This window comes from Euphorbia lathyris, chromosome 3 (genome assembly GCF_963576675.1).
Source record: "Euphorbia lathyris chromosome 3, ddEupLath1.1, whole genome shotgun sequence".
In the NCBI taxonomy this organism is placed as follows: domain Eukaryota; kingdom Viridiplantae; phylum Streptophyta; class Magnoliopsida; order Malpighiales; family Euphorbiaceae; genus Euphorbia; species Euphorbia lathyris.
In genome coordinates, this window is record NC_088912.1 from 60734648 (window position 1) to 60806736 (window position 72089).

The 72089-nt window shown below is 37.7% G+C and overlaps 3 protein-coding genes, 1 long non-coding RNA gene and 1 pseudogene across 5 annotated transcripts; 4 read left to right on the forward strand and 1 right to left on the reverse strand.

Annotated features, from left to right (window-relative positions):
• The first annotated feature begins 13922 nt into the window (after positions 1-13922).
• LOC136223582 (calcium-dependent mitochondrial ATP-magnesium/phosphate carrier protein 3-like) lies at positions 13923-16970 on the forward strand. 2 transcript variants are annotated; one of them, XM_066011668.1, is made up of 5 exons: positions 13923-14254; positions 14462-14918; positions 15546-16334; positions 16415-16505; positions 16599-16970. In XM_066011668.1, the coding sequence occupies exons 2-5, from the start codon at positions 14501-14503 to the stop codon at positions 16780-16782; spliced, it is 1482 nt and encodes a 493-aa protein (XP_065867740.1). In that variant the 5' UTR covers positions 13923-14254; positions 14462-14500; the 3' UTR covers positions 16783-16970. The 2 variants fall into 2 exon arrangements, with proteins under 2 accessions (XP_065867740.1, XP_065867742.1); XM_066011670.1 differs by having other exon boundaries at positions 13923-14246.
• An 8190-nt stretch (positions 16971-25160) lies between these two features.
• On the forward strand, positions 25161-27709 carry LOC136224561 (putative pentatricopeptide repeat-containing protein At2g01510). Its single transcript, XM_066012917.1, has one exon. It carries the CDS (start codon positions 25271-25273, stop codon positions 27707-27709), a length of 2439 nt encoding a protein of 812 aa, XP_065868989.1. The 5' UTR covers positions 25161-25270.
• A 23-nt stretch (positions 27710-27732) lies between these two features.
• On the reverse strand, positions 27733-28447 carry LOC136224563 (rRNA-processing protein CGR1). Its single transcript, XM_066012920.1, has one exon. The coding sequence runs from the start codon at positions 28402-28404 to the stop codon at positions 27835-27837; it is 570 nt and encodes a 189-aa protein (XP_065868992.1). The 5' UTR covers positions 28405-28447; the 3' UTR covers positions 27733-27834.
• Positions 28448-36636: 8189 nt separating this feature from the next.
• LOC136224565 (uncharacterized) lies at positions 36637-47961 on the forward strand. The gene is made up of 3 exons (XR_010686488.1): positions 36637-36757; positions 47489-47663; positions 47741-47961. It is a non-coding gene; the product is annotated as an uncharacterized lncRNA (long non-coding RNA).
• Positions 47962-61927: 13966 nt separating this feature from the next.
• On the forward strand, positions 61928-68586 carry LOC136222695 (F-box protein At2g27310-like; annotated as a pseudogene).
• Positions 68587-72089: the final 3503 nt, after the last annotated feature.

Consider the following 72089-nt stretch of genomic DNA (forward strand, 5'->3'; position numbering starts at 1 on the left):
ACCAGCCATCCGAAGACGTTCCACTTCAAAGGCTCCACTACGCGGGGCGTACCTTACTTTACGCCACGCGTAAAACGCATCAGGTTCAGAAGCTGCACTACGCAGGGCGTAGCCAGACTTACGCGGGGCGTGTTCTTTCTCTCGGCGAACTAGAGGTCAGTTCTCGTCCGGAGCCCGTTGTCGATCACCGATTTCTCAGAACGCATCCGGACACAGCCACGGGGTAGCCTACAAGCTTAGCCCCATCCCTACATCTAGGCCGAAGCCTTAAGATTTTCTCTAACCACAAGGTAGTGGGGTGATGTGGTATGGAAGTTAGTGGAGGTTAGTGGTAGTTGGAGGAAGTTGAGGAAGTTGATGATGTGGCAAGGTAGTGGGCAAGGTTAGAGAGAAAAATAAGGGTTAGTTGATAAATAATTACCAAAATACCACTAAATAATTACCAAAACGCCACTCCAAAAAACTATAAATAGACCCTCCATTCTTCATAAAAAATCACACTCAACACACACAAAAACCCCTTCCTAAGATCCCTTCCAATGCTCTCTAGTTCTTAGTTTTAAGTTCTTTTGCTCTTAGTTCTTCAAGTTCTTCCTTTTGTTCTTCATTTTTTCTTAGCTTCAATTCCTTCTTTAGCTCTCCTTTAGCCTTAATTCAAGTTCCAATAGCCTCTTTCCAAGTTTTTTCAATTCAATTTAGCATTCCCAAGCTCTTAATTTGCTCAATTCTTAGCTAGAACTCTGTTTCCAAATTAATTTTCCAGATTCGTCCAAATATTTTCAAAGCCCGATTTCGTCCATTTAAATTCATTTTTTGCTTTCAATCCCTTCAACAAAGTTGTTCCTAACATCCTGAAGTTCGATCTAGTATATTTATTTTCCCAATTCCGTTCTCAGAAACTCTATTTACAAGCCAATCTTTACAGCTTAAATTCTTTTAGCTATTCTGTTTCCAGATTTTTCCAGATTCGTTCAGTTATTTTCAACTCCCAATTTCGTCTACTTAGAGTCCGTTTTAGCCTTCGATCCCTTATAGAAGTTTGTTTCTGACCTCCTGAAGTTAAATTTAGCCTATTTACTCGTCCAATTCTGTGTTCTTAAGCACCCAAACGAGCCCACCAAAGTTAAAGATTAAATCTGCCCCATTTGCCTACCACACGTTTCGACATTGTCAAAGATCACATACCGTACGGGCCCGACCGGCTGCAGCTCTCCGAGAACCTCGCACCAACACCAAAATTCAACGTCAATCCGAGATAGCTATTGTGGCTCCGAGTTTGTTGTTGAATTTCAATTTATTTTATCGCATTTCAATTCTTTGTATTGATTTGTTTATTCTAATTCAATTGATTACCTATATGTTTAATATAGAGATTTCTCAATTGTAATTCATTTCATTTTAATGCTTAATTTGCACATATGTATTCAAACACTTATTCATATAAATAAATACCAATTTTTCCAAATCTCGTGTCAATTTCGTACTTCAATTTCTTTATTTTACCCGTCTTCAATTTATACGCTTAGCTTAAATAAAATAATTAATCTAGCAAAGTTTTTATAACGGCGCTAGAGACCCAAGGAGGACTTTTTCAATCCTTGCGTCCCTTGCCAATCACTTCGTTTAAGATTTCAAGTTTTGGCGCGCAATTCCATAAACTTAACCGTCTTTAATAATTGAGAAATAATTTCTCTGGCATGCCCGCACCCTAACCACACGTGACAAGGTTGAAATTAGCATATTTCGAAAATATCGCTAACAATAGTATTATATTTCTGAAGGTAAATATTCGATTTTTTCATATGTTGTAGTTATTTTGTTCTCAATTATGTTGTTGTTTTATTTTTATTAAACAATAGTTGTTATAGTTTCATCTTTCAGATTCATTTCTGTTGTTACCCAGGTTCTATACCTCTCGCTATCTTATCCATGTTTTCTTTTTTATTTGTCTTTTTTTTCAAACTGATAGCTTCAATTGAAGAAATCTGACAGAAATAGAAGATGCATGAACAACTAAAATCGGAAAACACAAAAGTGTCAAAAATTACAAGAAATTCTTATGTTTCTCAAGGTAGTTATTCGATTTTTTTTCATATGTTGTAGTTATTTTTGTTCTCAATTGTGTTGTTGTTTTCTTTTTATTAAACAATAGTTGTTATAGTTTCATTTTCCAGAGATGAAATTCCATTTATGTCGTTACCCATGTTCCATACCTCTCGCTACCTTATCCAGGTTTTCTTTTTTATTTGTCTTTTTTTTTTCAAAATGACTAAAATAAAGATTTTATAAATTTGTATTCTTTTTTAGTATATGTTGCTAGGTGTTATCGTTTCGATTGCTAACTCTTAACTAAAATTTAGATTTTCGGCTTTATATGAACTCAATTTTTAGCTTTCTCAATTGTGTTGTTGTTTTATTTTTATTAAACAATTGTTGTTATAGTTTCATCTTTCAGAGATGAAATTCCATTTCTGTCGTTATCCAGATTCCATACCTCTCGCTACCTTATTCATGTTTTCTTTTTATTTATTTATTTTTCAAAATGACTAAAATAAAGATTTTGTATATTTGCATTCTTTTTTAGTATATGTTCCTAGGTGTTATCGTTTTGATTGTTAACTCTAACTAAAATTTAGATTTTCGGCTTTTTATGAACTCCATTTTTAGTTTTAATTGAAGTTAGATTAATTTTTCTAATTCGGAACATGTTGAAATCCACTCATTTTTTTAGTTTGAGTTTAGCTAATTGATATGGATTGTATTTTTTTTTTATGCATTTTGGTACAAATAGATATTAAGTTTCACACGATAGTTGTTCATTGAAGTTTGAGACATATTAAATAAAATATTAAAGAGATATTAGAATATTATACTTACAATGAAGTTTATTTCAATATAAATTATGTTATATTATTATTATTATTATTATTATTATTATCAAGAAGTTATTTTTTCCCAATTTTCTAGACAAGGAGATTGTAAACGTCTAATACGCTTGATAAGATGTTTATTCTTGAAGAATGTGGATTATGCTAGATACGAATTCAAAATCAAGGTAAATAAAAATAAATTTTGATGCTCAAAATCCTAAAAATGTATATTAATTATGGATATTAAGATAATTGCTTTTGCAACATTGGCTCATATAATTTTTAGGGTTAAGGTGCAAAAATACCCCTAACGTTTTGGGTCAGGAGCAATTTTACCCCTAACGTCTAAAATGGTGCAATTTTACCCCTAACGTTTGTAGCCAAGAGCAATTTTACCCCTAACGTTGATAAATTGGGTCAATTTCAAAACTAATTCATCAAACTGTCTTCTCGGTCATGAATCTTATCATCTACATTTCACACGTGCGTCATTTTATAAGTAACAAATCATAAACATATGTTGGGATGTGAAAAAAATAAAAAAAAATATATTGTCTTTTGTACGAATTAGACAAAAAAAATTCAAAAAATTCACCGAGTTTATAAATATTAATCTCCAATTCTATTATCAAATTACAAAAAACATGAAATCCTTTTTTTTAGAATGAATTGGTATGCAATTGGTGCAAAATAATGAACAAAATATCTGTGTTTTATAATAGTGTCTCAAATTGATCCAAATTACCAAAGTTAGGGGTAAAATTGCTCTTAGCTATAAACGTTAGGGGCAAAATTGCACAATTTTAAACGTTAGGGGTAAAATTGCTCCTGACCCAAAACGTTAGGGGTATTTTTGCACCTTAACCCTATTTTTTAACTATTATATTATGGTTCGTACAAAATTGTTAGTATTTCAAGAGTTTTTAACAGATGAAAATGAAATATGATCATAGGACAGATTATTGAAAAATATTAATTAAGAAAATATTATTATTTGAATCTCTTCAAATTCTCAAATGTTGAGCATAATCATTCTAATTAATATAATTAATTTCACATATTAATTATAAAACGTTTTTTTGTACTGAGTGGTTACAATTGCGATTTAATTCTATTTAACTAAAATTAATTTATGGACTTAATACTTCATTAAGAAAAAATAAAATGTTTAATTAATAGGCAAAAAATATTTTCACTCTCCTCTTTATACGCTTATGTCTCGACATTCTCTCTTATTTTCAAAAAAAAAAAAAACCCGAGAGGAAGATGGTTCTCTCCTAATTATCTTTTTCGTCCCTTCATTTTTTTTTTCAATTCTTTTGTTTGCTTTTCTTACTTACAAAATTCAAGAATATATAATTATTAGAAAAATATTAATGAAGTCAAATAAGGTGATATCTGCGAGTATGGCTGATATTCTATATAGTGCAAGAATGAAGAACAAATTGATCGAATGTCTTGATGAGATATTACGAGATGAAAATAGGAGAAATCATCATCTTAAACTGATTCAATTAGATATATTGGGTTATTGTAGCAGAATGAATAATTGAATTCGAATACTTGGTGATCATGAAATTCCATCAACCAAAATAATTATCATCAAGATGAATTTATGACTAATTCTTACAAATTTTATTTTTTTTATATGTAACATATTGAATTGATAAAGTTTCTTCATATGCAACATTAGAAAAGTATTGATTGTAATAGTTTATAGAATAATATATTGATGTTGCTTCCATTTTAATATAGATTGTAATTCTTTTGTATTGTAGATATAATATTTAATTTTAATTGTAGTTTAATTCAATTTTTGTTTAACCTATATTATAATTCTTTTGTATCGTAAATATAATATTTAATTTTAATTATAATTTAATTCAATTTTTGTCACGTCCGTGTCCTTAATTTTTTTATTTATTATACCCCGAACCCTAAGTTATATTATATTCGTTTTAGGATTGGTCGATTAATTAGGTGTTACGGGTATAGTTTTGAGGGTAATTGCACATTGTTATAACAATTATAAGTTTAGGGTAAGTTTTAAAAGAAATTAGATTTTTGGAGGAGCAAATTGAGTAATTAACCACTCACATCAAGATATATATATAGCTTCATTTCAGAAATAAAAATCATTGGGATCAAAACTCAACCTTCTACATTCTTCTTCCTCCTCCATTCTCTCTCCTTTCTCCTCCACCTTCAACCACCACCAAAAACAGGGCAGCTCCACCGTTTTGGGTGTTGCCGAAGATCTAACCACAACCTATTTGCAAGAACCTTAGAAACAATTTTATAAATAATATTACATAAAGCAATAAGTCTTATATTAGAAGCTTTTACCATAGAGTTTTCCTTTGAAATCAACACAATATTGGTGCCATTAATATCATCATGAAGGTGATCTGAATTCAACCAGTGTAAGCACGATGTAGTAACATGGTCACCGATAATGTCCCAAAATTCTGATAGAAAAGCAGATTGAAACCATCTTGTCCTAGGCTCTTATCAGGGTGCATATTGAAGAGAACCATTTTTATTTCACCGACTATAAAGGGGCGAATCAATTCACTATTCTGACCAGGTGATAACTTTGCTTCCATATTAGCAATAACTCTACTGACATCACAACCATTGGAAGAGAAAATAGATTGGAAATAAACAACATAACACCATCCAAACCTGTATTCTAGTCTCGCCAAACCCTTGAATGATCCTATAATTGAGTAAGGGCTTTTTTCTTTCTTTGTTCAACACCGCCTAGTTAAAAAACATAGAGTTTTGGTCCCTTGATTCCAACTATTGCTGTTTAGAGTGATGTTTCCAGTAGATTTTCCTCGAATCCAGAAGTGTGTTTAGTTTATCTCGCATCACCGCCACTTGAGCTATTGAATCAGTATCATGTCTATTCTTCAACCGATAAATAGATTTCATGCACTGTTGAATTTTCTCTTTAAATTGATTCCGCAATTATCACCCCAAATTATAAGGGTTTATAAGTGTGAATATGACCTCTAACATCCGCTTGCTGATTAGAATTCCAACCCAATAACACTTGATCTCTGTAATCTGTTTCTTTAATGTAAGAATTTTCAAAATGAAAATGCTTACACTATGCCATTTTCCCTTTCACATGACACAAGATACATGACAGACATTTGTTTTCGTGTCGTCTGAATATTTTTCGTGACAATATTTTAAATTTCTGTCATCTGAAAGCGTAATTAAAAACACGCTCGATTCACATGTGGCGTTCCGATGATAGAATCCTGTCATCCAAAGAAAACGCGCATTTTTGTTAAATTTCACTTGCTCATCAGATGACACTGCAATAAATGACTGTCATTGTATGAGGAAAAAAAGGGGCAAATGAAATTTCACTTACGTGGCCATATACCAAATTTAGGCGGTCGATGGTTTGACTGAAATTTCAGCTCATATATAAACCCTTTCTCTCATCCAAAACCCCATTTTAGGTTACGCAATCTTCATCCCTCTTATCTATCTCTATCTCCATGGTTGATTCCTATATGCAATCAGTGAGCTTGAAACATGGTAATGGTAAGGATCTATTGATTTTCATTGTTCCTTACTCTATCTTTTCCTCATCCAATTTACTTTTGTGTATGTCGATTTCAGCAGCTGGAATAAGGATCTATTGATTTTCCGACCTATCGTTGAAAGGGTTAGATCTCTCGCTTAGATACACTGATTTTATTGTATTCATTGTTAGATTCACTGTTGAAAAGCTTGGGTCTTTATCTTTTTTAACCTAGGGCAATACAGTGTCTGATGCTGAAGATGTTCCAATTCCTTTTTATTTGAACATAATATTTGCAGGGATAGTAAGAATGCTACATGGGAAAAGCTGACTGAAGAGATTGTCAATCAGCTCTTGTGTTTAGCATATGTGAAGATTTCTTTAACTTATTGAGTATATATTATTATTGTGCGACCGGGCTGGCCTTTTTTTATTGAGTATATATTATTGTTATGTTGGTTTGAACTGATTGGTTGCATGTATGATGTTGTTGTGGGGTGGTGTTGTTGAGATAGGTTTACAATATATCTTCCACTTGGCTTGTTATCTGAATGAGTATGTGTATTTGTATGAAGCATGTTGGCTTGTTTATGCTTGATGTTCTGTTTAGGAAGCTAGAACTGATTGAGTATGTGTATGAAGCATGTTTATGTTTGATGTTCTGTTTAGGAAACTAGAACTCATTGAGTATATGTATGATGTTATGGGTGATGCTGCTGAGATAGGTTTACAATGTACCTTCCACTTGGCTTGTTATCTGATTGAAACCATTCAGAATGGTGATGAGTTTTCGATGCTACCAGCATAAGTTATAAACTTGTGGTTAGAGCATCGCAAACTTCATCACCGTGCTCACTTTTCAACGAGTACAATCCAAGTGGGAGGAACATTGTAAAGGGTTATGTATGTGCATTGCTATTAACTGCTTGCTTAAATACCTTAACCATGCATGAAGTGATTGGTATGAATATGAGTTATATTGTTATGAAATGATTGGTATGTGCATTGCTATAGAACTGTTTAGGAAGCTAGAACTCATTGAGTTAGATAGAACTGTTTAGGAAGCTAGAACTGATTGAGTATGTGTATGAATGTTCATTGGGCATGTAGCTCATTAGGCATAGTCTAATAATATGAATGTTCATTGTGATATGGGAGTACTCCTATAGTTATACTGCTAGAATTGATTGTGTATATGTATGAAGCATGTTGGCTTGTTTTATGTTCTGTTTAGGAAGCTAGAACTGATTGAGTTTGTGTATGAATGTTCATTGAGCATGTGGCTGATTAGGCATACTCTTAAGCTTTGAATGTTCATTGTGATTGGCAATACTCCTATAGTTATACTGCTAGAACTGATTGTATACGTGTATGAAGTATGTTGGCTTGTTTTATGTTCTGTTTAGGAAGCTAGAACTGATTGAGTTTGTGTATGAATGTTCATTGTTTGTGTATGAATGTTCATTGGGCATCTAGCTGATTAAGCATAGTCTAAAGCTGAAAATGTTATGAACTCACCTGATTCCTTTTTATTTGAACATGAGTTATGCTGCTGAGATAAGTTTACAGTATACCTTCCACTTGGCTTGTTATCTCATTGAAACCATTCAGAATGGTGATGAGTTTTCGATGCTATCAGCATAAGTTATGAACTTGTGGTTAGAGCATCGCAAACTTCATCACCGTGCTCACTTTTAAACAAGTACAATCCAAGTGGCAAGTTTATTGTAAAGGGTTTAAAGCTATGAATGTTCATTGTGACATGAGAATACTCTTATACCTATGAGCTATACTGCTAGAACTGATTAAGTATGTGTATGTGTATGTGTATGAAGCATTTTATGTTTTATGTTCTGTTTAGGAAGATAGAACTGGTTGAGTATGTGTGTGAATGTTCATTGGGCATGTAGCTCATTAGTTACATGTATGATGTTGTTGTGGGTGATGCTGCTGAGATAAGTTTACAATGTACCTTCCACTTGGCTTGTTATCTGATTGAAACCATTCAGAATGGTGATGAGTTTTTGATGCTACCAACATAAGTTATGAACTTGTGGTTAGAGCATCCAAAATTCATCACCGTGCTCACTTTTCAACGAGTACAATCTAAGTGGGAGGAACAGTGTAAAGGGTTATGTATGTGCATTGCTATTAAGTGCTTGCTTGAATACCTTAACCATGCATGGAGTGATTGGTATGAATGTGAGTTATATTGCTATGGAATGATTGGTATGTGCATTGCTATAGAACTGTTTAGGAAGCTAGAACTCATGGGAATACTCTTACACCTACGAGCCATACTGCTAGAACTGATTGAGTATGTGTATGTGTATAAAGCACATGTTGGCTTGTTTTATGTTCTGTTTAGGAAGCTAGACTGATTGAGTATGTGTATGAATGTTTATTAGGCATGTAGCTCATTAGGCATAGTCTAATAATATGAATGTTCATTTTGATATGGGAATACTCTTATAATGTTCCTTTTCACTTGGCTTGTTAACGTACAAAAAAAGCATTCAGCATGGTGATAGGTTTATGATGCATTCAGCATAAAAAGAGTCCCTTGTGATGACAACATCATAAACCTCATTACCAAGTTCATTGTTCAACAAGTACAATCCAAGTGGGAGGAACATTGTAAAAGGGTCAATTTAAGTTACTTGCATGTTCTAATGCCTTGCAAACGATAAGATGTCTTTTGATATGACTTGAATATGCATATACATAAGAACTGAATAGCAAGCTCTACGTTATATTACAAAAGGGGGGGATGAGTGTTGCCTTTCGGTTGTAATTGAAGTTCCAAAGCTCCTTAACTATCTTGACTAGAGAAAGGAAATTTGGAATTCGAATGAGAACCACATTTGGAGCTCACATTGCCTTTCGATTCTCCCTTCACTTAGTCAAGATAGTTTAGGAGATTTAGACACCCTCATATCCACCTTGCATACTCCTCAGTCCATCTCCAGACGAGCACATCATACACTTCCCTATTGGTGAGGTATTGTTCAGTAACTGCTTCTTGCCCAGGAAATGGCGCCTTAATGTGGGGTTGTAGTAGTAGATCATATATGTGCCACAACAGCTACAAAATGCATAGAACAATTAGATCACAAACATGATTAAGTGTTTATCAAATGAAATAGATAAATGGTGGCATATCTAAACCGTGGCAGTGGGAAAAGGAGGGCGAGTAAGGAGATGGGGAAGATGAATCATCCCTTGAGGAGCCACGTTAGGATGATAAATCTTATTCCGGAAGCGAAACTGAGAATAAGAAGAGACATTGATTAGTGTATGTGTATACAATGTCATGTAGGTTCATATATCTTAAGGAGAAAAGTTAATATTACTGTTGGAGGTCTGTTTGAGAAATCCGGAGGGTAGGTGATTCTGATTTCAAATACACCCCTTTTATATGGGGTGTACTGTGGGCCTTTTATTCTGATCGACCATTTGAAGAAGTTACCATCCAGAGGACCTGTTATCATCCAAGATAAGAAGAATCATTACAAGTAAACATAAGAAACTAGGAAGAGTTGAAGAAAAACATATGGATTAACATACCATCGATGGCCAGAAGCCACCCTGGGCTCTCAATGTACAATTTCTCCATCTCAGCAATTATCTGTTGTTGAACAAGCGCAAGGTGATCTATTGTATAATGTAAGTTTTCTGGGTTGAATGGACACTGAACGATTGTGATATGCTTACTATTTATAGTGATACGATAGTGGTGGCTAAGTGAAAGATCGTGAAAGGGGAAAGGTCTTTAATTAGTGCGGTTAGGGTTATGTGTAATGATGCTATGTATTAATGACCTGCATTGGGTTTTGCAGATATCAAGACTTTGGATTATAGGCCTAATAATGACTCCAAGATATGGATACATGAATTGATCGATTTTGTTTCAGAATTTGGATATATATGTATTGGTTATTTTTTTTAGTTTTAATTCAGGAATGTATGTGTACAAATGCAAACAGATTATGGATATTGATATCCAATAAAATTAAAACCATTGTTATACAGAATTTCATGTTCATATTTGAGTATGTTAATTATTCAGGTAAAAACCAGAAATTCATACGAAAAAGAAGGCAAAAAGTGACATTTTAATTTTAAAAAATGTCATATAAAGAACAATAAAAAGACATTGAAATAAACGAATATGTCATCTGAAAATAAATCCTTTGACATGATTGATTAAGACCTATGCCATCTAAAACAAGCTATGACGGCAGAAATTATTATACGAACTATCATCGCAAATTCAATATGCAAATTTCCCACATGTAAACTTGACGGTTTTAATTATTAGTATGTCATGTGATGACATTAAAGGTGACGGTAATAATAAATAAGCTGCATCTAACAAAGATTAATATGACAGTACGCAAATAGGATAATATCATGTGTCGTACCGTCACATGACAGAACATAACCGTCGTCTGAAGGGGCAACAGACGGCAGCAAGTCCCGTGACAGATTTATATCTCGCGGGACGACGGTTTTTAACCGTCGTCTGAAAGGGGTTTTGACGTAGTGTTAACTTGCATACCTAGGTTTCGACCAAGAGTCAAGAAGAGGGCAGTATGGTCGAAACAAGGAGCTTCCTAGGTTAAAACTTTTGTCATTGTGAAAATCTTCAGCCAATCTGATGAAGCCATAGCATGATCAAATTTTCCTCAACCAAGCATCTCGAGCCTCTCTCTTTCTCCCAAGTGTACGAGTAGCCAATTAATTGAACTTCAGAAAGTCTGCAAGCGACAATTGCATCACTGAAGCCTCTTAGCAAAGAATTGGGGTGTCGATTACCTCAATTTTATTTTTATTACATTTCACTTCCATAAAAAAAAATCAGGTTTATAGCGAGACACACGATCTACTAGCATATGAATTGTTTGGAGATTACCCATTCTCTGACAAGTCCAACTTAGAGTACTCAATGATTCTGGTGACTACCAACTCGTCAAAAGCAAGACATTCTAACCCAGTTTTAAATACCAACTTGTCAAAAGTGAGACATTCTTAAGTGAATAATCTTATTACATAATTTACAAAGTTAGTGCTTTCATGTTGGAAAATAATAATAATTAATCCTTTTTTTTTTCTCTGTGTCCATCTAAATATGACGTGTTACTTACATGTCAATTCATTTCAATTGTCCAAATCGCGTGTAACACATCTTTTGTATTACTTTTTTTTCAAGCAATGGATTCATTCAATATATTTTAAACAAGTTGATGGAGTTATCAAGATATTTTAAGCAGGTTCAGAGGACTATCGAGATACTTTGAAAATTCAAGTGACCAACCAAACATTTTGAACAAATTTATGAAACAAATGATGTATTGAGTTTTTTACGTTTGAGTTTTGAAAATGGATTTTTTAAATTTTGAATTAATTTTGTAAAACCCTACTATTTCTTAATAAATGTATTATTTAATAAATGTTTAGATGAAAAACCTAGCTAACAAAGAAACTTTCTTCTCTTCGGATAGGTTTTGGAGTTTTTTTTTTCTAGCTTTTAGTCGGAAGATAAACCTATTTTTTATTTTTTCTTTATTGAATAAATTTTTAATTAATCTAGTATGGTAGATTTGATATATATATATATATATATATATATATATATATATATATATATATATATATATATATTTGTTCTTTCTCTTTTTATGGGTGGTTATGGTATATTAGTATGATCATATTTTTTCGTGTAAAATTTATAAGAGTTTTATCTATCATTTTATAGATCTGGTTTATTGAAAGATGACGAAGTCATTCATGGATAAAAAAAAACTATAAAATCGATTCTGGACGAAATATGTTTATAGTTGTTGTTGTGCTAAAAACAGTTTCAAATACTGGTATCTATTATTAAAGATTCGTAAATTTCTTGAAAAGAAAATAAAATCAATTCTAGATAAAAATATATACTTGTTGATTATAATTTTTTAAGGGAAAATTACAAAACTAGGTCAAATGGGAGGCCCATTTACATATTTAACCCATTTACTCAACCTATTACATATCTAGACTCATTTTGTGTGACTTTCCAAAAATACCCCCAATATTTACGCGCGGCTCGCCCCATCCCGTCTGACTTCGCATATTCCATACTATGCGAAGTCTGCGAAGTAAATGTTTGGGTTTGCTTGATGAATTTAGTTCGCATATGCGAAGCCTGGATGTGTTTTGAAGCTAATTCGCGAAGTGGTATATAACAAAAAAGGGCAAACAACAACGGATTCTAACATTCAAATCATAACATTATCAAAATTTACAACAAGATTGTCACAATAACGACATTCAAATCATAACATTATCAAAATTTACAACAAGATTGCCACAATGAACTCTATTAACTAATCATTTCAAAGTGAAACTAACTAATCCGGTACCAAGATTACGCATCCGCTTCAAAATTGGCACCATGGGATGGACGTGTCCCATGGTGCACCCCGAGATTGACACATCCTCTCCTAACGAATCATTTCAGGAGTCAATGTGTCAATCTTGGGGAAGTTCATCCCTATACAGGAAGGAAAATCATCTTCCCTGCAGCCCAGTACGCCGCCTTCCAGAAAGGGATGTTACGTATTCAACCATCTACAGAAAAAATTAACCGTGTTAGTTATGAAAAAGGACGATTTTGGATTCGCGAAATGAAAATTAGCGAAGCATGCGAATGTAAATGTGCATGGGAAGACGTGATTTTACTTCACATAACGATTTTTTCGCGAAGTCTGCGAGGTCTGAAATGTGACTATCTACGTCGCATATCGATGCTTTCGCGAAGTCTGCGAGGTCTGAAACGTAAGGATCTATTCGCAGACTTCGCGAACTAATAGATTCGCGAGGTAGATCCATACGTTTCAGACTCTTTCTCTTCGCAGATCTCCGCGAATTCATCGACTACGCGAAGTGAATTCATGGAAAACGCAGGAAAAACAGCAGATACTTACATTTTTCGCTCCTAACAATATGATAAACTGGGAAGAACGACGGAAATAACGTAGAATAACCATTTCTGGAATGGTAACAAGAAGAAAGAAACCAATTAACGAACAGGAAGATGAAGAACCATGGCTTCGTTTTCTAGGGTTAGGAAGTTGCAGAATCAAGAGATGAAAAGAGAACTTCATTGTGATTTGGAAACATGGTGCAGATTTCATGTAATTTAAAGGCAAATAGGAAGATCAAAAGTCTTCAAATCATTAATGGAGGAGCCAAACCGTTTTCGCGCACCAAGGAGAACAGGGGAGAGAAACCGATAGAGTGAGGGGAAGTGGGAAGGGTAGGGGTATTACGGGAAAGTCACATAAAAACAGTCTAGATATGTAGTGGGTTAAGTAAATGGGTTAAATATGTAAATGGGCCTCCCATTTGACCTAGATTTGTAATTTTCTCATTTTTTAATTGCTTAATTCGAAATTTACTAGTAATTTTTTTTTTTTTATTATATCATGAATAAGTAAGATATTCTTCTTAGCAAATGTGATTGGTGAGAGCGGTGAGAAAGCATGATGAGCATGTGAAAAGAATTGGAGAATCTTCTATGGCTAAAAGACATCAATCCACCGTGAATCAGATTATGCGTTTCCAATAATTAATTTAAATAAACAAATTGTTACAAATTCTCATTCCTCTCTCCATTCGATTAGCATAACATTTTTATCCAGTACAGAAGAGAAAGGATTTTCTTTTTTTCCTTTTTGTGGGAGGGGCACCGTTTTGAAGCCCGATGTGACTGCCGATCCACCATCTATGCTCCGGCAAACTCCCCGGTCGGTGGGGATTGAATTGAATTAACTCCGTTTCTCAAGGTCAATTGGTACCTTCTTCTTTCTCTTGCTGCGGTTTCTGTACTTTTACGCGTTGAATTAGAAAACTCTTGACTACTTCGATTCTCCAACAGCTTTCGACCTTTCTACTATCTGTCGTAGTAAAAGAATTTTATTTTCTGGGTCTTAATTCTGTTCTTTTTGTCTATAAATTCCATTATCGTACGTCATTCTTTCTAAAATAAAAGTGCATACAGATAGGTTGCTTTCCTTTGAGTAAAGGTAAACAGTCTCAAATGGAGAAAAAACCCAAAAATGGTAAGGAAGAAAAACCCAATTGCTGTAATCCAGTTAAAAAACCAGGGCCAGTGACGATGGAGCATGTTCAGTTGGCGCTTGGAGAGACTAAAGAAGAGAGAGAGCAGAGGATTCAATCTCTTTTCAATATGTTTGATGTTTCAAATTCTGGTTATTTGGATTATAACCAGATTGAGAAGGGGCTATCTGCACTAGAAATACCTGCGGATTACAAGTATGCTAAGGATTTGTTGGATGTGTGTGATGCCAATCAGGATGGTCGTGTTGATTACCAGGAGTTCAAGAGATATATGGATGATAAGGAGCTTGAACTATATTGTATATTTCAAGCCATTGATGTTGAACATAATGGTTGCATTTTGCCCGAAGAGTTGTATGATGCACTTCTTAGGGCAGGTAATTTTCCTCCTGCTAATCATTTTTTCCCTTTTGTGGTTTATGCTATGCTATGTATGTTTTTATTTGTCATCCAAGTGATCACACCATTATCAGTCAATTGAACATTATTTCCCTACCTAATCAAATGGTAGTGCTACTGACACCATTATCAGTCAATTCCTTGCTTGTTTCTGGCAATTTTAAAAACCTAATCTCCTTCTCTGTTTGTGGTTAAGAGAGCTTGAACAAGGTAGTTTTTTGCATCTCTTTGGCAGAATATGGAAAGCTTTATGGAAAGTATTTTCTTTTTGCTTCTTTCCACTGCTTAGAGAAAACTATCATGTCAATTGGTCTTCATTCACTGTCTGATAGGCGAAGAACAAAGTATCATGCCAAATTATGCGAGTCAGTATTTATTCTGATATTCTCTGCTCCATGGAAGCACTGGTCAAGGTTGCTTTATCACACAACTTTTAACATTTTTAGTGCTTTAAACGTAATGCCGTTTGCCATTCTGATTTTTGGTCAAAACCACTGAGAGTGCTCTTGTTTTCTTCTAATATTTGATTTTGATCAAAGTTAATAGACAATTGGGAATATGTTTGTTGGTTCGTTCTATAAGCCATACCAGTCTTTCATTTTTAGGAATCGAACTTGACGATGAGGAGCTGGCTCGTTTTGTTGAGAGAGTGGACAAAGATAACAATGGTGTTATAACATTTGAAGAATGGAGAGATTTCCTTCTTCTGTATCCTCATGAAGCTACTATTGAAAACATTTATCATTACTTAGAAAGAGTTTGTGTGGTTGATATTGGTGAACAGGCTGTCGTCCCGGCAGGAATCAGCAAGCACATCCATGCATACAGATATCTAATTGCCGGAGGTGTAGCAGGAGCAACATCTCGTACAGCAACTGCACCTCTTGATCGTCTTAAGGTTGTTTTGCAAGTCCAAACGACAAATGCTCGTGTAATGCCGGCAGTAAAGGATATATGGAAGGAAGGGGGTATGTTGGGATTTTTCAGAGGAAACGGATTAAACGTCTTGAAAGTAGCACCAGAAAGTGCTATCAGATTCTACACTTACGAAATGCTGAAGGACATCATTATGCGATCTAAAGGAAAAGGAGACAAGGCTAGTATTGGTACCACAGAGCGTCTTGTGGCCGGTGGTCTTGCTGGTGCAGTGGCACAAACTGCAATATATCCAATGGATCTTGTAAAAACACGATTACAAACTTGTGCTTGCGAAAATGGGAAAAATCCTAATCTGGCAGCACTGTGGAGGGATATATGGGTCCAAGAAGGAGCCCGGGCATTTTATAGGGGCCTGGTTCCATCACTTCTTGGAATCATTCCTTATGCAGGCATTGATCTCGCTGCATATGAATCCTTAAAGGACATGTCCAAGAAGTACATTCTTGAAGACAGTGGTAAGGCGGGCCTCATTTCTCTTAACAAATATTTACTTTTTTGAAGCCTTTTGTTCTAAAACTATGAGTTTGTTTTGAAGAGCCTGGTCCTCTTGTGCAACTGGGATGTGGGATGATGTCTGGAGCTCTCGGAGCAACTTGTGTTTACCCGTTGCAGGTTGTGAGAACGAGGTAAAATATGTGATAGTTTCATTCATTTGAATCCTGTTGTAGTTTAATTCATTTGATTACTAAAGATGAGGTGATTGTTTATGGTATTCTCAGAATGCAAGCTCATACGGGCAATGCGTACAAGGGAATGGGGGATGTGTTTGGGAAAACATTTCGGTGTGAAGGGATTAGGGGATTCTACAAAGGGTTGTTTCCTAATATGCTAAAAGTTGTTCCATCTGCAAGCATCACTTACCTGGTTTATGAGGCCATGAAAAAGAGTCTGGATTTGGAATGATAATGAAGAAGATGATAACTTACAAGAATAATCAAATTAATTGTTTGAATTATATGATACATTTATAATTGGGGCAAAATTGGGTTGCCCTAGGCCAATATACACATTTTTTGTAATTATCTTTACTTCAATAACCAGTATCACTCTTGCACTTTTTCAACCCCATTTCCTTTGAATTTTTACAACTACTATTACCAACACCTATCAATTAATGATTACTTATTTTGATAACCCAGAGAAAAACTTCCACTACGATACAAAATAAATAATTTAGTTGAGACAAGACAAATAGGATAAACTTATAGGTGTATTAATTTTATATTATGATGTTTCAAAAACAAAAAAAAAAAAATCATATAATAATAATAGTATCAGAAACTTATAACAAAGTGGAATTCTTTTCTTTTTCTTTTTTTTTAAAGGAGGAAAAAAAAGAAAAAATCGCAATCATCATAATAGATAAACATAAAAATGAAAATGTTTGATCTTTAAAGTTAAAAAAAAAAAAAAAAAAACATGGGGAAAATGTAGAACAATGTGAAGCATCACAAAAGTATTGATTAAATTATGTAGATACCAATGAACTTTATTCGGGTTAAACCTCAAACTTGTGCTCTTTGTGTAAATAATTACACACATGGCTATAGATAGGATATATTTTTAATATAGGTTTTTTTTTTTTTATCTTAACCAGGGCTGGCTCCAGTATTTTAGAGGCCCTAGGCAGGGTCGGTCCTGATTTTTTTTATGGATCTAGATAAAAAAAAGAGATAAAGAAGCTCTTAATAAAAAAAAAATTGTATTTAAAAGTTTAAAATAGAAATTTGGACATATTTTAGATTTAAAATATCATATTATTTGGTCATTTAAAAAAATTACTATATATACAATAAAAAAACAATTTGAGACCATTTTGGCTCAGGTCTTAGACGATCGCACTCACGGTCTATGTTCAGGACTGGTCCATAAACATTTTAGTCTTTTTACGATTTATTATTCTACTAGATTATAATTTTCATTTTAAATTTGTAACAATATTCAGCCTAAAAAATTTGATCGGTATAGGTTGTTATGTAATTAACTCAATATGTTATATTACAAAAAAAATATTTTTTTATTAAATCACGTCATAAAACTCGAATACCGAGCTCATTCCATATAAGCCCAATATATATATATATATATATATATATATATATATATATATATATATATATATATAGGGGTGAGATCCAATGTGATAAAAGCTTAAGTTGTGACAATGAGCTTATTGTGTGACATAACAAAACTACGTAGTTTTGATGATAATTAAAAAGGGCAAGGTGGCAAATTGGTAAATAAAATGAAAAAGATGATAGAGAAAATTGTTTTATTTTCTTTCTTTAAAATGCATTTTCCCAACTTTTCCAACCTCGTTTTTCAAACAATTTTATACCGTTGGACTCATCTTAATTAAACGGTCATTTTAAGATCCATGAAGCTCAAGTAAAAAAAAATTTCGGTGAACGGAATCCGGGTGAGTGTTTTCCAGTGAGAAAAAAAGTGCCCAAAAAATTCTCAAAACATTCCAGAAAATGTAAAACATTATTCTAAGAAACTTTAATTCTTCGGTCGAAATGATATTTCTTACGGTTTAGTCCCAATAAAACTTTTTCCTTAATTTTATCCATTTTACATGCTTCAACAATTTGTTGGGACTATACCGTAAGAAATCCCGCTTCGACCCAAGAATTAAAGTTTCTTAGAATAATGTTTTACATTTTCTGGAATTTTTTGAGAATTTTCTGGACACTTTGTTTCTCGCCAGAAAACGCCCACCCGGATTCCGTTCACCGGATTTTTTTTTACTTGAACTTCAGGGATCTTAAAATGACCGTCTAATTTAGACGAGTCTAATAGTATAAAATTTTTCGAAAAACAAGGTTAGAAATGTCCGAAAAATGTATTTTAAAGAAAAGAAATAAAATATTTTTCTGTTTGAACAATACAAGTATTATGTTGGAACAAATGGTACACTGATTTGGAACAAATTGTACAGTGATTTGGAACAATGTAAGTAGGATAAAAAACGTGCCTAGAAAATTATCAAAAAATTCCAAAACATGTAAAACATCATTTTAAGAAACTTTAATTCTTGGCTCAAAGCGAAATTCCTTACAGTTTTGACCCAATAAATTGTTGAATCATGTAAAATGGATAAAATTAAGGAACAAGTTTTATTGGGACTAAACCGTAAGAAATCCCACTTCGACCCAAGAATTAAAGTTTCTTAGAATAATGTTTTACATGTTTTGGAATTTTTTTAGAATTTTCTGGGCACTTTTTTTCTTGCCAGAAAACGCCCACTCGGATTCCGTTCACCGGAATTTTTTTTACTTGAGCTTCAGGGATCTTAAAATGACTGTCTAATTTAGACGAGTCTAATAGTATAAAAATTTTCGAAAAACGAGGTTAGAAATGTGAGAAAAATGTATTTTAAAGAAAAGAAATAAAACAATTTTCTGTTGGAACAATATAAGTATTATGTTGGAACAAATGGTACATTGATTTGGAACAACGTAAGTAGGACAAAAAACGTGTCCATAAAATTATCAAAAAATTTCAAAACATGTAAAACATTATTTTAAGAAACTTTAATTCTTGGCTCAAAGCGAGATTCCTTACAGTTTTTACCCAACAAATTGTTGAAGCATGTAAAATGGATAAAATTAAGGAAAAAGTTTTATTGGGACTACACCGTAAGAAATCTCGCTTCGACCCAAGAATTAAAGTTTCTTAGAATAATGTTTTACATTTTTTGAAATTTTTTGAGAATTTTCTGGACACTTTGTTGCTTGCCGGAAAACGTCCACCCGGATTCCGTTCACCGGAATTTTTTTTTACTTGAGCTTCATGGATCTTAAAATGACCGTTTAATTAAGACGAGTCCAACAGTATAAATTTTTGGGTTAATTACAAAAAACTACCCTGTGGTTTCGCCGATTTGCGATGTGGTACCTGTGGTATTTTTTGTTACAAACAGGTACTCGTGGTTGTCACCGTTATACAAATAAAGGAAACGACCCAAATTCCGTTAAATCACAGGGGCAATTTGGGAAAGATAAATTTTGACTTTTTTCTTCTTCTTAATTCTTGGGTTGACTTCATCTTCTTCCTCCCTTCTCCTTCGTTCTTCCATTTCCTCTTCTTCTTCCTCCATTTCCTCATCTTCTTCTTTCTTTCTTTAATTCTTCTTCCTCCATTTTTTCCTCTTCTTCCTTTCTTTTTTTTTCTTCTCTTCATCTTCCATTTTGTGTTTTACCCTTGTAATGTTAAGATATTGAAGAAGAACAACAACCTGTGATGGAGATGGAAGATTGTTGGCGATTTGGTTGTAGTTTATCCCAATTCCATTACTCTGTATTCTCACTAATGAATCTGAAACAAATAAAGAATTTTACAGAAGCATTTAATCAAATATCATCAAGACGCAACAAATTTACAACTCAAAACACAAAACTCACCATTAAAACACACAAAATTACAAGAATCATGCTCAAATAGCAAGAAACTCTCAATCATGAACATCTGAAAACAAAAAATAACAAACTCCCAAGCTTTTTGTTTCAACTTCCATGGCGGAATCCAGAAAAAACACAGAAAATTAGAACAAACTTGAAATAGAGATAATGAAGAGAAACAATCTGATAACAGAAAAGGAAGAACTACAGGCCATAACTGATCTGATTTTTGGTTAAAATATCACCAACAACGACGGCCACCGGACCACCACCGGTGCACCGCCACGAAAACCAGCTTCTTCTTTGAGCAAAAACTCACCATTTTTTCAGATTTTTGGAATTTTCCAGAATTAAAAAAAAATTAGAAGAAAAAGAAAAAAATAGGAAGAAGAAGAGAAGAGAAGAGGAGGAAGAAGAAGAAAAGAGAGGAGGAGGAGGAGGAGGAGGAGGAGGGAGGGGGAAGAAGAAGAAAACGGAGAAGAAGAAGAAGAATCAAACGATGAAGAAGGAGAGAGAAAGAGGAGAGAGAGAAAAAAATTAAAAAAATTAAAAAAATCGAATTTCCTAAATTACCCCTATGCCACGTCAGCTTTTTAACAGAATTTGGGCCGTTTCCTTTATTTGTATAACGGTGACAACCACGAGTACCTGTTTGTAACAAAAAATACCACAGGTACCACATCGCAAATCGGCGAAACCACAAGGTAGTTTTTTGTAATTAACCCTAAATTTTTTTGAAAAACGAGGTTGGAAAAGTCGGGAAAATGCATTTTAAAGAAAAAAAATAAAACAATTTTCTATTTCCTTTTATTTATAAATTTGTCACCTCCTTTCGGACCTTCTTATAAATTGTTGTGCTACTAAATTATAATTTTCATTTTGATTTTGTAAAAATACTCACCATAAAAAATTTGATCGATACAAGTTGTTATGTAATTAACTCAATAGTATAATTGTGTCCTAAAATATATTGTAACAAGTAAATCAATATATATTAGTCATTTTAAATTGAATATATATTAACATTTTGATTTAAGGAAAAAATTAAAATTATAAAAAAAATATTTATTAAAATTATATAATAATAATAATAATAACAAAACATGTGAAAAATAAAGAGAAAATAACTTTATATACTAATAAGAAACATATTCTTCTTATTATTAAAAAAAATCAGGAATAAAAGAAAATGGAAAATAAGTACCAAAACATACATTTCTGTGAATCAAACTCACACCCTCACAAATAGTCCCACTATGCTTTTACCATTCAGCCTAGCAATACATTTTGTTATATATCTAAGTCTACATATTTTTAACTATTGCAATTTTAATAATTATCAAATTTGAAAAAAATTCCGATCGGAGGCCCTAGGCGGCCGCCTAGGCAGCCTCCCCCTAAAGTCGGCCCTGATCTTAACAACTCAAATTCGGAATCATTTTTAATATAGTTTTTTTTATCTTAACAAAATAGAGTTGTTTGGATGAACGTGCAAACTCATTATGACCCTCATTAAGTATAAAGAATAAGAGTAAACACCAAACCACTAATTTTTTTTGTATGACTGAGTGAACTCTCGAGGTGCATAGAGTTTTATGTGAAGAGTCGATTTTAATCAATATTGCCTATTAAGGTTACTTAATGAATTTTCAAGGTTGAATTCGATAACCCTTACGTTTTCGTGAGTGTCTCTGAAGACCTCCTCATAAAATCTCAGTTGCAGAAATTTGTACTCAGTTAAATCAAGATGTTGGTTTATCAATTTCTCAATCTTTCGCTTTTTGAAATCATTTACTTGATAAGTAAAATTTTGAGCTTGATGAGGTTGACAAAGATGTTTTATCCTGTTTTTTTTTTCCATATTTTATAGTGTAATTTTAAGTAAATAAATTGTTTTGATGCTTTAATTCATACAGTTTTGAATAAATCAACAAATAATAATTGTTTTATTTACTTTCATTTAATTTCAATCAATTTCAATTACTTTCTATTGAAAATAAAAAATAAATAATTATGGGCTTAATAATCTTATTTTATGGACTTGAGAAGTTTTACACAATTGAGAAACGTTCATAGCGACACAACACGGCGAAGGAACGAAAAAGACACGAAACCACACAAACAAAATTCAGCATAAACAGACAAATAACACGCCATATGGAAGCAATAATTCATCGTGTGAACAATCCCACACGGTGTGTGAAGACTCCACATAGGGTGTGGATAATTGACAAGCGCAGCGAAATTAAAGTCATCAATCACCAAGACATCATCATGCCACCCCTCGGGCTTATTCTTAACATTGCCAAAATAAAAGTCTGATGGTTGCTCCCTCACCTTTTCAGTGGTGGCTGCCTCCTCCCTCTTCCTCTTGGTTCGGGAACCTCAAGCGATCACATTAATTACGCCCTTAGGGGTCCGATCGTCCTACTTCTTGTATTTTCTTTCTTGCTTCCCTCACCCTACCTCCTAAGGAATCGATCTAACTTACCGCTTTCTTCCATTTTCTCTAGCTCCACAACTAGCTGTCGACAGTCCTCTGTTTCATGGCCCTCGCTTTTGTGAAAGTGGCAGTATTTTCCATTACTCCGGCTGTTTTTGAGTTTAGGTGGGTATTCGATTCGCATCTTATTATCCTCCACCCAAAGGAGCATTTCTTTCTGAGGAGCATTAAAGGGATTTCATGGCCTATCCATCTGTACGTGCTTTTCCTGTTACTTTCCTCCTTTCTGGGATGCTTGTCGTTCCCAGGTTGCTCCTTCCATAGTAACGGGTTAGGCTTATGCTCGTCCCAATGGGTGTAATCTCTGGCTCTCTTCATTAGCTCTTGGAAATCCTTTGGTTGAGCGATGATAATGCTCTGCTAAAAGGAACTGCTTCGGCAATTGCTCGCTAGAGCATCGAATGCCCCACCCACGTTAAATTCCTTTACCTGAATGACCATGACTTGGAATTTCTCGATGAATTGAGTCCCTTTCATTTTGGATCGCTCGATTGAGGTCCAACATAGTCTTCCCCTTCGGTACTGAGGTGATGAAATGGTCCATAAAGGACTCTTCTATCTGATTGAAGTTACCGATGGACTCGGGTGGTAGTTGCTCGTACCAAAAGGCTTCTGACTCCTTTAGGGTAGTGGAAAAGATACGGCATAAGACATCGTCAGTAGCTGTAGTCGCCTCCATGATCCATCGAAAGTTTTTGACGTGGGTAACGAGGTCGCCTACTCCTCCATACTGTACGAAGTTTGGGACCCAAAATCCTCGAGGCATGGGTTGTCTCTGAATCTTTTTCGATAGAGGTATGTTAGTTTTCGCTAAGTTCGAATATCCATCTCAGGAGCGGATTTTCGGGGAGAGTTCTTCTCGAGGAGCACCAAGATGTCTTCTTTGCTGAGGGGAGAGCCTTCCTTAGCCCCTGCTTGCGTAGTGTGTTTAGGTTTACATCACCTGGCTAAGCAGATAATGAAGTTGGGTTCCTTTCCTGCTTTACTGATTAAACTGGCTCCCTGGCAGAAGAAATGGAATCCGCTGTGAACCTTCGGCGATGGTTGCTCAAGGGCTTTGATGGGGAACTATGTTTGCCTCGCCCATAAAGTTTTTCATCGCCCTTCGGATTCCTTCGCCCAGTATGGTGCCTACGATGGCTCATTGATCTAGAATACCTTCGCCTATATGACAGACTTGGAGAGAAGGCCCTAGGGGTTTCAGAGGACTCCCCACTAGATTCTACCTCTCGAGCTGGCTTTTTCTTATCCCCCTCCTTAGCCTTCCGCAATTATTGTTGTAGATCAGCCATCTTTAGCTTGTGAGTGGTTTTTACATCATCCATCTCTTTCTCCATGACCGCTAAATTTTGAGTGAATTTGCGAGATACTTTCTCCGCCAAGAGCTGGTACTGCGGGTCTAACTAGGGCCGGTACTCTACACGTTGGTCAACCTCTTCATCGTTCCCCCGGTGGATTTCTGAATGGACTTGGCCGGAATGAGCCATTGCTGAATATTCTGAAAGATTGTGGATAATCTCGATCCACGCTCACCGCATTAATGATAACTGGTTACTTGAACCTGGTCACGTGCTTGGATCGTGATGATGATCCGACGTCGTATTTGAGCCTATAAAACAATAAGCAAGTTAGACAGGGCTAGAATCCGATAACCCGCTCCTATGCCTAAGTCAGTTTATGATCAATGATAGTAGTTAACATACTGAACCTTGTGTCTGTACCTGTGTATTTATAGTGTATGGTTAGGTTTAAGGTTTGTCACCTTCTTAGGAATCCTTACAAGCTTAGGATTTCGTATCTCTTAAGGATTCAAGATCCTGAGAGGAATCTTTTATATTGTGGGATTCTAGAAGGTCCTTTGATGTGTTGAAACTTGGAACCTTTGGTGATTGGTGATGGGTCGCCGTTTGTTTGGACTTGGGTTGCATCAAGGGATTCTGCCTTGTTGGAGTCGTTTGGGCATTTGTTACACGTGAGCCTGGATCGTAACGAGGGTGGTGATAATATCACACATGTGATATTGTTTAGTCTAATCGATCCCACTAGCTTAGCAGTAAATAAAGTAATATTTACTTTGTCAAAAACAAAGTAAGCATAGTCTATTATTACTCTCTTGTAATTTTTGTATTTTTAGATTACAATTCAAAAATACAAAAAAAAAAAAAAAAATTTATATAAATAAAACCTTATATATTATGTTCTCATATTTAATTCTGTAGTCTTGGCTATGCAATCTTTCAATTTTTGTAATGATTATTTAATAATAAATATTAAATTAATTATTTTGTTAAAAATTATTAATGAGTGGATGTATAGTATTTTATAATAAGTGAGTTGGTATCCTATTTATAAATTGTGTTTTTGCTGATGTGTGGCAAGCTGAAGCAGGCGAAGGTTTTTCAACAGAGTTGCTCTTGTGAATGAAGTGTTTAAGTGATGATCCTGGCGCCATTTGTATCGGTAGCGTCTATCCTTTTTAGTTGATATGAAGTTTTCATATCTAAGGATCCTAATAAAATCCTTCTCCTCTTTAGCTCCGAGGAACTCTGCGGGAACCTTCATCGATGCCCGTATCATCAAAACGGGTTTTGACCCAACCACATCTCGGTCGAATTACGAGATGAACGATCTCCTTAAAAGAGGTCACTTATCTCAGGCACGCCTCCTGCTCGATGAAATGACTCTAAAAAACACCGTCTCTATTAACACGATGATGTCCGGCTATGTAAAAGCCGCCAATCTTTCCAGTGCTAGACAACTTTTTGATACCATGGATGAACGTACTGCTGTGAGTTGGACAATTTTAATAGGGGGATATTCGCAATTTGATCGATTTAACGAAGCTTTTAATCTTCTAGTTTGTATGTATAGAAGCTGTGCCAAGCCTGATTATGTGACCTTTGCGAGTTTATTATCAGGATGCAATGACCCAGCAATGTTGAATCAATTATTTCAACTCCATTCTCATATTGTTAAACTGGGTCATGATTCAGTTATTATAATTTGCAATTCATTGGTCGATTGTTATTGCAAAATGCATCGGTTAGATCTAGCTCATAAGATGTTCGAGGATATGCCTCAAAGAAATACTGTTAGTTATAATGCTTTAATGACAGGGTATGGGAAGGAAGGATTGAATGAAAAAGCAATAAAGCTTTTCGTGGAGATGCAGAAATTGGGTCTTGAGCCTTCTGATTTTACTTTACAAGCAGTTTTATTTGCTGGTATTGGATTGGATGATGTAGCATTTGGGCAACAAATCCATGGTTTTGCTGTGAAGAACAATCTTGTATCAAATGTCTTTGTGGGGAATGCCTTGCTTGATTTTTACTCGAAGTATGATTGTGTTAATGAAGCTTGGCAACTTTTTTGTAGGATGCCAGAAAAAGATGGTGTTTCTTACAATGTGATGATTACTGCTTATTCATGGATTAGCCAATTCCAAGAGTCTATTGATCTTTTCCGCCAGTTACAGTTGACCAATTTTGATAGGAGGAATTACCCTTTTGCAACCTTGTTGAGTATAGCAGCAAATAAACTAGACTTGCAAATGGGTAAGCAACTTCATTCCCAGGCTATTTTGACAACAGCTGATTTAGATGTTCAGGTGGCAAATTCGTTGGTTGACATGTATGCCAAATGCGGTTTATTCGAGGATGCCGAAAGGATATTTGTAAAACTAAGCAGTCAAAGCACTGTTCCTTGGACAGCAATCATCTCTGCTAACATTCAGAAAGGACTTGTGGAAGAGGGTCTCAATTTGTTTAATAAGATGCTTAGAGCTAATGTAAGTCCCGACCAGGCTACTTTTGCAACTGTCTTAAAAGCTTATGCAAATTTGGCTTCAAAATCACTGGGGAAACAGCTACACTCGTATATAATAAGATCAGGCTTCATTGCAAGTGTTTATTCAGGAAGTGCACTGGTGGACATGTATGCCAAGTGTGGATCTGTAAAAGATGCAATTCAAACCTTCAAAGAGATGCCTCAAAGGAGCCTAGTATCATGGAATGCATTGATATCAGCTTATGCTCAAAACGGAGATGGCAAATCTACTCTTAAATCATTCAAAGAGATGGTTTTGTCCGGTTATCGACCAGATTCAGTTAGCTTCCTGTGTGTTTTATCAGCCTGCAGCCACTGTGGACTGGTTGAAGACGGACTGGAATACTTCAATTCCATGAAAGAAGTTTACAAAATTGTTCCAAAAAGGGAACACTATGCATCAATAGTTGATGTGCTATGCAGGAAAGGTCGATTCGAGGAGGCAGAGAAATTGATGGCTGAAATGCCATTTGAAGCGGACGAGATAATGTGGTCATCAGTACTGAACTGTTGTAGGATCCATAAGAAACATGATATGGCTAAGAAAGCAGCAAATGAACTGTTCAAAATTGAGAAGCTGAGAGATGGTTCGGCATATGTGACCATGTCTAATATCCTGGCAGAAGCAGGAGAGTGGGATGGAGTTGGGAAGATAAAGAAGGCGATGAGGGAGCGGGGACTGAAGAAAGTTGCGGGCTATAGTTGGGTTGAAATAAAACACAAGGTTCACGTCTTTGCATCAAACGACAAAAACCATCCACAGATGAAGGAAATCTTGCTTAAAATTGAAATGTTGGGAGAGCAAATGGAAAGGGAAGGGTATGTGCCAGATACAACTTGTGATCTTCACAATGTTGATGAGGATGTGAAAATAACATCTCTTAAATATCACAGCGAACGTTTGGCTATTGCTTTTGCTCTTATTAGCACACCAGAGGGATCACCTATACTGGTAATGAAGAATCTGCGAGCCTGTACAGATTGTCATGCTGCTATCAAGCTTATTTCCAAGATTGTTGGAAGAGAGATTACTGTTAGGGATTCAAGCAGGTTTCATCATTTCAGAAATGGGTTTTGCTCTTGTAGTGATTACTGGTAAGTTATTAGTATTAATCAAACAAAGATGACAACATTCATTGTATTCAAATACCAAAATCTTAGATTGTTACATCAACTAAACCCAAAAAAAAAAAAAAAAAAAAAAAGGAATGCAAATTCTGAAAATTAATTCTTCTTATTTTTCCTGTTGACTAGATCATCAGGAACAACCTTGAGCAATTTCCTATCCTTAGACTTGGCAATCTTCTTCAATGTCTTAGGGTTAGTAATCTTCTGCAACTTAGTCCCAGATCTCAATATATTCTCTTTCTTCCTCTTCTCTCTCTCCTCTCTCTGCTTCCTCTTATCCTCCTTATTCCTCTTTATCTCATCCTTCAACTCCTTCATTCTTTCACTGTACGCCCTCTTTATCTCCTTCTGTCGATCCCTCTCCTCGAACGGAGTGCCTTTCCGGCTCACCAGCTTCGCTGAAGCCCTTTTTGTTCTCACCTGCTTCCAATTCCGACCAGACACTCTCCCGGCTATCACGCCGTCATAGGTTGGCTTTCCAAATACGGGCTTGTCTGCATTATCTGATGATGGTACAGCCGATCGCTTTGCCGGGGGAGGAAGTGTTTCCTCATCGATCTCCATGGAAGCATCGAGCGCGGCGGCAGATTGGGCTTCACGCTTCCGCTTATAGGTTTTTCCGCCGAAACCTTCGTCGAGGCATCGGAAATCGATTGTGCAAGCCATGCTTCTGGTGGCTCGATTAGTAAACCCTAGTAAAAAGGAAATAGAAAGATGGTTAGCTTATGTATTTATAGGGTTCCAGTCATGGGTTCAAGTTCGGATCTCGGGTACTCTATCGGAGTTAAAAGTCGGCCTTTTTGAGAGAGATCCACTTCAGTTCAGCATATAGCCCAAATCCCCTCTGCTACTTGCATTCTTAAAAAGAGAAAATATTTGGATTGAAGCACTATCTAAAATAGGGTCAAATTTTTTCAAAAAAAAAAAAATAAGGCCAAATACATATTTTTTTGCATAAAACATTGGGACGCGATCAAGTGGCTAGACATCCCAACTAGGTTGGCACCCCTAACACACCAAATCAACCCGAGATATTATTAATAAAAAAAAATTACAAAGGGAGGAAAAGGAAAATAAAAAAGGTTCAAAACAGAAAAATTAAGGAAAACGAACATGAGCAACATTAAATAGATCGTCAAAAACAGACGATTGAAAAAAATGAGGAGCCGAATGCCACCATGTAAGAGCCGTAGACGTCTTGCCAAAACGGGCAAGTTGATCCGCCGCCTGATTGCCCTCTCGATAGATATGAGTGATTCTGCAATTCATATTCGAGAATCTAGATAAACACTGAAGCCAGTCTTGTCTAATTTTCCAGGGAGCCATGGTAATCCTTCTGTTTAGCATATCCACCGCATATGCAGAATCCGATTCAATCCAAAGATTGTGCCACCCCCGTTCCCAGTCAGATTCTACTGTAAAAATAATGGCAGACAGCTCGGCAATGTGCGCATAGGAACTAGAGAGGTTAATAGCATAGCAGCCAATAACAAAACCACGAGAATTTCTGAAAATCCCACCAGCTCCGGCGATACCCGACGCACCATCCGTCGCGCCGTCGGTATTAACTTTAATCCAACCCGACGGCGGAGGGCACCAGCGAACAATGATAGGGTCCGGCGGAGGCCTAGCACGGCTTGGCAAATTGACAATCCATTTTGGTTCCTGAATGTAAAAGTGAAGCCGATTCTGAAGGAATTGGATTGAAGGGAGATCATTTTCAAAAATAGCCATATTCCTGATGTACCAAATGTACCAGACAGCAGTTATAGAAGCCAAATTCCACCCTTTTCTCATAGAAATATGTAAACGGACAACTCTAATCTCCCGGAAAAGATTCCCAAAGGTCAGCATACTACTACGGTGTATGCCAAAAACAGAGAAGACAACATTCCATAGACTATTCGACACGGGACACGTGACGAAAAGATGATCAACTGATTCAATATGGCATTTACACAGTTCACATCTCGAAGCAAGTGAAAAACCACATACCTGTAAATTGGTTTGCACGGCAATTTTTCTATGAATTGGGATATATAGGTTATTATTTTCTATATATATAATTTTACACCATAATTTAAAAATTCTACACCACAATTCATAAATCATAAACCCTAGAAATATATTCTAGACTTCTAATTTATAAATTTTAATCTTTAAAATATATTAAAAGTATTTATTTTACTAGTTTGATATAATTCAAAATCATTACTTAACATAGTTGTAGATAGTTTTTTAAAAGTGAATTTATATGTAAATTTTCCTTTAAAATATTAGATTTCTCTTTCACTTATTATTTCGTAAAATTTATCCCATTATTTATTAAAAATGTTTGTATTTATCCTCTTACGTAAGTAATTTATCATTCACAGTGGTTGAGATGCACCGATTTTAATAGGTCTCAAGAAAAAAAAAGTATTTTGAATAGATCATGTAACAAATATTATAAAATAACAGGTGAGGAACAAAAATTAACATTTTATATAAGTCAAAGATAGTGGAGGAAATTTTGAAAATGTTAAGGAAGGTGAAAAAGGAAAGTCACCTGATTCTGTTTCCACTTATGGAATGGTTATTATTGACTCTAAACGTAGAAGAATGGAGGACAATAATGAAGGAGGGGGTAGTTTCAGAAGTTTTAATAAGAAAAAATGCAGTGGGCTAAAAAAACAGGTCACATGCGGGTTCTGCTGGACAACCTCGTCCATCATCATGAGTATCATGGCTTGGAACTGTTGTGGGCTACGCAACCCACGTTCAGTTCGCGTTCTCTTGGATCTTGTTCGGATCAACAAACCAAGTATAATTTTTCTCTTTGAGACTCTTTTAACTTCCTGTCGTTTAGATACAATTAAAAGGAAGTTAGGCTATACTGGTAGATTGCGTGTAGGCTGTGTTGGTAGAAGTGGGGGCTTGACCCTTATTTGGCTTGAAGATGGGATTGTGGATATTAGGGATTCTGGCCGCGATTTTATTGATGCATAGATACACTTTTGTGCGAGTCAAACATGACGATTTACAAGCTACTATGGTTTCCTGAAAGATCAAAGTGGGTTGATTCTTGGAATCTTCTAAGGAGGTTGTCTTTATCTTCTAACCTCCCCTGGTATGGACTGTTGTCTTGTTAAAACCGATGCAGAGCTGGTGGTTTTAGATCTTAATCAACCTGCTGTCATGTCTTATTACGAGTTTGTTCTTGATGATTGTAATAGGTTGATTCATTCATTTAATGATGTTAGTATCATTTTTTCTAGTCGTTTTGCGAATAGTGTTGCCTATGAACTTGAAAGGGTATACTAGTTCTCCAGATTTCATTGTTCAAACCTTGTATTCCGATTCTATTTAATGCGTGATCTTTTCTTAAAAAAAAAAAAATCAAAATATTAACTTGAGTGACTTTTAAAACAACATATACTATTTAGTAAGCATCCCTTTCTATATTTTGTACCATGTCTTTATTCTTAACTTTTAGTACTACATATTTAACTTGTGTTGCTAATGCTATAAAAGTGAAGAAACCTAAATATTATAAAGAAGCTAAAGGCAATCCCAAATGGGATGAGGCAATGTAGCAAGAGATAGATACCTTGGAAAATAATAATACATGGGTCATTGCCAGAAAGAAAAAAGTTCATTACTTGTAAGTGGATTTTCAAGATAAAATATGCTCCTGATGGCTTTGATTATCCTGATAATTACTCTCCTATTACAAAAGTCATAACAATGAGAATTATCTTGGCTATAACAATTACAAAACAATGACATATTCAACAAATTGACATCAACATCGGTTATCTTTATGGTTCCATTGATAAAGAGTTATACATGGATCCACCAAAAAGATGTGTCAACACAAAAACCAATATGATGTCTAAGTTGACTAAGTCACTTTATGACCTGAAGTAAAACAAACGAAACAAAGCTTTTTTAGCTAAGTTAATTCAACTTGGTTTCACAATATCTATTCATGATTATTGTCTCTTCACTAGAGAACGTATTTTCTTTGATTGTATATATGAATGATGTGCTCATTGTAGGGACTTCAATGAAGTTGCTTGAAGAAGTTAAAAGAGAATTGAATGATAATTTTACTATCAATGACATGGGAGAGGCAAAGTTGTTCTTAGCATATGTCTTGGTAATTTCTGAAACCAAATACATGATGGATTTGGTTGAACATGCAAGACTAGCTAATGCTTATATTTCTTTGAATCCTTTCCATTCCATTAGGGGCGGATCTAGGGGGGGTAAGGGAGGGTCTCCCGACCCTCCGACCCTCCGGAACACCCTTGACGAATAGTGGTTCAGTCTCGAGAAGCCCCCCTAAAATAGTTAAAATTAATACTTATAATGTAGACTGTAATTATATAAAATGAAATTAAGTTTGCATAGTTGGTTGTAGTGATAATTAAAGGCATCTCTACATCCAAGTGGTCTTGTGTTCAAATCTCCCTCTCTTCACTTTTTATCTCATTTTAATTTTTTCCCTTAAACTCCATTCTCCTTTAAGAATATCAATATTAAATATCATTTTTAATCATTATTAACCTCATTCTCCTTTATTATTTTTAATTATATTTTTTAGTTACAAAATTCATGACCGAGAAAACAATTTGATGAATAATTTCTCCAATTGACCAAACTTGTCAACGTTAGGGATAAAATTGCTCTTGCCTGCCAATATTAAGGGTAAAATTGCACCATTTTATATGTTAGAGGTAAAATTATTCTTAGGTGTAAACATTCGAGTATTTTTGCACCTTATCTTTACTTCATATTGAATCTCAGTTGGTTTGTACCTTAATTTTTCCAATTATGATCAAATTTACCCTTATATTATCAAAAATTTGAAAATTTCGATTTGACTACTATGAATCAAAACCTTAAGTCGTTATTAAAAAAAAATCTTCATGCAATTGAGCCCCTCCGGACCTTGAGCTCTGGCTCCGCCACTGCATTCCATATAGGAGTTCCTTTAACTGCATTTAGGAAATTGGTTGGTAGATTGTTTTATCTTGATTGTATATATCATTTGTAATTGAACAACTCAATCTGTCCAACAGTCATTTAAATGGAAGCAACTGTTTATGTGGTAAAATATCTTAAGGGTAGTGTTAATGTGGGATTATTCTATAATGCTCAAAGTGATTTGTCACTTATAAAATGTAAGATAAATAGAAAGTCTATTGAAGAATGGTTGATTTCATGGAAATTCAAGAAGTGTTAGTAAGAATTTAGCTGAAACCGAATATTAGACAATGGAAGTGGGTCAGATAGATACTTGTTGTTTGAGTTCAAAATTCAATGGGCAACTGCTAAAAGAGTTATGTTGTGACAGGCCTCATGTTAAGGCACATGATGAAAATTAGTTAGAAGGGGCGAGGGGAGGAGTTATCACTTCAATGAAAGCATTGAATTCAATAACTGTTATAATTGAGATAGGAAACATTGATAATTTATTTATTCTACTTAAGAAAGCACAGAACAGTTACAGAGTGAGTTGGTCATGATATCCACTGGATTAATACTCCTTGCCAATCAATTCATGACACATGTATATATATTTCTTTTTCTACCAATCATACCCATGTAGTGAGATTCAAACACGATTTTGATTGGCCGGAAGTATTACTCCCGGAGTACTGTAAAATTTCTCCAAGGAGTAGTGCTTTTATTTGCTCCTCCGCTACCACATCCTCATCTTGCTGATAACAACCATCAAACCAGAAAATCAAACCTTATCACAAAATATCATCTTATCACAAAATATATATACCTCAGCTCCAAACACATCAAGTGCAAACCCATTGAAACAGCCTGCTGAATATCCAATCCCAGGTTGCCCAGAGCCCTCAGAGTGGACAGCAATACACCTGGTCTGCGTCCACATAACATATGAATGTTCACACCCCTCCCTTCCCTTACCCTAACAAAAACAACCTTTATATCAACTAAGAATAGTCTTTTAGAACCAAGTTGAGAAGATTTACCCTTGCATGTTGATTTTTAGTAGTAGATGACTCCAATTCATTGATCCTTTAAGTAATCAATGGAAATGGCATCCCCAACTATTGAAGCTCTATCCATCTGTCAGAATAACAAATCAGATCCAAATACTAACCTCCTCATTAACTACCTTGCTAATCTTGGGGACAACAGATCTAAGCATATACAGCCTATCATTAAGTCTCTTCCTTCTCCTTCTCTCAGCCATCAAATTCTTCGCCGGCATTCCCTTCTTCTTCTTCCCCTTTTCATCACCACCATTCTTTTTCATGCTATCTTCTCTATTATGCTCATCACAATCATAATTCAAACCACCGATATCAATACTTGTCTTTCTTTTCCTATCCACATCTCCCCACTTCCCTCCAATTCCTCCGTCATATGCCAAATTCCCCAATTTATCCCCATTTTCGCTTCTGAAATAGAGTCGGCCTCAGAGCATTTCCATTTCCAATTCCGGAAGAAGCAGGAAAACCCTCAAGTCCGAAATTAGGAAAGGCAGCATTATGATGCAGAGGGAGAAGGTTGGAAGGTTGAAAGTCAGAGTGAGTCAAAGGCATAAAAATAGAAGGCTGATTTGGGTGGTAGTGAGTTTGGAAGGCATTATCAAAAGGAGGGAAAGGGTGGGAGGAAGAATGTAAAAGGAGGTTTTGATTGGAAGAGAAAACAAGGTCTCTGATTTCATGTTGGTTTTCAAGCATGGATTTGAAGTTAGTAGAAAAAGAGTTATTATATCTTCTCTTCCATGAAGAAACAACGTCTTCCTCTTCTTTTTCTTCAATCCAACCCAGAACCATTTTAGAGAGAGAAAGAGGTGTGTCCGTAGAAACGTCTCAGAGCAGAGGCGTCATGGTGTGTCATAAAGTGAATGAGGCAATAATCAATAATTTGGGTAAAACCCTTGATTCTCATTAATATTAAAGTCTCAATATTTACATACTTATATTCTTCCTAGGTGTGCTCTCCAAGAAATGTTAAGACACATGGCTTAATATCATCCTTTGATGCTAGGGCTTATAATTAATGGTGGTGATTGAAGATAAATTTAATCAAGTGTGTGATGGTGCATCATTGTTTGTATGTGCTTCTTCTAGAACCTGCCGGATTGGTGTTAAGACAAAAAGGCCCTTGGTCATTGCGGAAAGACTTATTTGCCCCTGGAAATCCAAAGGGTTTGGCCGACAAAATAAAGGCTTCTAAAGACTTGGACTTTTGTACTTCGCTTTCATCTTCGACTCTTCGTTTTCTCTCCAAAGCAAAGCTTCTCTGTTTTTCTGGGTAAAAGCTTAAATGATCTCTAATGGCTTTTGGTGTTGATCTTGTTACCCTTCCTCAAACTATGTTTGGTAAATGTTTAACAAGCCTAGTTTGCTAACCAAGAATCGGAGATGAGGGGAATGCTGGACTTTGGTGAAAAGATCGGGGAGTTGCATCGCGGAGGAGATAGGCATGAGGCGGACGAGACCTGCCTGAACTCGCTCTCTCGCGACGTGACAGTCTATATCGATGTGTTTGGTTCTTTCGTGGAAAACCGGGTTCTGGGCGATGTGCATGGCGGAGACGTTGTCACAGAATAGAAGTGCCGCCGATTTGATAAAGACATCTAGATCCCGCAATAAGGTGGTGAGCTAGTGCAACTCGCAGGATGTGGATGCCATGGCCCTGTATTCGGCTTCAGAGGAGGACCTAGAAATGGTGTTCTGTTTCTTGGATCTCCAGGATACAATGGAGGAACCTAAAAAGGTCACATATCCAATGATGGATTTTCGAGTCTCCGTGCAAGAACCCCAGTCAGAATCGTAGAAAGCTTGGAGCCGGAGGTCATTGGTTGCCGGAAAAAACAAGCTAAGGCCGATGGTGCCTTTAAGGTAACGCAACACTCGCTGAACTCTTTGTTCGTCTTCTGTTGTGGGTGCATTTAGATGTTGAGATAGTTGGTTAATGATGTAGGAAAGATCGGGCCTTATGTGGTTAAGTAGAGTAATTTTCCTATGATCTGTCTGTATGCTGTGATATTTGTCAACGGGGTACTTTACATGTGGGGTTTATGGTTGGGTAATGCTGGTGTGTGTGCTGGTTTATAGTCAAGTAACCCATTTTCTTGCAAGTGTTCTAATACGTATTTTCTTTGTGACATGTGCATGCCTTTGGAGCTCTTGGCGAATTCAAACCCGAGGAAGTAATGGATCGGTCCAAGATCCTTGATTCTGAAGGCTCGATGAAGGTGGTCCTTTGTGAGGACGATAACAGAGTCGTCGTTTCCTGTTAAGATTACGTCATCCACATAGATGAGTAAAATAGTGATAGAGTTTTGTACCTTCCTAGTGAAGAGTGAAGGGTCTGCGTTTGATTGAATGAATCACATAGCTTTGACTGTAGTTGTGAGTTTCACGTTCCACTATCGTCTCGCTTGACGCAAACCATAAAGTGACTTGTGTAATCTGCAAACTGGTCGAGGAGTGGTGCTGGTGACCCCTGGTGGGAGTGTCATCTAGACTTCCTCATGCAACTCGCCATGTAGGTAAGCGTTATCTATGTCAAGTTGGTGAATAACCCATTTTCTGGCAACTGCCACTGTCAATAGTGTTCTGATTGTGGTAAATTTTGCTACAGGGGTGAAGGTAGCGGTGAAATCAACCCCCTCTTGTTGAGTATAGCCCTTGGCTACCAGACATGCTTTGAACCGTGCTACACTTCCATCCGCTTTGCGCTTCAGCTTGTAGACCCAGCGGCATCCTATAGGCTTTTTGCCTACAGGTAAGGAGACTATCTCCCACGTGTTGTTTGATTCAAGAGCTGCGAGCTCTTCATTCATGGCCTGTTGCCAATTTGCATCTGACATGGCCTGTTTGTATGTGTTAGGTTCCGCATGGCAAGTGACATTGATGGCGAAGATCCGTTTGTTTGGCGACAGCTTGTGATACGAGAGGTGCTTGGTGAGTTGATGTGGTGATTTTGTAAAAGCAGGCAAGGGATGGCCCTTCGCTAAGGCTACATGGTAGTCCTTTAGGTAAGTTGGTGCTCTTCTTGCTCGAATGGGTCTGACATTTACTTGTTCTTGTTGTGGTGGTCCTGTTGGTGAATTTGTGGTATTTTCTGCTGTGGCGTCGATATCTTGGGGGCCTGGTTCTGTGTCATCATCATCATCATTGTCTGGTATGATTGCATGAGTCCGTTCTTGTTCTGCGTCATTGTGTGCAGTTGTGTCTGATGCTTGGCCTTGGTGTTTAAATGGAAAGTGTTCTTCGAAAAACTTTACGTGTCTGGAAAAGAAAATGCTGCTAGTTTCTAAATTTAACAGTTTGTATCCTTTCGTGCCGCCATTGTGTCCTAAGAACACACATCGTATGGCTCTATCGGTGAACTTGTTCTTGTGCCTATCAAGGGTCGAGGCATATGCCAAGCACCCGAAGACCCTAAGGTCATTGATGTTGCTTTTCTCTTTGTACAAACGCTCATATGGTGTCTTCTGTTGTATGGGGGTAGATGGTAATCTATTGATAAGAAATACTGCATGGCTGACTGCCTCAGACCAAAAAACTTTGGGCATGCCACTTTGTAGCATAAGTGCCCTGGTTGTATTCATGATGTCCTGGTGCTTTCTCTCAATACGGCCATTTTGTTGGGGCGTTTTGGTGCATGATGTTTGGTGTGTGATACCTTGGTCTTCGTAGAAATTTCGCAATGTGAATTTAGGTCCATGAACCTTATTACCTTGACTTTCTTGTTGAACTGTCTGCTAACATGATTGCAAAAAGCATGTAATGCCTGTCTTGCTTCCCCCTTGTCATGCATTAATGATACCCAGGTATACCTACTGTAGTCATCCAAAATTGTTAGGAAATAACATTTGTTTGTGTGTGATTCCCTAACCGACCCCCATATATCAACATGAACTAGGTCAAAAGTTTGTTTTGCAATGCTGTTACTTAAAGTGAAAGGCAATTTCTTTTGTTTGGCTCTTTGACAAACGTCACATGGCATTTCATTGAAAGACTTGAAATCATTACATGGTATTCCTAAGGCCCTTAACCTCTCGTAAGAGGGATGCCCTAGGCGAGAGTGCCATACATTTGCCTTAATTGAACATGAAACAGCATAAGAACTTTTGACTACATTTGGTTGTGGATTCTCTAAGAAATATAGTCCTCCTCGTTGTCTAGCCCAACCAATCGTCTTCCAACTCTTGGTATCCTGTATCATACATGTTGACCCAATTATAATGATGCACATGTGATTTGACTCTAAAAGCTTGCTTGTTGAGATTAGGTTGTAATTGAATTTTGGTATGCACAATACACCCCTCAAGGTGAGTCCTTGACCTAATGACACTATGCCTATATGCTCTGCTTTAACTTTCTCCCCATTTGGTAAACTGACCCAACAATGTTCTATTTTTGTGCATGAGCTATAATAACCGACATCGCACACAATGTGATCAGTGGCTCCGGTGTCAATGATCCAATGGGACATGGCATATTTATCAGGAGGAGTTTTAGAAGTGTTACCGGAGTAGTTGTTGTTGGAAATTAGGCTAAGGGATAACCGCGGAAATATAAATTTTTTAACCTATTTCCATTTAACCCTAGGATCCGTTAATCGTTATTTCATATAAAGAAGGATAAGAAGAATTACCTTTTGATGATCAATCTACCGTTGTTAATGAAGTGCCCATAACTCTTCTTCGAGTTCCCAAACACGAAATAAAACACGGGAAGATTAATTTGGAATCAACCGTTGAATAGCAACCAAAGTAGATTGCCTCTAACAAATCAACACAAGATCAAGGATAAAAGAAATAGATGAAATCAATTGATCAAAGGAAGCCGTAGAGAAATCTCGTCCTCGAACTAGGGGCGTCGAATTTTCTCTCTCTTACACTAGGGTGGATTTCGAAAATCTCAATAGGGGATTAGCTCTAGGATTTCGAAAATCCCATAGGGTGGGGTATTTATAATCTCTTGTATCTAATCCCTAGTTAGATAGAATTAGGTTACTGAATAGGAATTTAATTCGGAATAGAATTCCTAATTATTATCTCATTATATATCTAATATATCAAGGATAATAATAATAACCTTATTGGATAATAATAGGAGTAGTATAATCTAATTAAAACTCTTAACTTATTTATCTCTTAATTAATTTAATTCATAATCCTAATCTAATTAGAATTAATAAAATCAAATTAATCATTCATGTATTTTATCAACATGAATTTTGACCCCCCCTTTGGTCCATGGGCCTTATTGGGCTCAATTGGGCTTCCATCAATTAATTAACATCTATCTCTCTTTTAGGTTCCAAGTCTTATGTGTGACCCATTAGGTTCTTATTGCATATAGCCGTATGCAACGTTATTAAATAATTTTCAAAGAATTATATTTAATCTTTGCATAACGGAATGATGTACAGAGTATGTGATTAGCAAGTCCGTAATCATTCCCCCAGAGCTATAAGAAGACAAGTTGATTCTGTCGTTAACCTTTCCGTATTAGTTACAGTATAATTCGATCCTTTATCAACTACATCCTTGAACTGAATCTTATGACTATGGATGATGTCAAGTCACATATAGCGAGACGTTCGTTTTACTTGTACAGGCCGAGTCAACTCAAATAGATAGGTTAAGTGAAATCTGTATTTCAAGTCTTAAGATATCACCTTTCAAGGATTTAGAGTCGAGTCTTCCACAAGCGATCCTTGGATGTATCTCCCATTTATCGGGAGTGATAAATGCTCAATCCAATATATAACGATCCCGCAATCACTTCCTGTGATACCCAACGTCTACTGTTCACACCCCAGAGTCATCTCTGTTAAGGATCGTGTTACACCAGAGTCAAAGCGTCACATTCCGTAATCTAGAATACCAATTAATATTCCTTTGAGTCTGAGGATTAGTTATACCTATTAATACCAATGAGATGAACAGGTGACAAGGATGAATCTACCCATCCTGTTATCTCAAATCGGATCCCCAATCCTAATGAACAACTTTTCATCGGATCTATGTAACTGTCCAGATATCTGTATATATGAAGCTTGTGAGATCAGCTTTCTGTCGGACAGAAGACATTATTATTTACAAGTCTCAACAGTGATATATCAATCCCAAACATATCACTTGACTTGGGGTGGTTTTAAGTTTATTAGTTTATTATAAAGTTTTGTCTCACTTCATGCTTGTATGAACACTTTATAATCACTTTAAACAAACTTACGGATTTCCTTTTATGAGACTTTATTTAGTGCTTAAAAGGGATTGCCTTTATATAGTTATAAAACATATATCTCATTAAAACAAATGATATAAAGAACAATTCATTTACATTAAGTTTGTATCCTAGAACAATTGTCTATAGGACACTAAACCCCAACATGCTCCCACTTGGACTAAAGCCAATTGTTTCTAAAACTTATCCCAGTAGAAGTTAAATGACGATCATGTACTTTCTGGGTTAAAGGCTTTGTCAACGGATCTACAACGTTGTCCTCTGTAGGTACTCTTTCTATTCTCACATCTCCTCTAGCCACAATCTCTCTAATGATGTGATATCGCTTAAGGTAATGCTTGGACGCATTATGAGACCGTGGTTCCTTTGCTTGCGCAATGGCTCCATTGTTATCACAATACAGTGTAATGGGATTTACAATGTCAGGCACCACACCAAGTTCTGTAATGAACTTTCTAATCCAAACCGCTTCCTTTGCTGCTTCCGCAGCTGCGATATACTCTGACTCGGTCGTAGAGAAAGCTACGCTTCCCTGCTTGGAACTCTTCCAACTGACCGCGCCCCCATTCAAGATAAACAGGTATCCTGATTGGGATTTAAAATCATTCTCATCTGTGAGATGACTTGCGTCTGAAAATCCTTCTATTTTCAGATCACCTTCTCTGTACACTAGGAACATATCTTTAGTTCTTCTCAAGTACTTAAGAATGTTCTTGACGACAATCCAATGCTCGTCTCCCGGATTCCCTTGGTAACGAATCATTATAGATAACGCGAACGCTACGTCAGGTCTAGTGCATAGCATAGCATACATAATCGAACCGATTGCGCTGGCGTACGGGACTACAACCATGCGTCTTTTGTCATCATCGGTTTTAGGACATTGATGATTGTTTAACTTTACTCCATATAGCATGGGTAAGTTACCTCGTTTCGATTCAAGCATGCTAAACCGATTTAGCACCTTTTCAATGTATGTAGCCTGTGAAAGACCAAGCAGTCTTCTCGATCTATCTCTGTAGATCTTTATACCAAGTATATAAGCTGCTTTACCAAGGTCTTTCATTGAGAAGTTACCAGATAACCATACTTTTATCGACTGTAGTAGAGCAATGTCATTTCCCATTAATAATATATCGTCCACATATAGTATGAGAAATGCTATAGAGCTCCCACTTGCTTTCTTATAAATGCAAGCTTCTTCGCAATTTTGTTCGAAACCAAATTGTTTTATGGTTTCGTCAAAATGCTTATTCCAGCTTCTTGATGCTTGCTTGAGTCCATAAATGGATCTCTGAAGTTTGCAAACTTTATTTGCATCCTTCGATATGAAACCTTCAGACTGCATCATATATACATCCTCAAGCAGGTTTCCGTTTAGGAAAGCTGTTTTCACATCCATTTGCCAAATCTCATAATCGAAATGAGCGGCAATTGCAAGCATGATTCTGATTGATTTGGACATAGCCACAGGAGATAAAGTTTCGTCATAATCAATTCCTTGCTTCTGACGATGTCCTTTCGCTACTAACCTAGCTTTGTAGGTGCTAACCTTTCCATCCATGTTTGTCTTCTTTTTGAAGATCCACCTGCACCCAATGGGTATTATCCCTTCGGGTGGATCAACCAAAGTCTACACTTGGTTAGTATACATGGAATCCATTTCAGAATCCATGGCCTCAAGCCATGCTTTAGAATCTGGACTAGTAAGAGCCTCTTCGTAGTTTTCGGGTTCGTCGTCTAACATGGGAACCTCATTATCATCTCCCACTAGAAAACCATATCTAACTGGGAGTTCACGAACTCTTTGTGATCTACGAATAGGTGGCACGAGAGTCTCATCTAATGGGACTTCTTCGGGTACCTCAACCGCCTCTGTCGTTTCAGTCGGTGTTTCTTCTTCTTGAACTTCGTCAAGTTCAATCATGATTCCCTTTTGTGTTTCTTCGAGAAACTCTTTCTCTAAGAAGGTTGCATGCTTGGATACTATTACTTTCTGATCATCTGGATGATAGAAGTAATATCTCATAGTTTCCTTAGGGTATCCAATGAAGAAACATTTATCAGATTTCGAATCTAGTTTGTCGGACGCAATGCGTTTGACAAATGCTGAACAACCCCATACTCTCATAAATGAAAACACGGGTTTCCTACCAACGAACAATTCATATGGTGTGGAACTAGTGGATTTAGTTGGTACTCGATTTAGGGTGAAGAGGGCAGTTTCTAAGGCATAGCCCCAGAACGTCTTTGGAAGTAAGGCCATGCTCATCATGGATCGTACCATATCTAGTAGGGTACGGTTTCTCCTCTCGGACACACCATTGTGTTGTGGTGTATAGGGAGGTGTCCATTGTGAGCATATCCCACATTCAGTTAGATAATTCAGAAAATCATCTGAAAGATATTCGCCACCTCGATCAGATCGAAGCGTCTTTATTTTCTTTCCTAATTGATTTTCTACTTCATTCTTGAAGCATTTGAATTTCTCAAAAGCTTCTGATTTGTGCTTCATCAAGTAGATGTAACCATATCGGGTATGGTCATCTATGAAGCTTATGAAGAATCTGAATCCTCCTCTTGCTTGGACTGACATAGGACCGCATACATCTGAATGAATGAGTCCTAGAGTGTCTGATACACGCTCACCTTTATTTCTAAAGGGTGTCTTTGTCATTTTACCTTTTAAACATGATTCGCATGTTTCCAATGATTCGGGATCGATTGGATCTATAAGCCCATCTGAATGTAGCTTTAGCATGCGTCTCTTGTTTATATGGCCTAAGCGACAATGCCACAAGTAAGTTGAATTATCTAGCTTATGTCTTTTGGTATCAATTGCAAAAACAGGAATTTTGTCATCTAACACATAAATCCCATTTTGTGATATTCCTGAAAAATAAAAGATCGAATCTTTATAAAAATTGCAACTCTTGTCTTTTATTGAAATATGAAAACCGTCGTCAACAAGATGGCTAATAAAAATAATGTTACGAGACATTTGCAGAACGTACAAACAGTTCCTTAATTCTATTACAAGCCCAGAGGGCAAATTCAAAACATAATCTCCAATTGCGAGGGCGGCAACTCTTGCTCCATTTCCCACTCGCAAGTTTATGCTTCCTTTCTTTAGTTCCTTAGTCTGTTTTAGCTCCTGCATATTTGTACAAATATGAGATCCACATCCAGTATCAAGTACCCAAGATTCAGACTGCGAAACTGTATTTATTTCAATATAAAACATATCAGATGTTGAAGCACCGCCATTTCCCTTCTTGAGGGAGGCTAGGTACTCCTTGCAGTTCCTCTTCCAATGCCCGTCTTTACCACAGAAGTGGCACTCTCCTTTGGGCTTCTTCACTTCCTTTCCCTTAGCTTTGTTGGGCACGACTTTCTTACCTTTCTTGGGATATTTATGATTGAGATAATTCCCTTTCCTCTTCTTTGATCCCTCAATGACAAGAGTCGGTATGGCTTTGTCTTTCTTCATATTGGGCTCAACTGACTTGAGCATATTTGCAAGCTCTTCAAGAGAGGTTTGCAAGTCATTCATCTGATAGTTCATAATGAACTGTGAATAACTCTCTGGGAGGGATTGAAGAATCAAGTCTATGCTTAATTCGTTATCCATCGCAAATCCAATACTAGAAAGTTTGGTAATGTAGCCAATCATCTTGACACAATGTGTCATGACAGATGTGCCATCTTGCATCCTGCAACGATATAGCAACTTGGATATCTCGTAGCGTTCGCACCTAGTCTGTTTCCCAAACAGCTCTTTAAGGTGCATGATGATGGAATAGGCATCCATTTCCTCATGTTGCCTTTGTAATTCCGGTGTCATCGATGCAAGTATGATGCATCCGGCATGATCATCATCAGCCTTGTGCTTCTAGTAAGCATCAATTTCCTCAATGGGAGCATCATCAGCAGGGATAGAGGGTATCGTTGTATCAAGTATATACCCTATCTTATCGAACTTCAAAACAATTTTGAGGTTACGAAACCAGTCGGTGAAGTTTGAACCATTCAATTTGTTATCGGTAAGAATGTTTTGCAGATTGGTTTTAGTCATGATTTTAAGAGTGTGTTTAACTAAACCTGAGAGTGAGAAAGAGTAAACATATGTCATTCATTTGCTTAAAGTATATCAATTTAAAATTATAGGCCTTTTAGTTTATTTTAGATTGCTCCCACTATTTTGCCAAATTAATAGCCCTCCATATTAATTCGAAGAATTTCACAATTCCTTTAGTGAGTTAGGATCCTAACTCCTGAGATTTCGCCTTGAGTTTACTCAACAAGCTAGTCTCATTCATTAGGTAGATTCATGTAATCAATCACATCTTTAATGTGATTCCTAGGTTATTGGGTTACTAACCACATTAGTAACTAATATGCTATTCATATTAATCCCAACCGTATTGCCCATTAGTTTATGACAACATGAGTTTACTCATCCAATTATCATAATCTAATTTAAGTATTACCCCATATTCATGAAAAATGATTTTCGATAATTCAGGTGTTACCGTAAGACCCCGAGCTTGAGTTTACTCAACAACCCAAAGGCCCTCAGTACTGCCGGCTGAATTATAATATTAGGGAGGGACAACCGATTTTAATAACTTGCTTATTTACTTAACTTTTTAATAAGGGATTTTATTTTAGGTCTCATAATCTAACTTAGTCTTGATTTGCTTTAGCATACATCAGACACATACATTCACATACATTGGCGTTATGGACATATCATCTAAATTATTCCGTCGAGCCAGAGACGGAATAAAAGGGCAAACCTAAGGAAATACTAACTATTACATATTTCTCTTTAGGTCCTCCGTCTTCTCCATGGCGCCTTGAAATTACATATTAATTTCTATTCTACTAAAGAAAACTTCAATTAAATTGAAGGGAATTAGATGAGAGGAGAAATTACAATAGATAGTAGAAAGGCAGGACTCGCATGCCCTATTTCAAAAATACCAAAAGACTAAAAGAGGGTCCAAATATGTCCATAACTCCAAACATGCATAGACTCAATTAAATATATATACGACAACGGCCAGTCGCGACTCGGGCTGCTGTCGTATATATATTTTTTTATATAATAACAATTTTAAATATATATATATATATCAGTTCTAAAACGGTTTTAAAATGATTTTCAGAAAATAGGAAAACCTACTATAGATTTCCTGTTTTATCTTTAGAATAAATAAAACTGATTTTATCAATCTTACTATAAAACTAATAGATTTTGTTACAATGATTATCAACCAAAATAATTAGGAACATACGCATAATCAATTTTAATTAACAATTAATTAAAACTTATTTATCCTTAGAATTAATTAATCAAAACAATTTGTTAATTAATCCTAACAATAAATATTTATTCAATCCTATTGAAAACTTCTAAATTTTCATATATGAAATAACGGATTTAACGATGGCTCTGATACCACTGTTAGAAATTAGGCTAAGGGATAGCAGCGGAAATATAAAAATTTTAACCTATTTCCATTTAACCCTAGGATCCGTTAATCGTTATTTCATATAAAGAAGGATAAGAAGAATTACCTTTTGATGATCAATCTACCGTTGTTAATGAAGTGCCCACAACTCTTCTCCGAGTTCCCAAACACGAAATAAAACACGGGAAGATTAATTTGGAATCAACCGTTGAATAGCAACCAAAGTAGATTGCCTCTAACAAATTAACACAAGATCAAGGATAAAAGAAATAGATGAAATCAATTGATCAAAGGAAGCCGTAGAGAAATCTCGTCCTCGAACTAGGGGTGTCGAATTTTCTCTCTCTTACACAAGGGTGGATTTCGAAAATCTCAATAGGGGATTAGCTCTAGGATTTCGAAAATCCCATAGGGTGGGGTATTTATAATCTCTTGTATCTAATCCCTAGTTAGATAGAATTAGGTTACTGAATAGGAATTTAATTCGGAATAGAATTCCTAATTATTATCTCATTATATATCTAATATATCAAGGATAATAATAATAACCTTATTGGATAATAATAGGAGTATTATAATCTAATTAAAACTCCTAACTTATTTATCTCTTAATTAATTTAATTCATAATCCTAATCTAATTAGAATTAATAAAATCAAATTAATCATTCATGTATTTTATCTACATGAATTTCGACCCCCCTTTGGTCCATGGGCCTTATTGGGCTCAATTGGGCTTCCATCAATTAATTAACATCTATCTCTCTTTTAGGTTCCAAGTCTTATGTGTGACCCATTAGGTTCTTATTGCATCTAGCCGTATGCAACGTTATTAAATAATTTTCAAAGAATTATATTTAATCTTTGCATAACGGAATGATGTACAGAGTATGTGATTAGCAAGTCCGTAATCATTCCCCCAGAGCTATAAGAAGACAGGCTGATTCTGTCGTTAACCTTTCCGTATTAGTTACAGTATAATTCGATCCTTTATCAACTACATCCTTGAACTGAATCTTATGACTATGGATGATGTCAAGTCACATATAGCGAGACGTTCGTTTTACTTGTACAGGCCGAGTCAACTCAAATAGATAGGTTAAGTGAAATCTGTATTTCAAGTCTTAAGCTATCACCTTGCAAGGATTTAGAGTCGAGTCTTCCACAAGCGATCCTTGGATGTATCTCCCATTTATCGGGAGTGATAAATGCTCAATCCGATATATAACGATCCCGTAATCACTTCCTGTGATACCCAACGTCTACTGTTCACACCCCAGAGTCATCTCTGTTAAGGATCGTGTTACACCAGAGTCAAAACGTCACATTTCGTAATCCAGAATACCAATTAATATTCATTTGAGTCTGAGGATTAGTTATACCTATTAATACCAATGAGATGAACAGGTGATAAGGATGAATCTACCCATCCTGTTATCTCAAATCGGATCCCCAATCCTAATGAACAACTTTTCATCGGATCTATGTAACTGTCCAGATATCTGTATATATGAAGCTTGTGAGATCAGCTTTCTGTCAGACAGAAGACATTGTTACATACAAGTCTCAACAGTGATATATCAATCCCAAACATATCACTTGACTTGGGGTGGTTTTAAGTTTATTAGTTTATTATAAAGTTTTGTCTCACTTCATGCTTGTATGAACACTTTATAATCACTTTAAACAAACTTACGGATTTCCTTTTATTAGACTTTATTTAGTGCTTAAAAGGGATTGCCTTTATATAGTTATAAAACATATATCTCATTAAAACAAATGATATAAAGAACAATTCATTTACATTAAGTTTGTATCCTAGAACAATTGTCTATAGGACACTAAACCCCAACAGTTGTCCGTGTGAAAGACGTTCACGCTGCTTTTGGAAGCTTGAGTAGCTTGAGCCTTCTGAGGTAAAAGTGCCACCAGTTTCTGATATTGTTCTTTAGTAAGACTGAATGAGTCCTTTTGATTAGAGTTATCGTCCTCTCCTGAATCTGACCCTTCCTTGCTATGGTTTGTTGCAGAGTTGGCCTTGGCTTGCGGTGCCCGGAAACCGTTTCCTCCCTTTGCTTTGTTCCCATAGCTCGGCGGATATCCATGCTTTTTAAAGCATATATCTTTTGTATGGCCCGTGTTACCGCAGTAGGTACATAAGGATGAGTTTCGGTTGTTTCCCTTCCGATTGTTGGGTTTGTTTCGGTAGGTGCCTTGTCTATTCTATTGATTAGTGAATCCAACGAAAGAGGCACTCTCATTTCCTTCACTGTGTCTTGCAGGTGTGGGACCATTCTGTCTCTCGTGTTGGTTAGCTAGGGCATAGACCTTGTTGAGAGAGGGCAGCGGCTCAATGAGCAAGATCTGCGAATAGATGGTGGAATATGCCTCGCTTAATCCTTGGAGAAAGGTGATAACTTGGTCAGCTTCCTGCTGATCACGCAGTGTTTTGAAGGCGTTGCAAGAACAGGTTGGTCTGCACGAACACTTTGGCATGGGCCTCAGATTGGTAAGCTCGTCGTAAAGTATTTTAAGGTTTGTGTAGTATTCAGTCACCGTTCCCGTTCCTTATTTTAACTCATGTATCTCTATGCGCAGCTCCAAGATCCTCAAGGAATCGGTTTGGGCAAAACGTTCCCTCAGATCTGCCCAAACTTGATCAGCTTTGTCGAGCCACATGATGCTCCTTGCCAGCGAAGGAGATAAGGCATAGTGTATCCAGGACATCACCATGTTATTGCAGCGCTCCCACTGGCTATACATGTTGTCCGTTGTACCCGGTGTCGTGATAGTGCCATCCACAAATGAGTATTTGTTCTTCGATATTAAGGCTACCTTCACCGCCCGGGACCATTGGTGGTAATTTGGCCCAGTCAAGACTTGTGATACGAGTGCTAATTCCGGCGTCTCATTCTATGGAAGGTGGTAAGGACTATTCGAGCTAATGATAGGAGGGTTAGCCATATTCCTTCGATTGGAGTTTTTAGCAGAGTGATTTTGTTTACTCTGATACCATCATAAAGTGAATGAGGTAATAATCAATACTTTGGGTAAAACCCTTGATTCTCATTAATATTAAAGTCTGAATATTTACATACTTATAATATTCCTAGGTGTGCTCTCCAAGAAATGTTAAGACACATGGCTTAATATCATCCTTTGATGCTAGGGCTTACAATTAATGGTGGTGATTGAAGATAAATTTAATCAAGTGTGTGATGGTGCATCATTGTTTGTCTATGCTTCTTCTAGAACCTGTCAGATTGGTGTTAAGACAAAAAGGCCACTGGTCATTGCGGAAAGACTTATTTGCCCCTGGAAATCTATCACGACCCATCCCACGGACCGTGACCGGCGCTAGGGAACGGGTAAGCTTAAGCTACCGGAACCCGTAGCAAGCCTTAATATAATATAAAATCAACCTTACCAATAGTCTTAGCATAATATAATATTAAATCATTCAATAAACACACAATATAATCCTCAAACTGGTACTACGGTCTAGAATATAAATTTTATATTAATTGGAAGGATTATACATAAATAAGATATGTGTGCTACCCGAAGAAAGATCGTGGGCTGCAATAGACTTCTAGTTACCTGAAAAATTAAAGGAGTCAAACCTCCCATATTGAATTAATTATATGCAATGCATGAGTAATTTAACATTTATGTCACACACAATAATAATAATCATAATATACAATATAAGTGATCACACAATATGCTTTTCATAAAATTGTCTTATAAATAAGTAGATAGGTGTTTAATACGTGTGTTTGGACCCTAAACCTCAATACCCAATCTAATAATCCACCAATAATCACCATTTCACTCATATCCAATAACGGGGGGACCGAGAATAACTCAACCGACCACACGCCCAGTTAGCTGGAGGACCGAGAATAACTCAACCAATTCCGTACCCAGCCTCACTTAAATCCAAAATCCACATATCATATAGCCTGAGAATATCTCAACCGAGCTTATCCATATATCACAACATTCACAATATTAGTATCATCAATATTCAATAACCCGATAGTACCTGTGCGCACAAGGTCCTGATGCCGCTCACCAGGAAGCATGTCCATAACACGTATTTATCCACAAATAATTACGTATAAATTATTATAAACAATAAGACATTTTTATAAGTAAAAATAATACTTTACTTGAAATATCATGAAATCATTTATTATGAATGCAAATGCTAAATTAAAAATGCAAAACATATAATTAACTCACAAATTGCTCCTAGCTGACTGTTCTAGTTTTCAGGTACTGCTCCTCCTCCTATCGGTTGAGTATCTGAAAAAGATCATATTATTTTTAGAATTTATATATGTTTAGGGAAATATTAAAATTTACTTCGTCACGTTTTATAGACTTTCTACCGAAAATTCGGCAGAGTCTCCCCTATAAAACGGACATCCTCCTAGTAATAACTAGGGTCAACCCTGCAATAAAATACACTTCTATATTTAAAAATATTCAAAGTCCAAACTGGGACTCCATAGACTGCAATTTATCAACTCGGCTGGACATCAATCATCCGACAGTTCCATAACTGTCAGTAATTCCAATACTTTACTCCTAAAATTACTCATCGTCAAACAACATATAAACATTTATATTTATAATTCATATTTATAATATCTATTCCGAGCAAATTAACTAATCAATAATCTTAAGGGCATAATTAATTAATTAATTATGCTTAGTCCAATCTCCCTTCAACCTTTATTTTTTTTAAACTTATATATTCTGAATTTTTATTTAAATAAGGATCCAAAAATTATTTTTAACCCAACTTAATTTATTTTCCTTAATTTCACCCAACTATATACTTTCGTAATTTATAGAGACTAAACGGTAAGGAATTTGGCCAAAGTCCAAGAATTAATGTTGCTCCTAATAATATTTAGAACATTCTGAAGTTAACCAAACATTTTTTTTCTGCCCTTATTTCGTATGTCACCGGAAAATATCACCGGTGGTCGGGATCCGCCTATCGGAAAAATTAAAGTTGATTATTTTGAGAAATTAATTATACCACCTTGTTTCTTATGATTCCAGGAGTCTAGAATCACTCTCAAAACACCCAAAATCAACCGGAAAATTAAACTTTGGTTAGATTTCTTACTTTTTCTGGTGTAGCTCCGATTACACCTCAAAACTCCTTGCATGCATCAAAATCTAGTGTATCCATAGGTAAATCGACCCCCTGAGTCCATTTTTGGTGTTAGAATTGTAAAATAATGAACATAGGACCGAGAAATAGAGAGAATAGCAAAAGTGACGAATTTTCTCTCTCTAAACGATTTTAAAAACTCAAAATCTCACAATAAAACTTACGTGCACTTGTAGCTGGAGTTGAGAGCTTAATTTCGGTATAAAGAACGCCAAAAACAGTGAAGAAATGAGGAAGAACAAGGTTTAAGAAGGGTGAGGAATGAAAATGAAGCTTGAATTGGAGGAAGAAGATGATCTGGGCAGTCGGCAGATTTTTATTTACCAAACATTGGCCAAATTTCCGTTTTAGACCCTACATTTATAATATCTTTTAAAAATTTCCCAAAAGTAATTATATTTTAGTTTTAACTCCTTCTAATTAATTCAATTTAGCAACTAGTTTAAATATATAAATTGGGGTATTACAAGTCTTCCCCCCTTAAAGAAATTCGTCCTCGAATTTGAAATTGAAGGACTAACCTCATGTTTGAAATAGATAAGGATAATTGTTCTTCATCTCCAACTCGGATTCCCAAATGCACTCTTTCACGAAATGATTATTCCATAACACCTTCACCATTGGAATTACTTTTGATCGAAGTTCGTGAACTTGACGATCCACAATTGCCACTGGTTGCTCCTCATAAGATAAATATTCATTAACTTCTATCGCTTGAGGATGAAGAACATGAGAAGGATCAGGAACATATTTCCTTAGCATTGATATATGGAACATATGATGAAGCTGTGATAAGTTAGGAAGCAATGCTCACTGATATGCAACTTCGCCTATTCTCTTCAAAATCGCAAACGGACCGATGTATCTAGGTGTCAACTTTCCTTTCTTTCCAAATCTCATGAGTCCTTTCATTGGTGACACTTTGATAAAAACATAGTCCCCTTCCATGAATACCACGTCCTTCCTCCTTGGATCCACATAGCTTTTCTGCCTACTAAGCAGTTTGTAATCTTTGACGAATGATGAGAACTTTTTCAGAAGTTATTTGTATTATCTCTGGACCAGTAAGCTTCCTTTCACCAACTTCTTCCCAGCATAAAGGAGATATGCACTTCCTACCATATAATGCTTCATAAGGAGCCATTTGAATGCTTGACTAGTAGCTATTATTATATGCAAATTCAATGAGAGGAAAATATGTATCCCAATGACCACCAAAGTCCAACACACACATTCTCAACATGTCTTCCAGCGTTTGGATTGTTCTTTCAGATTGGCCATTGTAGACACCGAGTTGGAGGACTTGTGACGAAAACCCATAACAAGACGGTTGAAGCGGTTGGTTCTGATAATTTAAAGCAAAAATAATAATAATAATCACGAGAGGATCTGTAGGGGTTGTGATCGTCAAGTGGATGGCTCGCGGGTGCTCAGCGGCGTGGGGCGAGCGCCTAGCGGCAACCGGCGCGCGCCCGACGGCAGTTGGACGCACGCCCAGCGGCAGCGGGGCGCGCGCGTCAAACATCCGTTGGGCGAATGCCCAACGTCTGTGGGGCGAACGCCCAACGTCTGTTGGGCGCACGCCCAACGTCTATTGGGCGCACGCCCAACATCTGTTGGGCGCACGCCCAACGACGTTGGGCGAACGCCCAACGTCTGTTGGGCGAACGCCTAACCTCTGTTGGGCGCACGCCCAACGTTAGTTGGGCATGCGCCCAACAGAGGTTGGGCGTTCGCCCAACTGATGTTGGGCGTTCGCCCAACACTGGTTGGGCGTCCGCCCAACCATTTTGGGCGTAGCCCGACACCCGTTGGGCTACGCCCAAAATTTTTTTAGGATCCGTGCCTATAAAAGGCACGGATCGGGATCCCCATGCATTTAGGAGGGGGGAATTTTGAGAGCTTCTCACTCTAAAACATTTTTTAGAGAAGAAAGTGATTTTTTTTGGGAAAAAACATTTTTTTTTCCTAAAATTTTGGAAATTCCTAAAAGTTAAATATTTTACCAAAACACGAAAAAACACTGAAAATCACGTCGTGGAATCAACCGACTTCAACTGTCAATACCGATCTTGAGGTATTATCCGAGGACTAGACTCGTGTCATTTATTTTAATTATTTTATTTATTTTGTTCATTTATTTTTATTGTTAGTTTTTATTTATTTATTTATCACGTTTATTTACTTTCCCGTATTTATTTAATTCTCGTCTCGTATTAAATAAACACTTGTTTGGGTTTTGAAATAGAAAACATCGTCTTAACATCCCAATATGAACCATGATCCCGTTTGAGGGTAGTTCGGGAATTCCGACGTTGTATACGTATAGATTTTAGAAAAGCCTTTCTAATTAACGTTTTAAAAATAAAACATCGTTTTAGGGGTCTCCGTTATAGACTATGATCCTATTTGGGTAGTTCGGAGGTCCAAAACGATAGAATAGATCTAATTTAAAGTGTTTGAACAAATCTGGAATGTTAGGTACTGTTTCTATAATTTTCCATTTTCTGTCACAAAGGGCAGTTTGCCGACGGAATTTCCGCCGGTAAAGCTGCTGAAATGTAAAAAATGCTATTTTGGTCCTTCTTTCTCAACTTTTAGACTTTTGGTCCTTTATATATATATGTATAATTATGTAATATATGCATTCAAATTATTTTTAATTATTTTGTATATATATTTATTCAACATGTTTAGATATTATTTTTCATTAATTTGATTTGATAAAATTATAAGTATATATATAGATTTTCCTTTAAATTCATTTAAACTATACATATTTGTCATTTTGGGATTATTAAGGGTTATTTTCTATATATACTTGTCATAATAGTTGTTTTGGGGTTAAAAGTTAATTTCTTATCATTTGTGAATATTAGTGTCATTTTTATCTATTAATCATAGTCTTTATTATTTACCTTTTCTTTTAAATGTATGTGTATAATTATCTAACAACCATGTGTTTGTGGATGAAAAGTTGTGCTAAAATTGAACCTAGTGCCCAAAAGCACTTTGGAGTTTTTCCCAAAATTTTGAAGTAAATACCGAGCCTCTGTCTAACACGATAGACACTGGTACTCCATGTAGGCAAAAAATTTATCCACATACAACTGTGGTAATTTTTCCACTGAATATATTGTCTTTACTAGAAGAAAATGTGCTGACTTGGTTAATCTATCAACTGTAACCCAAATAGAATTATATCCAGTTAAAGCACGGGGCAATCCAACTACAAAATCCATGGTTACTCGCTCCCATTTCCATTCTGGAATAGGCAATTGTTGTAATAATCCCGAAGGCTTCTGATGTTCGAGTTTCACTTGTTGACAAGTTAAACATTGATATACAAACTCTGCTACGTCTCGCTTCATACCATTCCACCAATATAGCTTCTTAAGATCTTGATACATCTTTGTAGAGCCTGGATGCACATTATAAGCTGCAAAGTGTGCTTCTTCCATGATCTCTTTCCTCAAATCATCTACATTGGGAACACAAAATCGGTCTCCATATCGTAGACATCCACCATGGTCAATTCTAAAATCTCGAGCCTCACCATCATTCAATTCATCTACAGTCTTACATTACTGAGGATCTCTTGATTGAGCTGCCTTGATTTTATCAAGTAATACCGATCTAACCTTAAAGTGAGCTAAGAATGTGCCATGATGATTCAACTCTAGTTGCACTCTAGAATCATACAGATCGTGCATTTCTTTAATCAAAGGCCTTCTTTCTGAGCTAATATGAGCTAGACTTCCTGAAGATTTCCTGCTTAGAGCATCCGCCACGACATTAGCTTTACCAGGATGATATAAAATGGCACAATCATAATCTTTCAAAAGTTTCATCCAACATCTCTGTCTTAAATTCAAATCCCTTTGCTGGAATATGTATTTAAGACTCTTGTGATCAGTGTAAATTTCACAAGCTTCTCCATACAGATAGTGTCTACAGGTCTTTAGTGTGAATACTACTACTGCCATCTCTAAGTCGTGAGTTGGATAGTTTTGTTCATGTTTCTTTAATTGTCTCGAAGCATAGGCTACAACCCTACCATTTTGTATCAAAACACAGCCTAAGCCAACTCTAGAAGCATTATAATATACAGTGAAAGTTCCCCCTTGCAGTAAGGCACCAAAAGGTCCCCATCCATTCGTCAGGGGCGAATTTGTGCGGTCATGTGAGGTCCCGCGATCAGCCGTGTCAGCATATAGTAGCCTTAGAAGTTGCCATAGGATTACCCGTTACCATTTTTGATGTGATAAATGAATCAATTCGTGTTTTCAAATTGCCATGATACGTGTCTAATCCTAAAATATGTAAAGAAAATGAAACGATACGTTAATATATACTCTTAAACCGATATATAAACTACCCCAAAGAATCGAAACGATTTGAACTAAAGACGACTTAGTCATCTCGTATGAATGAACTTGTGCGACCCGCCTGGTCCCTTTCCGTGTCCCGAAGAAGGCACATGTTCAGGAAACACGTTCTGACGTAAGCACGTATTAGTACAAGTCGGTTTGGTATTAAGGATAGTTATATCTCGATTCAAAAGACGATATTAACGATAGCCGTTATTCACATTCTTTAAATACGCTAGGATAAAGCGATATTATGACAAAACGAAAACGAAGAACATTTCTGTTTTGAACAACCCCGTTATAACGTAAAGAGTTTCGTAAATGTAGCCCGTCCCTTCTGAATAAAAAACGAGCTCTTACGTTACGCCTTGCGTTGTTCTAAAGAGAAATGGACGTATCCGCAAAAGTGACTAAGAAAATAAAAATAAAATAAAATAAAAATAAAAACGACCAAAATCATTCTGTATCTACGATGTATGTCAATCCCGAGAGTAGTTAAAAAAATGAACCAATGTTGTTAAATACGTGCCCCGAACTGGTATATACGCCGTTTGAAATCACGAAGCCGAATTAAGCCGAGAAACCGCATAATTGCACCATATGGACAAGACTGTGGGTTTGACTAATGGCTCGATCATTTCGACCATTACCAAAACTACAAGAAATATGGCCCGCCCTGCGTGTTTGCTTAGTTCGTGCCTAAATGAAAAGAACGGTAATAGCTGCTTCGAATAAGCATGCGATTAAACGAAACGTTGATTTTCTATAACCACACTGAGATGATATATCCCGTAAATTGGGAGAAATAAAAAGTTGTTGTTAGTCGAAAGATTACCGGGCGCTCGAATAAGACTCACCGTCTTTTCACGTAGCCAAAACGAGCAAGCCGATTCTTGACGCTAGAAACAAACGCATTATGCGGTGATTCCGTTCCCTAAAATAAAATCCAAAAGTGATATCGTCACTAAATAAACACGTGGTTACGTCTCTCGATAGATCCAAATGATCCCGTTGTAATCCAAAATCGAGACACGAACCCACGCAAATAAAAGGGGACAAATCATTGTCAATAACGAACGATTGAACCAAAAGAATAACTCGTACCACGTCTAAATCCGAGATACGCTCAAAGGGTGTCAAAACCCGAACTAATGCGTCTCGCAAAATAACAAAAGACGAGTTATTCAAAAGGACAATCCAATTGGGTCGATATCTTAGTCACTATACGTCGATACGTCAAAACGAATTGTATTGTTTGATGAATGATTTATTTTTCCGCAATAATCGACGACATCACGCGTCCCCTGGACCACGATGTGAGCCCATACCAAAATCCTAGGAAAGAGACTTGGACCAACGAGTGTGTGGAGGAATAAAGGTGGAAGAGAGATGATGTGATGATTGTGATCTAACGTTTTCTTATTGCGATCTAATTACGCGTTATGTACGATTTTCGCTAACTAGTTTGTTCGTATGGATTTATATCTGGTTGTACATCAGTCAAGTCAGATTTAAGTCGTGATGCATCCTATGCTTAACATATCATTACAGTCATACCATATAGAGTGTCGCATGCTAACCAAATTGCGTGCGGCCATTCTAGGTTTTGTAGACTTAGGACGTGTTTGTTAGGAATGTGAGAAAGAGTCGACCCCAGCATCGCGTGTTCATCAGGAGGCATACCAGTTATGTCGTGACGTATCCCATACGTCTTTGCCTTGTCATACCTGTGTTTTGGGACATATCCTATGTGCCCATGGCCTGGCTCGTGCATCTTTACAGTGTCATTTGTATGCTAGCTAGGAGGCATGTCCGTTATATCGTGACGTATCCTATGCGTCTTCGCCTTAGCATATTGTACGTATGGTAGCATACCTCGTATATTTCTCCAGTATCGTAGGCACTAGTCAAAAGGTACAACCTTTATGTCATGACATATCCCGTACGCCTTTGTTTTGGCATACCCCGTATGTCGCGGTGCCTCCAATATGTCCTTACTCTGTCAAGAGGCATACTGTTCTCTTGTGACATGTCCCCTATGTCCTTGCTGCATCGTATCATCACGCGTCCACCTGTCAGGAGTCCCACCTGTCATGTGGTGACGTATTCCTTGTGTCTTTACTTTGTCGTACCCCGTAGGATGTAACGCACCCCATACATCTTCCATTAATCCTTCAAACACCGATCAGGAGGCATACTTGTTATGTCGTGATGTATCCCATACATGTTTTCGCTGTTGTTCCTTGTATATTGTGACCCATTCCTTGTGTTGCTACCATGTTATTACACACCGGTCAGAAGGTGTACTAGGTGTGTCATAACGCATCCTGTACATCTTCGCCTCATTATTGGTGCCAAGCAATGGGCATGAGCTTCATGCCCCGTATGTCATGGCGTATCAGGTGCTTGTTCACCATGTTATATATGTTAGACGAAAGGCATACCATTTGGGCCGTGACGTATCCCATACGTCCTTGCCTCGTCCCACCTTCCATGTCATGAAATGTCCCATGCGTCTCCATCACGTCAGCTATACACTAGTCAAGATGTGTACTCGATGCGCCGCCATGCATCACGCACATCAAGGTATTGTCAAGGTCGTACATCGCGATAGGTCGCATATGCGTCTTCCATATCGGATACGCTAGTCTAGAGCCATACCCCATATAGCATGACCTGAGTTCTCGCCTTGCTAGGTGCCTAACGAAAGATGTACCTCGTGTATCACGATGTATCTCGTATGTCTTTACCATGTCTCGTATACCCATCAGGAGGTCTACCCCGTGTATTATGATGTGTCTCATACGTTAGTCCGGAGGAGTACCTCTAGGCCCTAAGGTATTCCTTACATCTCCGCCGCACATACCTTTGTTGTCCTATTCATACCATTAAGGGGTATACCTCATGCATCGTGACATATCACATGTGTCTTTACCATCGTGTTTAAGTCATCCAGAGATATATCCCGTGTGTCGCAATGTACCTCGCGTCCCTCTATCATGGTTAAGTATACTGTTCGTTAGATATGTATCCTTGCCTAATCCAAACTACTCAATGGTCATACCTCGTTGTCATAACATTCGCATCGTGGGGCAGATTCCGTTCACCTTCCGTATGGTCGACTCGAGACACACTATGCGTGTCGCCACGTCGCTGACAACATATCGATAGTTAAAAAAAAAGAAACATTGTCACGGCATCGGTTCCCCCGAGACTCGAATTAACCATTCGTCACATGTCTCATACATGTCCTACTTACGCCTCAAGACATACCATGTATGCTGCTACGACTTAGCCAACACATCTCAAGATTGTGACCAATACATTGAACTCAAATAGAACCATAATCTCACGGGTCGTTGTCACCTCCCTTTCGTATCTCAAGACATACCCACGTATGTCGCCACGCTATACACAATGCTAAGGTGATTCTAAATTACGTCGTTATATTATCCGTGCCTCTCATCTCGTAAGTTGTCATTATGACCTTCGTACGCTAAGACATGCCATCTATGTCGGCACGCCGTGCACCTATACTCCAAAGTTATGTTGTTGTATGTTCGGTACCTTAGGGTCGAGTCGACTATTTCACACGAATCTCGCTTACCTGTCGTCATTCGCATCTGGGGGATGTAATCCATACATAGCACCTCCGTATTTCAGAGTTGTGGGCAATACCTTGAGCTTCGAAATGAACCCTTAACTCGTGTGTTGACCACACCTCCCATTTGTACCTTTAGGGGTGCCACGTGGGTCGTCCTGGTGCCCCCTCGTATTTACATTGTCCCACTGTCCGGACCCCAGGTTCACATTAGCCCTCTCACACATGAAGTTATCTCGTCACATCCGCACTTTAACTGGCGTCTTATGTGTCACCTCATCACATCTAATAAATCCATGCGTCATTGTACTAACCTCCTAGCTGGTAGGTCATCCTCATGCCCCATTGGTACTCTCCACCGTACCTTGTATATCAACATGTCATTGTACTAAGGTAACCCGTGCATCCTTGGCCTTCTTGAGACACCCCATCGCATTTTCAAAACGGCCAAATCGATATGAGACATACCAGGTGTGTCACCATATACCGTAACACGTCAGTATTCCAAACATGTGATACTGGTGCTTCGAGCACGTATCAGCTTTCGGTGCATATCCCGTATGTCACCGCTTGCGATTTAGTCATACGTTGGGCCTGGTCAAAACGTGCCCCCGCATGTCGCCTTGTCATCGGCAATATTTGTAGTCCACGAATAGGTCATTAGGCTATCTAGTTCTAGACTGACCTTTGACACGCGTTCCGTATGCCATTCCTCGCGCCTTACTCACATATCAAAGGCTGAGTCATTTATACCATCCAGTCAGGGTTAAGCTTGGGGCACACACCCCCATACGCGGTTTTGGTACGTCCCATCCGCATGTCAAATGTCGAGTCATCAATGATATCGAGTTCAAGTCGAATCTGGGGCAAGTATCATATATGTCATCACGTGCATCCCGCTTACATCTATAATGTCGAGTCATTTGTATCGTCAAGTTCGAGTCGAACTTTTGTCACGTACCTGTTATATAGAGTGATTCATGTCGCCGAGTCCAAGTCATACCATTAGGCACGTACCCTATGGGCCGTCTTGGGCATCCCGCTCACACCTTAACACACTGAGTCGTTCATGTCGTGAGGCTCCTGTCAAACTTTCGACGTACGCCCCGTAAGTCGTCACTCATGTCTTGAGTACGCCTCAAACAGCGGTTTGTTTATATTGTCAAATCCTCGACACGCTCCCCTACATCATTGCTACGGTTGTCCATGCGCCTCAAACTCCGAATTGCCTTATTTACGAGTCTGAGACACATGCCTTATGTGTCGCTATTTGGGTCTCGCTCGTATCAGTAGTATCGAGTTGTTCGTACCGCGTCTAAGTCCAACATTTGGCACTTACCTCGAAGGTCTTGGTTTGCGCCTTCGTTGCTCCTTGAATTGTTCATAGTGATAGGTTCCAGTCAAACTATCGACGCCTACCCTGTGTGTCTTTGTTGGTATCTCAAATATTGGTGATGGACCAAATACGTCATAAATATCCACATAAGATCGTTAGGAGTTCTCATAAAACATATCATCGTCAGGTTTGCGCTATGAAACAAATTGACCTTTGACACATACCAGGTAAGTCGTTGTTTCCATCTCGTTGGTACCTCGATCGGATTAAGGCACCTCTCATTCTACCAGACGCACCGATGTCCGCAAATTCATCGAGGTATTTGTGTCTCTAGCTTGAGTTAATCCTTAGACTACACCCTGCGTGTCGGTATCGTGTCTAGCTGACACCTCCAATGTTGTAGGAGGTACCTCTTGAGTCATCTCTGTGCGTCATCTATGCCCAAGTTGGTCAGTTAACACGTGTGTCGTATGTGTACCCTATTCGTGTCTCGTACCCAGCATGTCGGATTTCCCCCGCGACGGTCGAAATCCCAAAATCAAGCCATCACATCGTTCGTGAGTTGTGTATAAGTCAATCATGGGGGCACAACAAGTGTGACTCCCATCATGCCTTTTGGCTACCTCTAAGGCATACCATGTACGTCATCGTACTTCCTAAATGCACCATGTTTCAAACCACGCTGTCATGATACTAGTGAGCCAAGTAGGAGTTAATAATTGGCACATACCTCGTATGTTGACATATGCATCCTATTCGGACCTCGAGTATCGGGTATTCCGTGTTCATTGTCCCGTTAAATAATACCCATCATTGTAATAGTTGCTTTCCGAGAGAAGCTGACAATTGGCGCACATCACGTATGTCACTCGCGTCTTCCTTATGCCTTAACCTGTTTGGGACACACCCCGTGTGTTACCACTTTCTGCATAGCACGCCAAGGTTCCGTTGGTACGTCTACGTATTTGTATCTTGGATTTAAACTGACCATTGACCCACACCCCGCATGTGGTGCACCCTCCGTGTCGGCCTATTTCAGGAAGCTTGTGTTTCCCAAAAATGCGGTTCCCTGCTATTAGTGTCGATACCAAGTAAACCCTCGACACGTACCTCATATGTCTTCATCATGGTCTATTCGAGTCTCATGTTATCAAAGAATACCATGAGCGTCACATCAGCCCATGTAACACCGTGTATCTTCGAAGTACGTCATTACTACCGAGGATGACAATCCCTCACATACACCTCATGCATAGTCGCTTATGTTGTTGGTTTTGGATCGTGAGTCGTGTCAATGTACCAAGTATGTCATTTCCCCCCACTCATGTCGCTACCCCTCCAATGTATCTACACGTCACGGATATCATCAGGGTACACTCTCATCTACCTAGCGTCCTAGGGAATTTTACTTATCATGAGGGTCGTCTCAATCTCACAAGCGTCAGTCGTGTCGAGCATCACTCAACATTGTACGTCTTGTAAAGCATTGCATAGTAAACTCGTAGGGTTCATACTAATGGTGCATAACAGTTGAAATGATTTCGGGCATCCGCACTTCCAAACAGGTAAGTTAGCACAGACGACCGAAGTGCTGCCAATAGCTCTGGTAAAAGAAGGGGTTTAGCTCTAGTCCGAATCGTGTTTATGTTGTAAAAAAATAAAGCGCACACCACGAATCATGCATAGATCATACATCCATCCCTAGGAGGCACAAGTAGATAGCTCTGGCATTCGCAGCACGCGTGCATCGAATCATCAAAATTCATAATGCCTAAAAAGCTCCACTCACCGATCCTTTCTCTTTCCTTATTAGAAACCCAACTCATGGCCCAGTCCAGCAATTCAAACCACAATCTTGAGAGCCGTGTGCAAGGGGCTTTAGCCAAATACATCTTTTCTGACGAGTTCAAACGTGCTCTTAATGATCCGGAGGCTGCTAAGAATGATGGGGCTGAAGGTTCCTAGGGGATGATAGGAGATTTCAATCTCAGAGCAGAAATCGAGCGAGTTCTTCCCGATGTCCTTGCTTCAAATGAATTCAAGATAGAGCTGAAAAGGTTAGTCCGGGAGGTCATGAGTGAGTCACTGGTTGCTGAGATCCCGAAAGTTGCTGTAGAGAAACCTATGTTCCAGTTCGCATCGCAATCTACCCCACAAACATTCACTCCACTAAGGGTAGCCTCACACCATGTTTCAAGAACACAACAAGCTCCACACCATCGGGGACATGAGATTTCCAGGGTTGTTCGCCCTCCATCACCCGCTCAGTATAGAGGGGAGGGAAGGGAGTTCTCCACTTTCACCCAACCCTTATTTGAAGTGTTGGAGGGTCTACGAATGCACAACATACTTCATCCTCTACCAGCCACGGGAGGTCAAACCACTGAGTTAGTCAAACGCAGGGGCTACTGCCACTTTCACCAGAAATATGGTCACGAAACAAGTACTTGCATGAGGTTGAAGCATGACATCCAAGATCTCATCGAAGCTAGAAAATAAGTGATCCAGATCCTTCTCAGCAGATGAAGCCTTCGACTGGTTCCTTGAACGGTGAAGTCTACAATGGATCAGGATAAGCTAAAGAAGAAGTTCTCGAGATTGAGGACACTTATGAAGTGGAAGAATCTGAAGCTTCCTGAAGTAGCATGAGAGAGAGGATTGCACTTGTAGTCTTTATCCTTGTCTTTTATTTTATCTTCTATTCCACAAGATGTTACGAACCTCCTTTTGAATTCAATGAAATTTCATTTCCGCAAATTTTGTCCTAATTATATGCATTTACATTTGACATTCACCCAATTGAGATATTCCCGCTTCTTATCATGGCACGGACGCAAGCTCTAAAATATACTTATTGCTCAGTACTTAACCACTGAAGAGAGAAAATTGAGAGAGTAAAAAAAAAGGAAAAAAAAAACAAAATAAATCATGAGAAATGATTCCATGGCTCTACGATGATAAGTCGGGCTTAGACTCATCAAACGAAGGGTTCTCACCGGCTTGTGCCAAAAAGAAGACCGAGCGACAATCAACAAAGTCCAAAACGAGAAAAAGAAAAGAAGGAGCAAGCAACAAGCCCTCAGAACCATGTTAGCACTAAGGCATCGACAAAAGTTCCTTCCCCCCAAAGGGGACACCAGTGCATGAGTGCACCATTCAGAACAAGACGGGCGCAACTAACCTATCAACGATAAAGGATCCTGTTCCAGGATCAATGAAAAGGTTCAGATCTATGATGACTCAAAGTAAAAAAAAAGGCACTACTGAAAAGGCTCAGGGGCAAAGTCAAGCCAATCAGAAGTAAAAGAAAATTATCAAGCAGATGTAACTAGTCGAGGGGCGTCAAGGGGACAAGAGCGATTGACATTGCCCAGCACATGGGTGATCAAATGTACGAGAAAAGCTCACTTTAGCAAGGAAAGATCAAATGCGTAGTCGAATGAAGACAAAGGCGGCGACGAAGTTTAGAACTACGGAACCAAGGAATCTTTCTCATGAAAGTTAAAAAAAAAAAAGAAAAAAAAAGAAAGAAAATCCCGATAGGTTGAAAATCCGCAAAGGACGGCCTATGCAACAATAAGGGACACCCCAATAAGCGAAAACCCCACGGGGCGCTTATTTGAAAATTTGAGGGATAAGAGGAGAGAGTTAAAATAACTGAAATGTGAAAACCCGAAAGGGCATGCTTTGGTAACAGTGGTTGATAAACTGAGCAGTAAACAATTCAATGTATCTTTGCGAAGTGCTTTATCTAAGCTAGACGATTGCATTTGCAATGAAAACGCCCGCATCAATAGACACCCCATCTCAACTAAAGTCGCCTCGACACCCATGAACCAATCCAAAATCTATAAAAAGAAAAAACTAAAAAAAAGAGAGATTATTCTTCTCTCTCATGCTCCATGAAGTTTTGTTCCTCTGCTCCTCTGTTGTCCTCTCAAGAGTCAAACTTCGACCGAAGCATCTCTCCTCCATAATGGCAGTATCCCTAGCTTAGTGCACATGAAATCTCACATCGAGTTGGCAGGGGCATGCGCTCGCATCAACTTCTAATCTACACCAAGAAGGTAACTTCAATCGGGGGCACGACCATGAAATCAGATCACTGTCCATCTCACTCCAGAAGTTTCTGCATCAACGAAGGCATCAGGCATGAACTCATCGCCAAATGCTCAGCATAGAAGCGGCCTGTAGATATGAACCCCTTGTGCTATATGGTATCATTTACAATCAAGAAAGAAAAAATTGAACAAAAAAGAGTTGGATTGAAAACCTCAAAAGAGGCGATCCAAGCAAAAGGAGAGATAGAGAAAATCTGTGAGATATAGAAAAGATGAATTGAAAACCCCTAGGGGTGGTTCATACAAAAGGAGAGATAGAGAATATCAGAGAGATCCCGTTGAGTTGAAAACCCGAAAAGGGCGGCTCGAGCAAAAATTAGGGAAGAAACAAATGTGTCAATCTTCGGTTAAAGGCGAGAGCTCCTTGGCACAAGCTCATCAACACCAAATCCCCATCCTTACAACCCTCAGTTTCAAACTTATCCTTGCCCTCATCCTTGCACACCTAGGGTATGGCCTGAAATATCATTTCTCGATCTTAAGCTACCAAAATCCCCCAACCTATGAAAAGGGAATCCGTTCAACCATCTCATCCACCCATACATAGTTTGCATACACACATGTCCATACATCCGCATAAAGCAAAATGCATAGGCCACGCTCACATACATTCAAACACTCGCACAATCACCTGCACACACACACATAGGTGGTTACACGCATCCATAGACTAGGCTACATTCACCCATCTATATGCATCACTACACAACTGCGGTCGATTTAGAGACTAGGGTCGCTAGAAAGAGCCATTTTACCTACGGTCGATGACCGAGGTTGCTTTTGAGCCATCTTACCTACGGTCGATGACCGAGGTTGCTTTTGAGCCATCTTACCTACGGTCGATGACCGAGGTTGCTTTTGAGCCATCTTACCCACGGTCGATGACCGAGGTTGCTTTTGAGCCATCTTACCTAAGGTCGATGACATGGGTTGCTTTTGAGCCATCTTGCCTACGGTCGATGACCGAGGTTGCTTTTGAGCCATCTTACCTACGGTCGATGACCGAGGTTACTTTTGAGCCATCTTACCTACGGTCATTGACCGGGGTTGCTTTTGAGCCATCCTACCTACGGTCGATGACCGAGGTTGCTTTTGAGCCGTCTTACCTACGGTCGATGACCGGGGTTGCTTTTGAGCCATCTTACCTACGTTGCTTTTGAGCCATCTTACCTACGGTCGATGACTGAGGTTGCTTTTGAGCCATCTTACCTACGGCCGATGACCTGGGTTGCTTTTGAGCCATCTTACCTACGGTCGATGACCGAGGTTGCTTTTGAGCCATCTTACCTACGGTCGATGACCGTGGTTGCTTTTGAGCCATCTTACCTACGGTCGATGACCGAGGTTGCTTTTGAGCCATCTTACCTACGGTCGATGACCGGGGTTGCTTTTGAGCCATCCTACCTACGGTCGATGACCGAGGTTGCTTTTGAGCCGTCTTACCTACGGTCGATGACCGGGGTTGCTTTTGAGCCATCTTACCTACGTTGCTTTTGAGCCATCTTACCTACGACCGATAACCGAGGTTGCTTTTGAGCCATCTTACCTACGGCCGATGACCGAGGTTGCTTTTGAGAGCCATTTTTTTTACCCGCGGTCGTGGACCAGGGTTGCTATTGACGGGACAGACAAGGCAAAGATCGAAGACAAGGCCGGAGCATGCGGCATGGAGATCAGGTATTCTTCCTTATACTCTATACGTGTCTTTTACTTTAATATATTTACATTGCATGTGTTGTGTTAGCAAAAAACGTTTTCAAAACACACACATCACTGTCAAAATAGGAAAGTAGGGGCAACTGTAGACACCGAGTCGGAGGACCTGTGACGAAAACCCATAACAAGACGGTTGAAGCGGTTGGTTCCGATAATTTAAAGCAAAAATAATAATAAAAATCACGAGAGGATCTGTAGGGGTTGCGATCGTCAAGTGGATGGCTCGCGGGTGCTCAGCGGCGTGGGGCGAGCGCCTAGCGGCAGCCGGCGCGCACCCGACGGCAGTTAGACGCGCGCCCGGCAGCGCGGGGCGCACGCCCAGCGGCAGCGGGGCGCGCGCGCCCAACCTACGTTGGGCAAACGCCCAACGTCTGTGGGGCGCACGCCCAACGTCTGTTGGGCGCACGCCCAACGTCTGTTGGGCGAACGCCCAACAGAGGTTGGGCGTTCGCCCAACACTGGTTGGGCGTCCGCCAAACCATTTTGGGCGTAGCCCGACACCCGTCGGGCTACGCCCAAATTTTTTTTGGGATCCGTGCCTATAAAAGGCACGGATCCCCATGCATTTATGAGGGGGGAATTTTGAGAGCTTCTCACTCTAAAACATTTTTTAGAGAGAGAAAGTGATTTTTTTTGGGAAAAAACATTTTTTTTCCTAAAAATTTGGAAATTCCTTAAAAGTTAAATATTTTACCAAAACACGAAAAAACACCGAAAATCAGGTCGTGGAATCAACCGACTTCAACTGTCAATACCGATCTTGAGGTATTATCCGAGGACTAGACTCGTGTCATTTATTTTAATTATTTTATTTATTTTGTTCATTTATTTTTATTGTTAGTTTTTATTTATTTATTTATCACGTTTATTTACTTTTCCGTATTTATTTAATTCTCGTCTCGTATTAAATAAACGTTTGTTTGGGTTTTGAAATAAAAAACCTCGTTTTAACATCCCAATATGAACCGTGATCCCGTTTGAGGGTAGTTCGGGAATTCCGACGTTGTATACGTATAGATTTTAGAAAAGCCTTTCTAATTAACGTTTTAAAAATAAAACATCGTTTTAGGGGTCTCCGTTATAGACTATGATCCTATTTGGGTAGTTCGGAGGTCCAAAACGATAGAATAGATCTAATTTAAAGTGTTTGAACAAATCTGGAATGTTAGGTACTGTTTCTGTAATTTTCCATTTTCTGTCACAAAGGGAAGTTTGCCGACAGAATTTCCGTCGGTAAAGCTGCTGAAATGTAAAAAATTCTATTTTGGTCCTTCTTTCTCAACTTTTAGACTTTTGGTCCTTTATATATATATATATATATATATGTATAATTATGTAATATATGCATTCAAATTATTTTTAATTATTTTGTATATATATTTATTCAACATGTTTAGATATTATTTTTCATTAATTTGATTTGATAAAATTATAAGTATATATATAGATTTTCCTTTAAATTCATTTAAACTATACATATTTGTCATTTTGGGATTATTAAGGGTTATTTTCTATATATACTTGTCATAATAGTTGTTTTGGGGTTAAAAGTTAATTTCTTATCATTTGTGAATATTAGTGTCATTTTTATCTATTAATCATAGTCTTTATTATTTACCTTTTCTTTTAAATGTATATGTATAATTATCATTTCTTTTAAAAAGGGATAAGTACAAAAAAAATGCCTGTGGTATACCGGATTTGCGAACTCGGCCCTGTGGTTTTTTTTTACAAACGGAGGTCTGTGCTAAACGCCGTTAGCAAACAGAGGCTAAATTGACTAACGGTGTTAAAATTCAAAGAGAAAAGAGTTAATTTGGTCCTTATATTTATTTATTTTATAAATTAACCCCCCTAATTATCTAATTATCACAAATAAACCCCAAAATCAAAAATAAAAATAAAAAATACCATCATTCTCCTCCGCCGGCATCCGCCACCATCTCCGCCGTCTATAACGATATTCTCCAATCTCATATCCTCACCCGCCTCGACGGTCCTTTTTTAGCTTCCGTCGCCAGTGCTTCCTCCGACTTAGACAGCCTCTCCGCCGACGATAAACTCTAGCAAAACATTTGCACCTCCACTTGGCCCTCAATTAACGACTCTCTTATAAGTAGCGTCATCTCCACTTTCCCTTCCGGCCACCGCTCATTTTTCTCCGACGCCTATCCTCTCATCCACCACGACGACAGCAGTCATGCCTCCCTCGACATTTCAACATTTCTGGCATCAACAGAATTGATCTCCGCCATCGATATTTACTATCGCGATTCTCCAATATTCTCCAAAGTTGAGCGGACTGAGACGGTCACCGGATGGTTCAATTCCTCACCGTTCAGAGTAGATTTACTCGGACCGAAGGAGTTTGTACCGGCGTGGATTCAACAATACGGCGAGGAGGATCTACGGATTCATCAAATGGAGCAGAATGTGAGTCTGAGCTGGATCCTGATTGATCCGAAACGAAAACGCGCGGTGAATCTGTCGAGTCGGAGAGCGGTGATACTCGCCGGAGAAGGAAAAGAATCGGAATCGGAGTATGTGAAATGCGAAGTGGTGGTGACGTGCGGAGGAAAAGGAGGAGAAGACGTTCACGTGCGGGACATGAGCTTGACGATGGAGGATATGGAAGGGAAAGGTTTGAATGGGAAGGATAGTTTGGTAATTTTGAGGGAAGCAATGGAGAAGGGGGAGAGGAGGAAATTGAGGGATGGAATTGAAGGGAAAGAAAAAAAATGTAAAAGAGATGGAAAAGATGGTATTTTTTATTTTGGGGTTTATTTGTGATAATTAGATAATTAGGGGGGTTAATTTATAAAATAAATAAATATAAGGACCAAATTAACTCTTTTCTCTTTGAATTTTAACACCGTTAGTCAATTTAGCCTCTGTTTGCTAACGGCGTTTAGCACAGACCTCCGTTTGTAAAAAAAAACCACAGGGCCGAGTTCGCAAATCCGGTATACCACAGGCATTTTTTTTTGTACTTATCCCTATTAAAAATATATATATATATGTACATCTTTCTTCCCTTTTTAAATTTCCTATATGTATATATGATTTGGAAAATGTTTTGGTTGGGTGAATTTGGATTTAATTTATTAATTGTTGTCATTATATTCAAATGAAGGATAATTGAGTGAAAAGGGGGAAAGTAAACCACAAAAAGAGATTTTAATTTGCTTATTTAAACTTAAGTTTTCTAGAAGTTCCTAATGTAAATAAAAGGCTTTCCTATTACTTTAAACCGTTTCCTAAAACATCACGTTTTAAAACCTTAATTCGTTCCAACGACGGATTAAGCGAACATTGTAATTAAAATTGTTTTTTTTTGTGAATAATGAAGTTTTGAATTGTTTTCCTAATTAAATGGTTTTGTACAAAATAAATTGACTTGTATGCTTAATCACATTTTTAGATTAAAACTGTTTGCTCAACGTTTTCAAACGCTCGAGTCGTTCCAACGGCGATTCGAGGGAACATCATTAACGGGGTTTTGAAACGTACCTAAATCGTTTCAACGGCGATTAAGGTACGAACCATGTAAATAAACTCGTTTTTTTGGGAGTGAGATTAGCGTAGATGTAATATACGACATAAAGCCTAAATCACACTGTGAATAAATCAATTCTTTCTTCTGCCCCTCTCTCTCCTATATACTTTAAATTTATGCAAAATGGGTGATTCCTTACTAAAATGGCTTGACATGCTCAAAACGGTTTTCAAAACGAGAAAGAAAAGGTTTCAAATAAATTTTAAACTTAAAGAAATATGCGATTAGTCCGTTATCGCCTAACATGCTGAGTAGGAGGCCGGTGGTTCATAACCGAGCGATGTCGGGGTGCCTAGTAGCCTTTCTCCGGAAAGGAGCTAGCCTTCTCGGCTAGTACCTAAGTTTCCCGAACCCTCACCGGTCTCCCGCAAGGGATCGGTGTTCATTTTCCCATTCGTGGGTGGCGACTCTTCCATACTCTAGGCTCCGGTCCTGCCGAGCAGCTTGATTCCACGATTGGTTGCTTTCGACGCCAATCACCGCTTACGTCGCCATGAGGTGTCCACCCCCCGGTCCGCCCGGGCGAGGCCGTCGGCACCTTGTCTAACAACCATGTGTTTGTGGATGAAAAGTTGTGCTAAAATTGAACCTAGTGCCCAAAAGCACTTTAGAGTTTTTCCCAAAATTTTGAAGTAAATACCGAGCCTCTGTCTAACACGATAGACACTGGTACTCCATGTAGGCAAACAATTTTATCCACATACAACTGTGGTAATTTTTCCACTGAATATATTGTCTTTACTAGAAGAAAATGTGCTGACTTGGTTAATCTATCAACTGTAACCCAAATAGAATTATATCCAGTTAAAGCATGGGGCAATCCAACTACAAAATCCATGGTTACTCGCTCCCATTTCCATTCTGGAATAGGCAATTGTTGTGATAATCCCGAAGGCTTCTGATGTTCGAGTTTCACTTGTTGACAAGTTAAACATTGATTTACAAACTCTGCTACGTCTCGCTTCATACCATTCCACCAATACAGCTTCTTAAGATCTTGATACATCTTTGTAGAGCCTGGATGCACATTATAAGCTGCAAAGTGCGCTTCTTCCATGATCTCTTTCCTCAAATCATCTACATTGGGAACACAAAATCGGTCTCCATATCGTAGACATCCACCATGGTCAATTCTAAAATCTCGAGCCTCACCATCATTCAATTCATCTACAGTCTTACATTACAGAGGATCTCTTGATTGAGCTGCCTTGATTCTATCAAGTAATACCGATCTAACCTTAAAGTGAGCTAAGAATGTGCCATGATGATTCAACTCTAATTGCACTCCAGAATCATACAGATCATGCATTTCTTTAATCAAAGGCCTTCTTTCTGAGCTAATATGAGCTAGACTTCCTGAAGATTTCCTGCTTAGAGCATCCGCCACGACATTAGCTTTACCAGGATGATATAAAATGGCACAATCATAATCTTTCAAAAGTTCCATCCAACGTCTCTGTCTTAAATTCAAATCCCTTTGCTGGAATATGTATTTAAGACTCTTGTGATCAGTGTAAATTTCACAAGCTTCTCCATACAGATAGTGTCTACAGGTCTTTAGTGTGAATACTACTGCTGCCATCTCTAAGTCGTGAGTTGGATAGTTTTGTTCATGTTTCTTTAATTGTCTCGAAGCATAGGCTACAACCCTACCATTTTGTATCAAAACACAGCCTAAGCCAACTCTAGAAGCATCACAATATACCGTGAATCCTCCTGATCCAGATGGTAAAGTGAGTACCGATGCTGAAGTCAAACATTCCTTTAGCTTTTGAAAACTATTCTCACATGCTTCTGACCATACAAAAGGAATATTTTTCTGAGTTAGCCGAGTTAAAGGTGCAGCTATCTTGGAAAAATCTTAAACAAATCTCCTATAATAGCCGGCTAAACCCAGAAAACTACGAATTCCTGTCACTTTAGTAAGTCTTCTCCAATTGGTGATTACTTCTACCTTTTTAGGGTCTACTTGAATTCCATCCTTGGACACTACATGTCCTAAGAAAGCCACACTTTCCATCCAAAACTCACATTTAGAGAACTTAGCATAAAGTTGGTGTTCTCTCAAAGCATGTAATACCATTCTCAAATGGTTGGCGTGTTCCTCCTCATTCTGTGAATATATCAAGATATCATCAATGAACACAATCACAAAGCGGTCTAAGAATGGTTTGAACACCCTATTCATTAGATCCATAAAGGCCACTTGACATTACCAAAATTTCATAGTGGCCATATCGTGTTCTAAATGTTGGGTATATCTTCGCTCTTGATTCTCAACTGATGATACCCAAATCGCAAATCAATTTTAGAGAAGCGACACACACCTTGCAACTGATCAAATAAACCATCAATTCGAGGAAGCTAGTATTTGTTATGGGTCGTCACTTTATTCAACTGTCTATAATCAATGCAAAGATGAAGCGATACATCTTTCTTCTTAACAAACAACATCAGAGCACCTCAAGGAGATACGCTAGGTCAAATGAAGCCTTTCTCAATTAAATCTTGCAACTGTTCCTTCAACTCCTTCAATTCTGTTGGCGCCATCCTGTAAGGTGGCATGGATGTTGGGGTAGTACTAATACAAAACTCAATTTCTCTTTCAGGAGGTAACCCTGGTAATTCCTCAGGAAAAACATCTGGAAATTCATTAACAATAAGAACATTCTCTACTTTACCCCCATCTACCATTGTGTCATTGACTAAGGCCAAATATCCTTGACACCCTTTATCC

Excerpts from the sequence above, each read along its gene's own strand:
- LOC136224561 (XM_066012917.1), top strand. The coding sequence starts at position 25,271 with ATGAAGTTTTCATATCTAAGGATCCTAATAAAATCCTTCTCCTCTTTA.
- LOC136223582 (XM_066011668.1), top strand. The coding sequence starts at position 14,501 with ATGGAGAAAAAACCCAAAAATGGTAAGGAAGAAAAACCCAATTGCTGT. Across the intron at positions 14,919-15,545 it reads TGATGCACTTCTTAGGGCAG|GAATCGAACTTGACGATGAG; the intron begins GTAATTTTCCTC and ends TTTCATTTTTAG. Across the intron at positions 16,335-16,414 it reads GTACATTCTTGAAGACAGTG|AGCCTGGTCCTCTTGTGCAA; the intron begins GTAAGGCGGGCC and ends TTTGTTTTGAAG.
- LOC136224563 (XM_066012920.1), bottom strand. The coding sequence starts at position 28,404 with ATGGCTTGCACAATCGATTTCCGATGCCTCGACGAAGGTTTCGGCGGA.